The 72,089-nt window shown below is 42.9% G+C and overlaps 1 protein-coding gene and 1 long non-coding RNA gene across 8 annotated transcripts in view; both read left to right on the top strand.

Annotated features, from left to right (window-relative positions):
• Positions 1-17,068: 17,068 nt before the first annotated feature.
• MGAT1 (alpha-1,3-mannosyl-glycoprotein 2-beta-N-acetylglucosaminyltransferase) lies at positions 17,069-37,490 on the top strand. 7 transcript variants are annotated; one of them, XM_019438992.2, is made up of 3 exons: positions 17,069-17,261; positions 18,396-18,827; positions 34,871-37,490. In XM_019438992.2, the coding sequence occupies exon 3, from the start codon at positions 34,994-34,996 to the stop codon at positions 36,335-36,337; it is 1,344 nt and encodes a 447-aa protein (XP_019294537.1). In that variant the 5' UTR covers positions 17,069-17,261; positions 18,396-18,827; positions 34,871-34,993; the 3' UTR covers positions 36,338-37,490. The 7 variants fall into 7 exon arrangements, 6 of the variants coding, with proteins under 6 accessions (XP_019294537.1, XP_019294540.1, XP_019294536.1 ...); XM_019438995.2 differs by having other exon boundaries at positions 17,069-17,258; XM_019438991.2 differs by lacking the exon at positions 17,069-17,261 and adding an exon at positions 17,416-17,527.
• Positions 37,491-67,712: 30,222 nt separating this feature from the next.
• Positions 67,713-72,089, top strand: part of LOC109260648 (uncharacterized) — a 4,958-nt gene continuing 581 nt past the window's right edge. The window contains exons 1-2 of the long non-coding RNA XR_002077103.2: positions 67,713-67,935; positions 70,702-72,089. The exon at positions 70,702-72,089 is cut by the window's right edge and continues 581 nt beyond it. This is a non-coding gene — a long non-coding RNA (uncharacterized LOC109260648). The remainder of the gene's footprint in view (positions 67,936-70,701) is intronic.

A 72,089-nucleotide genomic window follows, 5' to 3' on the forward strand; every position in this document is an offset into this window, starting at 1 on the left:
CTGTTAAAGGGAAGAACACACGTTAGTGTACTGCGAGAATTCTGTGCATATGAGAGGGGTTCCTCCCTGGACAGGGCAAAGACAACTCAATCCTGTGGGGAACTCCTTTAGAAGTCCAGGGCATTGCCTAGCCAGTTTAGTTAGCATGAACATAATGTAATGGGAAGCATTTTCCTGGGACTGTATTGTGGACGGAAGCCCTAGAGACAGGCTGACCTGGGGCCAACTGGAATGGTGAGAACAGACTGGGAACTCCTTGGTCTGGAGGCATCTTGGAAATGGAGGGTCGGTTCTGTGTGGGAGAATGATGATAAAGGAAAACTGTGTCTTAACAAATAAAACTGTCACATTAACCAAAACTTTGGGAAGAATTTTCTCTGTGAGTCAAGGGGTGGTGCTAATAATAGAAGCCTGAAATAAATGTTTTGCCATACTTAATAGCTAATCAGTGTTTGTTGCCAATATAACTGTAGAAAAAGCTGCCATTCTAATCTGCATTATATACAAGATTTGGAATGCATGGAAAGAGTACTGATACATATACCAGATCAATCAAACTTTACCTCTAAAGGATCATTTATTCACAGTGCCTTGGCATCTCAGCATTCACAGTTTGAGTGATAAATGAAGCTTTTTAAAGAAAGCAGCTCTCTGTACTACTTGCTGATTAATCTGCCAGGAATTTGGGTGTGCAGAATTGGCATCAAATTTCTTCTACCCAGGAAACTGCTGGAAATATTCAAGAGTTAAAAAGCTTTCAAAAGCACAGCAATTTAGGTGTAAATATCCATTTTGAGGTAGATGAATTAGTCCCTGATAAAGTAGTGGCTGCTTACTTGAACTGAGGAAAATAAAACATTTCTTCAAATGAGGCGCCTGGGTAGCTCAGTTGGTTAAGCATTTTGACTCTTGATTTTGGCTCAGGTCATGAGATCCAGCCCTCTGTTAGGCTCCGTGCTGACAGCGTAGAGCCTACTTGGGATTCTCTCTCTCCTTCTCTCTCTGCCTTTCCCTGGTTTGTGTTCTCTCTCAGAATAAATAAACTTAAAAAAAAAAATTCTTCAAATACAAATATATCCTAAATTTTACTTAGGTTGTTTTTGTTTGTTTGTTGTTTTTGGTTTTTGTACTTGTCTTACTACTTTTTATTATGAAAATTTAAAAACACTTAAAAATATTGAAAGGCTAGAACCACAAATGCCTTTCATCTAGATTCAGCTGTTGTTAATGTCTTACCATATTTGCTTTTTCTCCTTCTCTCCCCTCTCCCCATATACCAAAACACACCAGTTTTGAAAATAAGTTATTAATATGACATCATGATCTCTAAATACTTCAGCATGAATCTCCTAAAAACAAGGGTAATCTCTTATATAACCACAATGCCACTATCACACCTAAGAAAATTAATAATCATTCTATGATCATAACTAATATCAAAGCCATATTTAAATTTTCCCAATTGTCTCCTAAAGATTTCTATGCAATTCCCCCATGATCTAATCAAGATTTGTGGATTCCATCTGGAGGTTAATCTGGAAACTCCCCCCACCTTAACTTCTGTTTGGTTTTGACTTATGATGTTGACTTTTCAAGAGTCCAGGCCAGGTAACTTATATAAAGTCACACATTCCTGGGGCACCTGGATGGCTCAGTCAGTTAAGTGTCTGATTCTTGATCTTGGCTCAGGTCGTGATCTTGTGGTTCTTGAGATCAAACCCCCTGTAAGGCTCTGTCCTGACAGCACGGACCTCTCCCGCTTGCCCCCCCACCACCCCTCCCAACTCCTTCACGTCTCAAAATAAATAAACATTAAAAAAAATAAAGTCACACATTCTTCATTTGTCTGATTGCTTCCAGATGGGGTTCTTTAACTTTTACTTTTAAGACTGTATTGTCCTTAAAATGGAAGTTAGGTCTGAAGGCTTGATCAGGTTTAGGTTAAATTTTTTTTTTTTTTTTGGGAATACTTCAGAGGCATCTCATGAGGATGGTCGTACATTGGGTTTTCCCACTACTGGTGATGCTAAGAATGATGACTTACTTGGCTGAGAAAGTGACTGCCTAACCTCCATGGAAAAGTATCTGCCTGGAAACAGAGACAGAGGCAAAGTTCACAGGCTAATGCTTTATGAGAGGTACAATCATATGAATGCAAAAAAAAAAAAAAAAAAAAAAGGCGGGGGCAGAAAGGGAGGGAAAATGAATACAATGTAGTTTGTTGCCAAGCTGGCTATGATTTCATAAGCAGCCTCACTTGGTTGTGTGGGACATCTTTGGAGGTGCTCTGTGGCACCACTGCATCTGGGTGGAGTCCTTCTCTGGCACAAAGCCCACAGTGTACTAATAGTACTTCTGGATTGTGTTGCCAATGCCTCCAGGCAGCCACTGGGAAAGCCAGGGCTTCTGTGGGTTCCACTGTGTTGGACTTGGATATAGGAGCTTCTATGCACCTGGCAGGTGTAATGACAATCTTGCCAAAGGCAAAGATGTCCATCATTGTAGGAGGTGAGCTGACAAGATGGAGGCTGAAGCTTTACAACCATCATTGGGACCTCTTTACCCAGGAGGGCAAGTGGGTCCTGAAAGGCAGGCAGGGCCAAATGCATCTGTGGGGATGGGCATACATTGTATCCAATACCAAAGGAACATCTTTTTCTTTGAAATTAGTAATGATATGTGGAGTGGTACTTTGCCCTTATAGGAATATCCTATTGCCCAACCACTTTTTTTTTTTAAGTTATTTTTTGTAATTGATTTTTTTTTTTTTTTTGAGAGAGAGAGAGAGAGAGAGAGAGAGAGAGAGAGAGAGAGACAGTGCAAGTGAGCAAGAGGCGGGGCTGGGGGGAGAATCCCATGAGAGGCAGAGAGAGGGGGAGAGAGGGACAGAGAGAGACAGAGAGAGAGAGAGAGAGAGAGAAGCAGGGCTCACCTGGGCTCATGTTTTACCCAGAATAGCTCGTGCTCACCCGATGTGGGACTCAAAGTCATGAACTGTGAGCTCATGACCTGAGCTGAAGTCAGATGCTTAACAACTGAGCCACCCAGGCGCCCCTAACTACTTTTTATGTGATGGTTTTAGTACTCATTGATTATTCTTGCCTGAACCAATTATTACATCAGAAGTTGCAAGATATGGGGCCTAGCTGTGCCCACTGCTACCCATTGCCTCTGGGCTCTTCAGGAACACAACTAGGAGTGTGTGTGTGTGTGTGTGTGTGTGTGTGTGTGTATGTGTGTGTGTGTGTGTGTGTGTGTGTGTTCATATTGTTATTGGCATTATTAAATAGCATTTTTCTTAAAATGCTTTTTATATTTTATCTTTTCTCTTTCATATTGAAAATTCTTGGTTCCCAATAATATTAATGTATTTATAGTCAGAGTGGTGTGTTCAAATTACCTAAAATAACTTTTTCGTTCATTGTTGGTTCAGTAACTAATTTTATATAGAATTAGGTCATTAGTTTCTTTTAAGGTCCAGGCTTAAGGCATTTTCCTTTTGATGTACTTTTGTTTCAGAGTATATAAAATACATGCTTCAAAAATCAACACTGCATCAACACATTTAGTCACAGAAGCCTCACTCCCATGCATTATCCTCTCCACTCTGTTTCATTTTCATTAATTTCTGGTTTCTCCTTTCTGGTATTTCTTTTTGCCAAAATCAGCAAATACATAGATATAGTTGATCCTTGAACAACACGAGGGTTAGGGGCACTGACCCCCCCGTGTAGTTGAAAATCCATATACAACTTTTGACTCCTCCAAAACTTAACTATTAATACCTTACTATAATAAGTATTATATACTATATTCCTATAAAAAAGTAAGCTAGAGAAAAGGTTATTAAGAAAATCATAAGGAAGAGAAAATAGATTTACTATACTGTACTGTATTTATAGAAAACAAATCCATGTATAAGTGGACCCATGCAGTTCAAACTGTGTTATTCAAGAGTCAAATATATATTTTAATTGCCCCTTCTTTCTTACACAAAATGAAGAATACTATATATTCTTGTTCTTTGTCTAGATTTTTTTCTTAATAACATATATCCAAGGAATTGTTCCATACTGGTTCACAGATACCTTAAATGCTGAAATTCATTTACTGTCATATATATATATATATATATATATATATATCTATATATATATATCTATATATATATATATCAAGTGTATTAGGGTAGGCCAGGCAATGTTGCAGTAACAAAGAAACCCTAAATCTTTATAAATAAAGGTTGGTTTCTTGCTTACATAAAGTCCTATGTGGTTTAGGGCACTATCCTGTGTTTAATACATGACTTGGGACATAGGTCCTCTATGGTAGCCAGGCTGGGTAGCCAGGGCTGGAAACAGCCCATGCCAGAGCCCAGTCACATAGCCCCAAACCAATACAAGGAAGGTTGAAAATATGTCTCACGTTCATGAAGAGGAAACAGAAATGGTGAATTATATAGTATTCTCTGCCACACCAGACTTTACATTCATTCTCTCATATAAATCCCATAACAGCTCTACAAGTTAGGTACTTTTATTATGTCCATCTTACAGCTAAAGACATTGAAGCTTCAAGCCTTTATATGCCTTTCAAAATTACAGTCAGGATCAGTTTCAGATCCAGGTGTATTTGGTATTGTCCACTAAAAAAGCACAGCAAATCCATCTCATCTATTGATAAATGAAAAATTTGGAGGGACATTGGAGATCAGAGCAATTGGTGTAGGACAATAAATATTTAGGCTTTGGATTTATAAGCTTTTTTTTTTTTTTTTACAAAAGAGTGCAAAATAAAAATTAAATTCCTGGAACAATACAGACTAAAACTCACAGGACACAATGTTTCAGTAACATTGGATAATAAAACAGTTTTATTTATAATTTCTGAATCAAGAGCTAATTGTTACAGGAATTTTTTAAGTTCAAACTGAGAGTGTAAACATTTTTTTTTCCTCTTCCTAAGTAAAAGCATAATATGTTCACTGCATGAGAGAAATAATGACTCTTTCAAAACCATTTGGGATAGCTCTGAGGAATTACACCAGGTAATCTCCAAGGATTTTTTTTAATGTTTATTTATTTTTGAGAGAGGGAGTGTGAGCAGGGGAGAGGCAGAGAGAGGGAGACAGAGAATCTGAAGCAGGCTCTGCATTGTCAGTGCAAAAAGCTTTATGTGAGGCTCGATCCCACAAACCATGAAATTATGACTTGAGTGGAAGTCCTATGCTGGGGCAACTGAGCCACCCAGGTGACCCATCATATCCAAGGATTTTAAAGTTCAAAAACCTTCCTTTTAGAGGAGGAAATAAAATAAATTTTAAAGGGCATTTGGACAGTGCCTTTAGTCCCATATTATTTATTGCATTTATATAATATATTTACATTATTATGTTTATTGCCCAAGATTGGGTACAATACTGGATTCCAGTGTGTGTTTTTAGCAAGTGACTGCAGCAAAATGAAAGAACTCCACTTTAAATGAAGCACTAGCGATCCATATATGCAAGAGACTGCAGATTCCATGAAAAGGTAAGGTAGTTCCAGAAGGTGACTTTTCCAGAACAGGACAAAGCTCACCTTCACCTGTGAGTGTGAAGCAAACTCATCCTGGCTGTTGATCCAACACAGTTGGATCCAACACAGTTTTCATAATACGATCCTGCAAGTAACAACATCTTAGTTAGCAGTGGTTTTCAAACATTTTGGACCCCGACTATAGTAAGAAATATTGTTAGCCATGTATACACACATTCACTTACGGATGCAAAGTTTCATGAGACATAATATAGGCAAAACACTCTGATCCTCTCCCCTTAACCTACTCTACTCTATACCCTATCTTTCCCCAAATGCTGGCATGCCTGCATTCACAATCTGTAAGACTGGCTGTGTGAAATCCCTATGCTATTATTGCCTGTTGCTTTGGCTGATCAATCAAATTAGCCTGTGTAGAATATTTATTTTCTCTTTTTGTCCCATAGCTCCCAGAAGGAAGAGGGCCTCAGTGCTTGGATAGGGTACTATCACCTCAGAATCAGTAACCAAACCCTGGAGCTTGGAGGACTCAGTGCTATTTATAGAAGTTGCCCCTACTGCTTTAATTCCATCTTCAAAACTGTTCAGGTTCACTTAGCATGTTGACATGTCACTAGGATTGCCAGATTTAGCCAAGCAAAGCAAACAAACAAACCAAGATGCCCAGTTACATTTGAATTTCAGATAAACAATGAATATTCTTAGTGTATGTTCCATGCAATAACAGTAAGTCCTTGTTCATCTGAAGTTCAAATGCAACTGGGTGTTTTATATTGTATCTGACAATCCAGCTGGCTGCACACCTTGTTTCCCTTTACCTTGAATGTCCTAAATCTTAAGAATAGATCTAGGCTGGACTGCATGTGGGCCCTGCTCTTGGGAGGGGGCACATTTTGGCTCAGTCTCCTTCTGCTCTCCTCAGTTTTAACTGTTGGATACTCACCCTATAGCCCCCTGCAGGGTTCTCTCATCTGGTGGGCACCTGCTTAGACATGGCACTGGGGAGACAATGTGGCACAAATGCTGCTCCTGCTGTGTCCACTTGACCTTCAGGTCACCCTGGAACCTTGGCATCCAAGTCTCAGGGATACAGGCTGTTCCACTGCCACCTCTAGCTCAGAGACAAAGGGACAGTCGCCATCCCTATCCAGTTTTTCAACAGAATCCCAGTCTCTATTTCCTGTAGCCACTCCAATCTCTACAAGTGATCTTTTCCACAAAGGAGGGCCTATAGGGAGGACAGAGAATTGCTTCCCACTCCACTCCTCCCCAGCCTACATCTTTAGCCTCTTCCCTGCTTCCAATCCTGTATATCTCAAAGAAAAGTCTTGCCTTTCCATGAAAGCACACTATCTGTCCACACAGGCCAAGCCTCTTCATCCCCTCAGAATTAAGACCTTTGGACTTGGTTTTTCTTCTCATTTACTCCTCTCCCCAGAAAAATTGGTCATTATTTGAAATTGCTCACAAATGGATGGTTTAGGGAAGTGCTAGGATCTTCTCCACCTCCTGCTATTCAAGTTGTTCTGGCTGTTCCCATAACATTTGGTTAATGGCAAGAATAAATTTCACCTCTTGGTCAAAGCTTGGGCTCTGAGTTTTGAGCTTGGGGGCCTTACAGGGCCTCTCTCCATGGCTTGTGTTGTGTTATAAGGCTTGCTGTGTTTCTTCATTGGGCTGTAACCAGCCTGAGGTCAGGGCTCCACATTTGTGGAATCAGTACATGAAGTGGAGTCGGCTGCAGGTGGACAGAGAGAGTTGAAAAGTATGGGCCATGATCCTTGTTATCCCTTCCTTTTGCTTTCATTACACCTTTTTAATAAACACATCTTCCTCCCTCTGATTGCCAAGATGCTTCAAGACATGCTGCCCATGCCACAATTTCTTCTGGGGTCTTCCTTCCCTTTGTTAACACTTTCTTATCCAGACCTTTCTGCCAGGGCCGTCTGGGTCTTTTCAAGTGGGTTTAAAAAACGCAGTACAACAAAACTAATCATTGTTAATGTCTAAATGGTTGACCCTGGGATAAATTTGAAATCCCATATTAAAAAAATAAAACCTCACAGATATTTATTAAGTTCTGCTATGTGTGCCTTAACACATAAGGTTAAGACACAAGTTCCTGCATTCAAGAACCATACTGGAAGTCAAGATCTGAATACATAAAAAAGCCATTTAGGGATGACCCTAAGAGACTAGTAGATAATAAAATGCATTTGAAGTGACTTGTAAAGGTCACATAATGACACTGTGTTTCATCATTTGTGGAATCACAGAAACTATGATCAGATTATCCCTAAAGTTTCCTTACTTGTTCCAAATAAATTACCAACTAGATTATTTAAATTTTATATAATAAAATAACAAGATATTGTATTCACTAAGTGCCAGGCACTATTGCTGACAGCTGCTCCAGTCTTTACAAGAATACCATGAGGTGGCCATTATTCATTTCCCACTTGGCAGGTATGGAAATTTAGGCATTGAGGTTAAGAATTTGCCCACAGCACAGAGCTCTGTGGTAGAGCTGGCATATGAACCCAAGGCAACAGGCTCTTGAGTGTACATGACACAGCTGTGCCATAGCGTCTCTCCGCAGGCCTAAACTCATGCTTTCCAGTACTTACTTTTCAGGTTGCACTTCCTTACATTTTTAATAGGGAAACACCGCACTGTTCTTAGAATGCCCATACTATTCTGCATTACTCAACAAACTTAGCCCTCTAGGTTGAAACTTGTACAATTTATAACCTAGTTTCTAACATTTTCTTGGCTGTGTATCTTTTTAGGGGTTTGGTTTACTGAAATCTGTAAATTTCACTCAGATTTTAGCTCAGAAGTCCTGCCTCATTTACTATGTCATGTTTATCAGGTTAAATCTTCTACATTTTGTATCTCTCTCCTAACCTTTCTTAAGTTTGATACCACACCTTCCCAGGCGGCATTTTCATATAGTGCTTCACTAAAACTTGGGTTTCCTCTCTGGCTGCTCACGACTAGCCTATAGCCACTCACACTCCCCTGGAGTCTCTCCAGATACTGCTGGGGGTTGGGTGTAACTGAAGAATATGGAAAGGAGTAAGACAGTTATACCATAATGAATTCCAATACAAGGTAAAGAAGAATCAGTACTGACAACTACTGAGGTTTCAAAGAGGATGTGGCATTTGAGCTGATGATAACAGACTTCTGAAGACTTTGGGGGAGGAAGAGAAGCAAGAACTACAGCCCAGGCTGAGGGAGAGGAGATGAATCTGGAGTCTCCATGTACCTCAGACCTAAGATCCCTGGTCTGTTCCCTGGAATGAAATGCCTGTGATATTCCAGGTATTGTCAAAGCCCAGAAAAAAGTAAATTAATTTTTTTTCTTGGAATATTCTTCTCACTCTAAATTGTAGATGAGTATATCTGATCCATTTCAGATATCACACCCAATTCTCTGCTGAAATTCCAATTGTTTTTTGCCCACTCAAGAAGGCATGTTAGAATGCAAGCATGCAAGCTTGCTATTATTTCCACAGACATGACCTCAAATGGGTCTGATTATTTAGGAGGGTCAATCACGTAAAAAAGTCAGTCCTTTAATAGCTATTAGGAATGAATCAGTGTGTGACACAACACAGAGGTAACTGCCATGCAGCAGTGAGAAAACTGGGAGGTGGCAGGCACAGAAAAGGATTAACTCCCAGAAGCCTGTGGCTTCTTCCCCCCACCTCCCTAAACAGTTTCCAGACAATTCCTACTGAGCATTTGTTGGGATGTTGGGTTGCCTTTAACTTACATTCTTCCATTATTCTGAAGTAGCCTATTGCGGGGCCAGGGGACATATAAGAAAGCAAACATATCTAGCAAAAGATCAGAGATGGTCTTTTGAAAGATTTATGTATGTCCTTTCCTTTTTGTGACTAATAAATATTATTACTAAAAGTTATTTAAAATGTTTCCAGTAATCAGAAATGGTTATTCTAATTTAAAACCCATTTCAGGGGTGCCTGGATGGCTCAGTTGGTTAAGCGTCTGACTCTTGATTTTGACTCAGGTCAGGTTGTGGGATCCAGCCCCACATCAGACTCTGAGCACTGAGCCTGCTTAAGGTTCTCTCTCTCCCTCTGCCCCTCTCCCCCATTTGCACGCTGTCTCTCAAAAAATAAATAAAAATAGAAATAAAAAAATAATAAAACCCATTTCAAAAAAGATAAAGGAATTATAAGGTTATAATTATAGCATAGTTTGAGGTTAATAGTTGTAATTGTTTTCTTCCAAGTACTTTCAACTGCTCCTATATGAGGAGAAGCTTTAAAGGATTTGGTTGGGGTATGTGAAAGCTGGTCACTGCAGTCAGGGCCTTTAGAATCCAGGCACCCTGACACCAAAACCAGTTTAGATTATAAGGAGTAGGAATGTTCCTGTTTGAGCTTGGTTCTGCTTGAAGTAAGGCATTTATGACCCCAAACCAGGAACTACTCCTCCTTCCCTTTAAGACCTTGCTGGTGACCCACTTACCCCCTTTAAATGACCTTAAAAAGCAACTACTCCTGATTAATTTTACATCCCTGTAAACACTCTTTACTTCAGTACTTCTGAAATGTCTTCAGTTTTTTCCTGTAAATTTCTCTGTTCTTTCTTGAGAGTAAGTCTCCTCTTTCCCCATGACTGATCTATCCTGAAGGCAAAAGGCACTTCTATTTTGGACTGTGTTCCCTTGACTCCTCCCTTCTACATCTCTTCTTCCTTCCCAGCTACCCCTATAACCTGTGGAGCTCAGTACAGGAAAACCTCACCCTCCTGGCATCAGGATCCAAGGTTTTTTATACTCACGAGGTAGCCAAACAATTCTCACTAATGGAGCTGGTCTAAGGAAATATTGACCTGAGCAAATGCTCATGGTTTAAATGCAAATTCACAGATTTAAAAACAAACCAAGTGGGACGCCTGGGTGGCTTAGTCTGTTAAGTGTCAGACTTTGGCTCAGGTCATGATCTCATGGTTTGTGAGTTTGAGCCCCGCATAAGGCTCTGTTCTGACAGCTCAGAGCCTGGAGCCTGCTTTGGATTCTGTGTCTCCTTCTCTCCCCGACTTGTGCTCCTCCCCCACTTGTGCTCTGTCTCTCAAAAATAAGTAAATGTAAAAAAAAATTTTTTTTAAACAAACCAAGTAGTCAGAACTTGTAATTGTTAAAGAAAGGTACTCAAAAGCAGACCAGCTTTCACTATGGCATAATCACATTTTGAGAGCCCTGAGAAAGGGGCAGTCCAGGTGAGAAACAGGAGTAGCTTTGTAAGGGGGGGGGGGGGGATAAGGATAAGGATAAGGTAGGTGCTCAGGGCTTTCTCTGTTCTCAGATAGAGAGGGCATTAAGTGATCTCCCATGAAAACTCAATGTGATCCAGCATCCTAGCACTTTCTGATTGCTATCTGTAAACTTTTAAACCCCATAGATATTTACATTGCTCTTTGCAGCAATGTAAATGAGCAATGAGTTCCCACAGCCTTGGTTTCATTTGATCCTCATGAATACTTTGCCAGGGGTAAAGGATAGATTTCATTATCTGCACCTTGGAAAAGGAAACCAAATCTTCCACCGCAGAAATCAGAGAAGCCAGGATCTGAGCTGGCAGGTAAATGTTAACTGAATTAAACAAACACAGAAATATATGAGTGTTTTAAGGTAAACAGGTCTCTGTCCTTAAGATCATAATCCAGTTGGGGAGAAATGCTCAAAATTAAAATAATTAAAATAATAATACAATTTAATATGGAAAAATCAGATACAAGATGATGAGTGCATCCTTCTTTGTGAAATGAAGAAAGTGCTATGGTTTTAAGTGTACTTAAATAGCATTCATCCCATGACTGAACTGAAATCCCCAGAGTCTGCCACTTGCCATCCAACCTTCATCTCAAGTCTCTGCTTAATATTCTAGGTTTTACTAGGATTCCTTAGTGTCTGTAAAAAGTCCAGCTTTACACTTAGCTATGGTGATGTCTGAGCTTGTCACATCCTCTTCAGTCCTGTATTTGCAGTGCAACTCTGGCCCTCCTGACCCCCGCCCCCCCCCCCCGGTCTTTTTTTAGGCCACAAGGAACACGAAAAAGGGGGTGGGGAATATCCATCTTCAGTGTTCCAGAAAAGTCCACCTTCACCTCCTGGAATTAATGAAGGGAGTAGAGTTTAGAGAATGGCATGGTGACTAATGAATCAGACATTAAAGAGGATGTTTTAAGAAAGAATACCAACCAGGCCAAAGAGAAAGTGAGAGAGAAGACAAAGATAGAACATGCCCATGGTAAGGATTATCTCTACCAGACACAGAAGAATCATGGTATGATAATTACGTGTGTATCAATAGGGATAACAAATAGGGATGACAGATCATTTAAAATTGAGATTTCCAAAAATCTAGGAAGGCATTGGGTATCACTGCTCTCCAGAACACACAAATTATCCCCCAATGCCTCCTCCTTCACCTGGGGATTCTGTGGCCTTCTGTGTGGAGATTGTGGTCCTGTCCCATTATTCACTCCTTATACCACATTGGCAAAAACAGATACAAAAGTCTCTAGTTTACTCCTAAGTATTAATTTATTCTGAACGCAGAGCATAGGCAGCAAGACCAGACCTCTGGCCTAACTGCTGTTGACTTCTACAATATCAAATGAGCACAAAGATAGATTTAAAAGGCAAGTAACAAACTGGGAAAATATTTGCAGCACAAGTAACAATATTTTATTTTATATTATATAAGAGTTCTAGCAAAGGAGTGACACAAAGATGAGTCCCCATGAGCAAAAGATACAAGTAGACAATTCACAAAAGTGATGTATACAAGCAGGTTCCACTTTACTAGTAATGAGAACATAACTTAAAAGCAATACAAAACCACTCTTCTATCAGGTTGGTAAAGATGACAAAGAATGAAAAGACAGTGTTGGCAGGTGTAGAGAAAAGGACCCTCCTGCCCACTGGTGTCAAAGCAGTGCCACCCTTCTGTAGCATCAAAAACCTTCAATAACGAGGGCACCTTTTGACAACAGTTTCAGTATTTTATACTAAGAAAATAATTAGGGATGTCCACAGAGATTTAGCTACAAGTAATTTTACAAAAGTGAAAATTTGGAAACAACCCAAATGTACAAAAAACAGGGATTGTAATTATGGTGCATTTGTATAATAGAATACCAAGCAGTCATTAAAAATGCCATAGAAGTATATTTTTTGACATGGAAAAATGTTAAGCAATTAAATATTAAATATTAAGCAATTAAAGCTAATTATGATTCTAACTATGTATATATATATGGAACAAATATATATATATATAAATATATATATAGGCTTGATTACTTCTGGATTTTTTTTCCATTTTGCTTATTTATGGTTTACTGCTTTTCCGTAATGCATGTCCATTTCTTTTATAACAATTTTAATGTTTATTTATTTTTGAGCTGTCAGCACAGAACCTGATGCTGGGCTCAAACCCACGGACAGCTACATCATGACCTGAGCTGAAGTCAGATGCTTAACCAACTGAGTCACCCAGGCACCCCTCTTTTAAAATAATTTTTAAAAAACAGGTAATTATGTGAGGGTAAAAGGATAGAAAAGGCATTAATAAATTCTGAATTCACTGGGATTGAACTGTAACTGAACATTAATAAATAAACAAATCATAAAGTGTCAGCATTTACCTTGAATTAATTAGACTTAGGTTTTTTGCCATCAGAGGTAATAAGGCCTAGAATTAAAAGTGACTTGAGTTATAGAAAATACAGTTATAATTCAGGCATAACCTATCTTTGAACTGTAAAATCTGTACCTATTACATGTTTATATGTGTGTATAGAAAATATTTGGGGGTGCCTGGGTGGCTCAGTCGGTTAAGCATCTGACCTCAGCGCAGGTACATGCGGTACATGAGTTTGAGACCCGCGTAGGGCTCTGTGCTGCCAGCTTGGAGCCTGGAGCCTTCTCTGGATTCTGTGTCTCCCTCTCTTTCTGCCCTTCCCCCACTCTTACTCTCTCTCTCTCAAAAATAAATAAAACATTAAGAAAAATATTTGGAAGGATATCCACTAAATTTAAAAGTAGTCCTCTTAGCAGGGTGTGATTAGTGGAGGAAGGGAGATAATTAACTTTTTCTTGACACTACTCTATACTGTTTGACTGTTATAACAAGCATGCAAAAATCTGAGTATCTTTAAAAAGCAAAAATGGTTCTAATTACAAATATCTAGAAATGTGGACAGTATCTATGGTATGGAAAAAATTAATAATGCAAAATAATGTATACTATGCCCATAACTATGTCATGTATCTACAGGTGAGAAAGGCTGGGATGGGAAAACTCTATCATGAAAATAGTTGTTCAAGTTCATTTATTTGTTCACTTATTCCACAAATGTTTGTTGAGTACCTACTAAGAGATAGGCACTTGGGATACAGCAAGGAATCAAACAGCCAAATATGGCTCCCCTCATGGAACTTATATTCTAGCAGGTGTGGACAGGCAAGAAGTAGTAAACATAATAAATATGTTAGTTGATAAGTGAGTGCTATGGAAAAACTTGAGCAGAGTAAGAGAAACTGGCACTGCTGTGAGTGAGGAGGAGGGTTAAATGGGTTGGTCAGAGAAGGCCTCACTGAGGTGACATTGGAGAAAAAGTTTGAAAAAGGTAAGGAAGTGAATTAAGCAAATATCTGAAATATCTAGAAGAGCTTTATAAGCAAAGGGGACAGCCAGTGCAAAGAACCTGAAATGGGTTCAAGGAAAAGCAATGAAGGCAGTGGGCCTGAGTCAGATTAAGTAAGCAAAGGGAGAGCAGGTCAGAGATAATCAGCAGTTAGTTGGTGTTTGGCTCTGTAGGCCAAGGATTCAGGCTTTTTATTCCAAGTGAACTGGGGAGACACTGTATGGTTTTGAGTGGAGAAATGCCAGGATCCCTTTGGCTGTTGTATGAAGATTAGATTACTGGGGGTCAGGGAGTATGGCAGAGAGACCTGGTTGATCAGGTGAGGGATGGAGGTTGCTGTGGGGATGATGAGGTGTTGGACACTAGGTATAGTTTGAATGTACAGCCAACAAAATCTGATTGGGTAGAGGATGTGACAGAGGTATGAGGATGGCTCTTGAGCTTTGGGCCTGAGTAAATGAAGTGCAGTTGCCATTAATTCAGATGAGAAAGACAGCTGGATGGAGTAGGTTTGAAATTGGGGAAAGAACTTATTTGTGGACCTATTACGTTTGCATGTAGTAGCAATATAAATTTTGTTTTCAAAACATTTCTAGGTTACTCAGTCGGTTAAGAGTCTGGCTCTTGGTCTCCACTCAGGTCATGATATCACAGTTCATGGGATCCAGCCCCACATCAGACTCTCTACTGACAGCATGGAGCCTGCTTGGGATTCTCTCTCTCCCTCTCTCTCTCTGCCCCACCCCTGCTTGCTCTCTACCTCTCAAAATAAAGAAAATTTAAAACATTGTTAAAAAAAGAGAATGTTTCTAATAGTATGATGATGTCTTTCCCAATAAATCATTTCAAGACTCCTGACCCAGCAATTATTACATTCCCAGTACTGAAAATATGCAAATTAATTACAGCTGGGAATCTGCAGAAATCACAGGAATAGAAGCTAAGCCAGAAGACTGGAGCCTAGGTTCCAGTTTTCAAAAAGGGGGAAAAACCCGGGGCTGCAAATCTATCCACAGTCCTGGCAATATTCTAGAATATGTCACTAAACGGATGGCGTATGAACTCCAAAAATTAGCTAAAGCTCCTCTTGGATTCAGCTTAGAGTCAAACAAGTCAGACTTTTCTTTCATGTGTCTTCTTTCCTTCTCATAAAGAACCCTTCACTCCTGATACTTCTGACACCGAATGAGTGGGTTTGCCCCTCCCCGCCCCCACCAAGCAATCTTCTGTGATACCAGCTGGCTACATCAGATCCCACAGGTTAAGGGATCAGTCCCATGAGACTGACCACACTGTAGATACTAATCACAAGTAGCAGGTCCCCAAGTTTCCCACAACTTCTGTCTTAGCTACAAATCGGAGGTTCCCAGGATCTCTTCCCCTTGGATTCAATTACTTGCTAGAGCAGCTTACAGAACTTAGGAAAACACTTATTTACATTCACCAATATAATGAAGGATGCAGATGAACATCCAGATGAAGAGATATACGGGGTGGGGTGTGGGAGGGTGCCAACTACAGGAGTTCTGTCTAGTGGAGTTGGGGTGCATCAGTCTCCCAGTACATGGATGTGTTTACCAACCTGGAAGCTCTTGGAACCTGACTATCGGGAGTTCTATGGAAGTTTCATCACTTACGCATGATCAATCAGTAACCTCATTTTCAGCCCTTTTTCCATCTCCACAGAATCATGTCTTGTCCCTCTAGTAACTAACCCTCATCTAGGAGCTGTCTAGGAGCCCACCCAGAGCGGCTTCTTTTGAACAAAGGACTTTCCCATCACCTAGGAAATTTCAAGTTTCACAAGCCCTATGTCAGGACCACGGTCAGTGGGCCAAATATTAGAACAAAAGATGCTCCTAGTGCTCTTACCACTTAGGAAATTCCAAGGGTTTTAGGAACTTTGAGCCAGGAATGAAATAAAGACCAAATATATATATATATATATATATATATATATATATATATATATATATATATATTCCTTCTTATAAAACATAGTATCTCATAAGATATGCCAGAAGACGGAAGCTTAGGTTAGTGTTTTCAAAAATGAGGGGAAAACAGGCTGCCAATTCGTTCATAGTCCTGGCAAGATTCTAGAACATGTCATTAAGGGGATGACATATGAACTCCAAAAATTAGTAGCTACTCTTGGATTTAAGTTGAACTCAAGAGCAAGTCAGGTCAATATATTTAGAAAAGAAGCTACCAGGGCAATTTTGGAACTTGGCAGTCCATCGCAGGAGTGGAAATGTTTCTTCGGGGAGAGGTCTCCGGTGGAACGTGATAGCGGCAGTACTGGGTAGTGTTACAGCCTGGGAGTCCAGTCTCTACCACATCCTAAGTCGTGCAACCTCAGGCTGACCTGTCTGCTGTGCAAGGGGTGGCAAACCATGTAAAGTGCTTCGCACACTGTGCGTGGAGGCTGTAGTGAAGGCGTGGGGCACTCATTTTAGAGTATTCTTACCCTTTTCTTTCCCTTGACGCAATGAAAGGTCCTACCTAGGCGAGAGAAGTAGCGAGGATAAGTAAGCGATGAACAAAATAAAACTTTGGTACTGCCACAGAGCTGTCAGCACTGGAACGGTTAATACTGGCTTCAGTGCTTCCTCAATTGTTTCTCACCGGGAGGACGGACGACCGGAGAGGGGCGCTGCCTTGGCCTTTGCCAGCACGTAGGTCAAGCAGGCTGTTGCTAGGCGACCTCAGGAGGGCACCAGGGCCAAGCTGCCCCACCCCCTTCCTGCCCAAGTCCTACCCCGCCAGGCCCACCGGCTTCTACTCTCGCGACAGGCCGAGGCGTCGTGACGCATGCGCTCTTCTTACCACGAGGCTCGAAGTGACGCGCGCCCCATCCCTTCGCCGGACTCTCTGCCCCGCCCCTTCTTGCAGGGCAGCTACTTTGGCCCTCATCTCTGTTCTCTTCCAGACTCGGTCCTGCTCACACCTCGTCTCCGGTCCTATTCACAGTGACTGCAGAACAGCTTCAAACCCTGCAGACCAACATCCCGCGCTCCCGTGGTGGCGGTGGTGATAGGCGGGAGCAAGGGGGGTGTGGTGGAAGAACAAGGCGGGATGTGGGGAGGTGGCAGTTGCCTCTCGCTCACTTCCGGAGGACGGGCGGAAGTGGCTGCGGCGGATGGTGGGAGGGGGGGAAAGGAGCGCGAGGGGAGGGCCTGGCCGCCGGGGGTCGAGGGGGTGGGGCCTGGGCCAGCTTTCGGGACCTAACCTGGGGCCTGGACTCTGCTCTCGGGAGGGCCGAGGCTTCCTGCTAAGACCGGGCGGGAGGGATCCAGGTAACAACTTAGCGCAGATTGGGCGAGGGTCGTCCGGGCGGCAGAGAGGTGGGTGTCAGAGTCTAGAGAGGGTCGCTGTGTCACTCCCTTCCTCATTGAATGCGGAGCACTGGGTTCCGAGGAGGAGGGTGGGAGGAGTTAAATTTTGGGGGCGGGGGGGTTCATGTGAACGCCACGCCCCTACAGGAAGGAAGGGTGTGTGTGTGTGTGTGTGTGTGTGTGTGTGTGTGTGTGTGTGTGTGTGTTTAGTAATAAATTTAGAAGGGAGGGGGCGACCGGTGTGTGTGTGTGTGTGTGTGTGTGTGTGTGTGTGTGTGTGTGTGAGCGCGCGTGTGTGTGTTTAGAATAAACTTAGAAGAGAGGGGGCGACGCGGTGGGCTTCCGGACTGCAAAATTAGAACACTGTGCAGCTATTGCTGGCAGGACTCAGGCCTCTGTTCCAGGAGAGTGCTCTCAGTGGCCTCGGGAAGGAGTTTGACTGAGATTGGGAATTCCATCCCTGGCACAGTTTTGGATGCAGAGGGGGAGGCGAGGGTGAAGGGAAAAGAGCAAAGAATGCATGGGGAAGGTGCCAGCATCTAGGTCTGGAATGGATTTAGTTCATTCAGGGAGAGCTGGACGATGAAAACACTGAACACTCTAAGAAGCTTGGGAGATGTAGGAGATTAGTGTATGGTAATAACAAGACAAGAAGGAGCTGGGAGGAGGATGTTCTTTTCTATATTTCTTAGAAGACCATCTACATGCATTGTTAGTGCTTTTGGTATTTTGATGATAGAGCAGAGTAAAAGAATAGTTAAGAAGTCTTAGGAATCCATTTGGGCATATAATAGATTAGAGAGTGTCACAATGTTTAAATATTCCACAGGTTAACACTGAAATCAGCCTTCTGGCCATGCTGGTTCTATGGCCTGTTTCTTCTCATGAACCCCAGCAGAAGACAGAAAGGCCAGTCCTCACAGTGGATGACTTCCCTTCCCTGAGCAAGAGATGGGATAGAACCTGGGATCTGCCCAACACCAGACTCTGAGCTTAATAAGCCAGCTGAATGAAGGAATGTAACAGACCCCTGGGAGGGACACTGAACCCTGCATTGGGGGGGGAGGGGCCTGGACATACCCCTTCCCCCCCAGACTCCTCCCCCTCAGAGTCCACTCAGCCATGGACTTTGGACCTGGATAACAGGAGAGAAGCTGCACTTTGTTTGGTGTATCTGATTTGGGATTCAAAGTTTTTGAAATGGAGTACTGGAAGGGGGTTTGATGATCTCCAGGGGAGCAGCTGAGAGAAGAGAAGAAAGGTAAGGTTCTTGTCTCACTTCCCACTTGGTGTCTTACTGCTTTTGTGCAGAAAATGTTGAGTGAGGGCAAGTCTGGGGATGCTGCCATTTATGAAGTGCCTGATGAGAACCCTTACTCTGATGGGTACAGAGGAAGCTTCACCTCTCTTTCACTCTCTTAGAGAGGCTGTTCCCAGCCTCTCTTTACCCAGGCAGAAGGAGTATCTTGTAAGGGGTTGTAGGCAATGGCAATTGTGAAGTCAGGCCCAGGAGAACATGAAAATAATTTCAGCTTCTGAAGAGAGGCTTGGTTAGATTATCTATAAGAGTCTTTTGAACACTGAGTCAACACATTTAGGGCTAAATAAGACTAGAACGGATTACCCAGGCAGAAGGAGGCTGCTGTGTATTGGGGAACTAATTGAATAGAACTGCCTTTGAGGGGGAGGGTAGAAAATGGTCTAGATAACTTCCTAAGTTGTCTTTCTTCCTTCTCCCCCTATAAGGTGTTTAGACCATGAAATCTCATGCAGATAACAGGGACAGAACACAGGTTTGAGATCAGTTGGATTTTTGTTCTAGCTCTTGCTTTCTTAGTGTGCAACCCTAGATATGTTGGTTTAAGCTCTGCCAGTGTTCTGTTCACCTGCAAGATGGAGATAAGTAACTTTACAGGTCCCTCACAGGTTGTTACAGGGAGCAAACGAAATGATAGATTTTGGAAAGTATCCAGGGCCATGTACTTATGAAATAGTACCATTGACATTGCTTGATAATGCTTGCATAATTGTTATATACAAAAAAAACCTCTGAATTAGGAATTCTGCTCTTTTATTGAATTAGTGTACTGGTAAAAGCCTTGGATGTCCTCAATTAAAAGCCTACCCTGAATGTCTCATCCTGTTGCTCTTAAACAATACCTGAATCATCAAGTGGCAAAGGTGATTGAGGGATTCTAGCCCTCAGGGTTCTCCACACTTATGATAAGTGTGCCTCTTTGAGGTAGCAGATTAAAGAGGGGTGGAGGAAAGATAAATCTAAGGGCCAAGTGTGTATTTAGGAGACTGAGCTCCATTTCTTGGAGTAAGTACTGGCCTTTTCTTCCTTTGCCATATCCTGGTATTCTCTCTTGCTCTTTTTTTTTTAAAGAAGGTGTTGTTTCCCACTTTATTATTTTCTTTAAAGTTTATTTATTGTGTGTGTGAGAGAGAGCATCAGCAGGGGAGGGACAGAGAGAGAGGGAGAAAGAGAATCCCAAGCAGGCTCTACACTGTCAGCATGGAACCCTGATGTAGGGTTCAATCCCATGAACTGTGAGATCATGACCTGAGTGGTGAACAAGAGTGGCCACTTAACTGATTGAGCCACTCAGGTGCCCCTCTCCTGTTCTTTTAGATGACAGTTTTTTCAGACTGTTATCTCTTAGTCCTTTATATTTTTGCAGGCTCCGTTTCCACTTAAAGCAAACCTGTTCATAATTACCTTCTTATCTCCTTCCCTTTCCTACCTTGAACTCCAGTTTATCTATGCCAGACCTGCTTTTCACAGCGACAACAAACAGAAAGGAGATGTGTTGGGAATTTTGATAGATAGTGGGGTATAATGGCCTGGTTGTGGGGCAGGAAGCTTGGCTTCTAGCATCTCTTTGCCTCTTACTGGCTGTGTAACCACCTGAACCTCACATTCATTGGGGGCTGGAGGCAATAACTAGGTTCATTTGCAAGCTGAAAATCCTGTATTTATAAGTTAGTTTCTTTTTTCCTGTCCTTTCTTTCTTGCCTGCCTTCCCCCAGTAGTGAGCTGTTCCTTCTCGGGGGCAGCCCCTTTCAGGCCGAGCTTCTACTTTAGAAGGTCTGGATTTCAGGGTGGCATGTCACCTCCTTCAACTTGGCCCAGCAAATTCCTGATGCCAGTCTTTGCAAGGGATATGTGGTCCCAGGATGCGTCTGCAGCCCTCTTCTTACCTGGAAGGCCTGTGAGTGCTTCGAAACACTTAAAGTACCACAGAGTTGTGCTGTGTTTGTAGTGATGTTATGTGAAATGTCCAGGCTATTGTGTCAGTTTTCCATCACCACATTGTTGTGAGGAAGAGAGAGCAGGGATTATTTCCCCAGTTGTATGTAAGGGGAAGCTGCAGAAGTCCTGAGCACAAAGGGTTTGCCTAAGTGTGGAGAGGCAGACCCTGTAATCCCCTGCCCAGTTCTGTGCTGCTTTTACAGCATCTGACCTATCAAGGGCCATCTGGATTCTGCTGTAAACTTTCAGGGAGGGGAATTCAGTGCCCTTTCAGACAGCCTCTCTGGTAAGACATATTTCCTCCCTAGACTGAGCCAGAATTCCTCTCCCGTCATTTCCACTGAAAGCACTAGTCCTGTGCTCTGCCTGATCCTGTCATGAGACAGCCATTGGCCTTCTCATAGGGTTACCAGGATGCTCAGGCCACTTAGCCAGGACCTTAAGACTTAATGATAGACTTAACTAAAAGTTGTGTGTGTGTTTTAACTGAATTTATTTATACCATTCTGTCTTCCAAAAGGAATTGCATAGAGCTAACCAAAAGTTCCATTTCACAGACATTGCTGACTGGTCATTGATCTTGATGAGCTGTGTTTCTAGGTCTCCATGGGGAGTGGGAATGTTGTGAGAAGGGGAGAGGGAAAAACAGACACAACACTGATTTAAAACTTTGATTTTACTTCTTCTGATGGTTTCCAGCAAAGATCGGTCTTAAGTTCAGAGCATGAATTCTTTCCAAATTGTAAAAAGTTTCAGGATATCTTAGGCATGGTTTCTGGGAGGGAAGTTGGAATAATTTTCACTTCCTTCTCTTTATCTCTCCAGTCCTCTTTTGGAGGTAGTAGGGGTGGGCAGGATACAGTATTTTCCCTTCTAATTTTCTCTTATCTTGTGACCAGATCTTTGGATTTCTTCCATTTTCAGATATTCGAATCCCAGTTTCATTCCCAGAATCCAGGCACCTATCTCCTTATTTCTGCCCTTTATCTCCTCCATAGTACCTCCTCATGAAATGTCCATCAAAAGCCTGGGCCTTTTTTCCCAGGTCAACTTGGCACTTACCACCCTGGCTTCTTGCCTCCCATACCAAATGTTTTCTCTTGTTTTCATCCAAGAATTCAGCCCATCCCAATTTACTAACCAGGCTCTTTCTGCTTGGGACAGTTCTTTTGCAGTTGGGGAATTTCTACCCTAAGATCTTCCTGTGAGCCTTGGAATTTCAACAAAGGACAGTAGTCACTGGGTGTGAGTTATAGTGCACAAACAGTCCCCCATTCTTTTCCCCATTGAGCTGCCTTAGATAGAGAAGGATTATTGTTAGAGGTGGGAATGTGACATCTCGTGGGCTGGTTGGTCTGCCCTACCTTTCAGCATCCCACTGTGTCCTTTGTCCTGGAGGGTGATTTTAGCTCCTGATATCTTGGATCTGCAAACCAGTGTTTCCCAACTTTCTACAGTTTTAGGAATTATCCTTTTCCTTCTTACTTTGACATGGAGTGTGAGTGTGTAGGCCTTCCATATTCCCCAACTCCCTTCATGAGGAAAACAAAGAGAGGGCAGAAGTGCAGAGACCATGGCTGCTGGCTGGCACATGAGCATGGGCTTGCATTTCCTACCATGGTCCATGAAATCAGCTCAGCTGGAATCCTTAGACACACACACACACACACACACACACACGTGCACACGCACGTGCATATACACGCATGTCCAGCCTCTGAGGTGTCAGCTCTTTTCTCACTTTGCTCCTTCAGGCTAGTCTCCAATTGCTTCTACCAGGACTTCCCTCCTGCCCCACTGTGCACTTGTCTTGTTGGACACACAGCCATCTCAGAGCAAGGGAGCATGATAGGAAGGAATGAGTGCCAGCTATGGAGGCAGGGATGCCTGGGTTTAAAACATGGCCATGCTCCTCACTAGGTCTTGCAACTGTCAGCTGGTTGTCACTTACCCTTGATATTCACACTCTTGATCTGAAGAATAGAATGATTAATGTACACTCTTCAGAGCTTCTAGGAGGGTCCTTCATGAGGAGGCCTCTGTGCAGTTGGTTTATTTCCTCAGCCCCAGGCATGGGGTGCCTTTTGGGCATGCCCTGCCTTTTTGTTTCTCGAGAACCCTGGTAATTCCTAGTTTCATGTAGAAACAAGTTAGCAAAATCAGTCAGTAACTACACACTGCTAAGTTTCTGCCTGCTATGTGCTCTGGAACACAGGGGGGAGGGCCTGTTGCCTGCAGAGTGTGTCCTGGTCACATGGTAGGGCTGGCCCTGGACTCAGTCCTTTTCAGAAAAGTCATGTGCTTGAGTAGCCAGTAGTTCTAAGTTCTCCACCCTCACTTCCCAGGGTCAGATACAGACATCAAGGCTCTTCCAGGGTGCTCCCTCACCCCCTTTCATAGGGCTACCACAAAATCCTGTGATTAAGTCCTTTACTCCTTAGGTCTGATGGTTCTTACCCCAGGAACAAGTCTGTCTCTGCTCTTGTACTTAGAACTAACAGCTCTCATTCCCCACCTCGAAAGGAAAAAAACAACAAAATGGAAGTATTTAAAAAAGAAAAAAAGAAAAGAAACAACAGCTGGCCCTCTTCTGCTTTTGGCAGCAGGTGTTTCCTCTCTGGCTTCCTTTTTGGCACCCTGGTTTTTGTTCTCATAGCCCTCCACCCTGTGACCTATTGCCCCCAACTCCTCCTTCCCGGAAGCCAGCGTTGAGCAGGTTGCTGAGAGCTGGCCCCAGACGCTTGGCCTTGGATTTGGTGAACGCACCCTCCGGCTGCCTGGCCTTACCTTAGCCAGGGCTTTCCCCTTCAATTCCATGAGGCTCCAAGCTCTGGGGCTGCGAAGGGGAAGACTCCAGACGTCTCCACTGGAGGGGTCCGAAGGTGTGGGTGGGGACCCGTGGGATTGCGATTGGGAGAAGGGAAGGTCCCTGTGGTAACAGATGCCAACACAGGGCCTCCTGAAGTTCAGAACCTCGGAAAACTTGGGATGCTCAGCCATCAAGTTCTGAGGAAATCCAGGGTGATTGCTAAGAGTCGGGCGGAGGGAGGAGGCGGGCCCGGGAAAAAGGGGCCGCTGGCGAGTGAGGGCGGCCGGTCCCGCCCCTCGGCCCTCCCCGTCCCGCCCTTACCGGGGAAGGGCCACGTTGCTCGCCCGGCGGGCGGGTCCGGTTCGTGTAGGAAGGGCCGGCCGGGAGGAAGGCGCCGGCGCCGGCACCCGCGCGAGCGCCTGGAACGCGCCGGGGCACCGGGATTGTTCCCCGCGCCCCGGGGCGGTCCAGGTTCAGGGCCGGGAAGTTGGGAGGACCTGGTGAGTAGGGGCCTGAAACGTCGGCGTCTGTCCGCTCTGAGGCTTGTCCCAGGGAGGGCATGGAGGTCCAACTGAAGGAGGCCCCGCGGGAGTGGAGAGGGCGCTCCAGGAGTTCAGGTCCCGGCTTGAGAAGCTGCTCCTCTCCGAGCACTTCGTGTTCCCCGACAGCCCTGGTGCCCGGGAGCCTCAGAGAGGACTTGGCCCGGCCCGCCCCGGGTTTCGGTCGCGCACCCCTCTCTAGCCGGGAAGTCGAACTCCGCGTTCCGCTCTCGGAATCCGGGCCTCCAGCTGTTGGAGGGAGGGCGGGCAGGCTCCACCGGGAGGGAAGCGGTTGTGAAACTCGGCCTTAGGGCGTACGTGGGTGCACGGCCAGAGGGGGTGGGATTGCTGCAGAGGGTTTGGGGAGCGGCAATGGGAGGTGGCCTTTCCCCAATCCCCACCCAGCGTCCCTTCCACTAGGGTTCTTTCTCCTCAGCCTCCAGGAAGAATTGACACAATGTGAAAATACGTAAACTGGAATGAAAACTTTTTCCTCCTGTTAGCTCACGTGTGTGGAGTTGGGGCCTCCTGAGACGTGCAGGCCTTTCCCCCCCTCTCCCCCGAATCTTATAAACTGTGGAGCAGAGGGGCTGTGTGGCCAGCTGATCTGTGTTTGTACTGAACAGTGAGCCCCAGGGTGAGGCTCCACCTTGGTTAACCCTTGATCCTGTGGCCTGTTTAATTACTCTTTGCTTTAGGTCGTCCCCAAATGAGAGATGCAGCTTTATTTTCTGTCGTTTGTAATAGTTTTCAGACCACGGAGCCTTTTCTCTTAGATGCTTACATCCCGAGTCTGCCTCTCATTGTGAATCACCCCTGTCTGACCCCATTATTGGAGACCATTGCGCTCTCCTGGATTCCTGCTTCTGTGTCCTTCTCTCAGAGTTAGTATTGTAGTTATGTTTAACCTCAATGGCCTATGTGACAAGTTAAACTAATTTCCTGTTTGGGACATTGAGGAGATTGTTGCTGTCCTTTTCATCATTAGAAACCAGGGAACGTGGAGAAGAGCCAAATCAACTCTATCCCTGTTCAAATTATGGGAACCAAGGAACAAGTGGGTCAAGTGACCTGCCCAAGGTTACCTGGTTTCCCAGGCCATCATGCTTTTTGCTACACCAACATCATACTTTTAGTGTTTTCTTTTTCAGGATGAATAACCCGCATCCCTTCCTCCTAGGTCTTATTCTGTAAGTTCTTGAATTACTTAGTGTATCTTCTCTGACTTCTTTTCATTTCTTGTGAAATTATGGAGCCTTATACATGATGCAAGAGTCTAGCAGAGGGCTCATAATGAAATTCAGTTTGGTCTCCATTATCTGTGGTGTATTCTATCCTTTGGGTTTTTTAGGCAGTGCTTTTTAACATACTAAGCAAGATAAAGATAGAAGGGAAAGCCTGTCAACATTCCTTCAACTTGCATACTTTTTTAAATCTAAGTATGACTTCTCCATTATTGCTCACAAAGAGAAGTTGACTATCCGGTGTTCTGCTGTTTAAGGGATATTTTTGCCAGAGATGGAGGACTAGCTACAGAGGTAATACCATGGAATCAGAGTGTTAGGGATCTCACAGCTTCTAGGCAGTCCTTCAGAGGAAGAAATTGAGACCCATAGGGATTGGTGGGATCTGCTTATAGCCTGCTGAGGGTTTTATACACCCAAAATGCTCACTCATCTTGCACCACAGTGCAGATGTCTTTGTACTTGGTAGTGTGGATCAGATGTGTCACTTGGCTAAAAGAGTGTAAAAATTCTAGCAAATCAAAACTAATTTTGATTTCTGTGCCTTGCAGGCAAATGTCATTAATAACAGAACCTCAGGAACTTGGGTCAGGGTTAAAAAGACTATTGTTCTATTTTAGAAAAGGAAGGTGTGGCAGATTGTTTTGTCCCAAAATAGTCACCCCATCAATATCCCATTCCACTTGTTGTTACAGTTGGACTTTGTTCTCACCCACCAGTGGTGAGATCTGTGGTTTTTTCCCTTTGAGTATGGGGAGGCAGTCATGATTCTTCTGACCTATGAGTAGGCAGAAGTGATCCAAGACTAGATCATGAAAAGGATATAGTCTCACCTGGTTTACTCTCTTTCTTGGAACACTCATCTTTGGAACCCAGCCATCAAGTTCAGAGGAAACCCAGGCCACGTGAAGAGGCCACGTGGAGGTGTTGCAGCCAGCACTTCAGTTAACCATGCTAACATCAACCTGCAGACATGTGACAGAATAAGCCTTTAAGCCAGGCCCCAGCTTTTTGAGTCTTCCAGCTGAGGTCCTAGACATCATGGAGTAGAGACAGGTCATCTCCTCTGTGCTTCACTGTCCAAATTCCTGACCTGTTGGAACTATGAGAGAGAATAAATGATTGCTATTGATTTAAGCCATTAAATGTTTTTATTCAACAATAGCTTCTAATAAGGAAAGGAATATGAGTTGAGGCAGGCCTCAACTTGGACTTGGGGCGTGAGCACAGAGGACAGGAAGAACACTGGGCTGTGCTTATCAAAGCTACTTAGATTCTCTTTTACTCATTATTTCAGATACTTTTTGCTGTATCTCAAATCACATCAAAATATTAAAGCTTAAAACAACAGAATCATTTTATTCCTATCTTAGCTATGTGGTTCTTGGTCATGGTCTTTTATGCAGTTGAAGTCAGATGTGGCCAGGGCTGGGATCAAACCTTTCAGATGCTTGCTGTCTACTAGAACCTTAGTTTGGGTTGTGAGCTGGAATACCTATAGGTGTCCTGTCCATGTGGCTTGGGCTTCCTCTAATCATTATGGCTGCATTCAAACAGCAGGCATCTCAGGAGCAACAGGTGGAAACTATTGCCTTTCATGGACTAGTTTTGCAAATCATGTATGGTTACTTTCTCCATAGTCACAGATCAAAGAGAGGGAACATAGACCCCATCTCCCCCACCTCTAGTGGGAGGAATGGCATTACATCTTTGTAAGAAAAGCATGTGTGATGGGTTATGTGGTGATCATCTTTGGAAAATGGAATCCTTCAGTCTTGTGCTGCTGGTTTGGTCTTCTTTCTCCCTGATCTAGCTAATAATGCAAGCAGTCCCCCATCTAGCCACTTGAACCTCATACATGTGCCAAGAGTTGTAATAGGCTTAGAGGTCACAGAGACTTTTTCCTAAGGAGTAAGGTGAGAGGCATGTAAGCACAACCACAGATTTTGTTACAGTGTGGAGGGGAGAAACAGGAGGTGTGGAGAGAGTGTGGTGTGAGTGTAGTCGTGGGAAGGCCTGGCTGGCTCTGCCTGGGATGTTATGGATGTGTTGAGTGCTTGCACTGGGGCCATAGGTAATGTCTCAAGATGAAGAACAGCTGGAGCAAAGACTGCAGCGCATACAAGTGTACTCTTTGGGGGAAGTAAGTAGCTTGCTGAAGCCAGAGTGTGGGGTTCATAGGGTTAGGGATTGGAGGTGAGGTTGAAAAAAGGATGTTTGAGATAATTTTCTGTGAAGGCCTTGCATGTCATAATGAATTTGAGTTTTCTGTGGGCAGTGGTAACTTCTGATGGTTTTTAAGGCAGGTTAGTGTTGTGACGAGGTGTGCACTTTAAGAAGGATGCTCTGTTGCTTTTGGGAAGGTTGCTTAGAGGGAAGTGAGATTAGCGATGGGTAAACTAGCTGAGAAACTATATCAAGAGTTCAGGCTTAAAACAGTATTTCATAAGGAAAGAGGGTTCAATTTAAAGGTTTGTGGGCTTGAAATGGAACTATGGCAGTGAATGAGTAGCTGTCTCTTACATTTTCATAATTCTAAAATGCTTGGGCTGGATATGTTTCAGAATTCAGGATTTTTTTGGATTTTAAAAAGATGATCTAGTACGTTTATGATGTAGTATAAAATGTGGAACAGCACACCATAATCCAACATTTTGGTGTCTGTGGCAAAATGTATAAATAGTCTCACTAAATGAGATAAATAAATGCTATAAATAGTCTTACATTAGATCACATCAGATTTCACCAAAGGTTTTACTGCCAAATGAGTGTAGAAAACTCAATTTTTTGGTGCTTTTTGGGCTTGGGAATGGCAGTTAAGGAATTGTGGGTGAGTGACATCCACACAATAGTCACTTTTTAGGTCATCGGCAAATCTCTTGATGGTCCAAGATCCTAGCACAGCTGCTTGGCTGCAGTGGGGGAGCTGGTCCCATCCTGAATAGCTTGTAGCTGAGGGAACTTTATAGATCTTGAGCAAGAGATTGCACTGATGTCAGTGTTTGTGAAGGGGAGATAGACTTCATATTGTCTGATACCTTCCCTGGCAGAGACATGAGTCAGAGTACACCAAGTGAAGGAGAGAGGGAAGATCAGACCAGTCATACAGGTACGTACGTGCAAAGGCCCTGAGGCAGGCTTATGTGTTTGTAGCCCAGAAGGATGTAGTAGAGTGGAGCAAAGAGAGCCAGCCAGCTAGAGAGGGAACAGAGGAATAAGTGGTTAGCATTTATATCACAACTGGGCACTGTTCTAAATACTTGACGCAGATTATCTCACCCAATCCTTACGGCAACCCAGTGATTGATTCCTATCTTATTATTATTATTATTATTTCCATATTAGAGGTGAGAAGATTGAGTTTTAGAGATGTGAAAAAACATGGGGTGGTACCACACATTGCCCTGAGCTGTTTGGCTTGCCCTTGTTACTCCTGATGGTAGGACTGAGAGCGGCACTTTCTGGATGAGTGTGTGGGCTTGCTGGCTACAGGCTGGGCTGGCCCTTGGTGCTTTATCACCCCTCAGTCACAGCCAGCTCCTGGGGAGTGCATGTGCTTGTGTATGCACACACCATTCATTAACTTCCATATAGAGCAGATGATCCTGTCCTGGAGATATGTGGAGAAGCAGTAGGAAACTGCTCTGGGACTCTGGGTAAGTTTGTGTAGAGAAGCAGTGGAGCCTGGGAATAGGGGTATTGTGTTCTCTTATGGAAAGAGGAACAAGTTCTGTTTTACAATTTAGAAAAAATGGTCATAGTCTGGCAAACTAAGGCCTGAGGGCTAAAGTAGAGGCCTGGACTGGACTGGAACAGCGGTTTCCTGTGGGCTATCCAGCCACTCTTAATGTTTACAGATTTGCTAAGAATCCAGTCCTCTGAGGGACTGAGAAAATTGCTTTGATCTGCATGGCTTAGAAGGTTAGGTGAGCAGAGGCCTCTGGAAGTGGATGTGGGCCACCTAATTCCCAATGTCTGGAGAAGAGTGAAGGCTTTTACTTGTCATCTGCAGGGTTGTGAGGATGGTGTCCCTTGGGGTTTTACACCAGTCTGAGAGCTTGCTGGTCTGAGGTGGCTCATGGATAAGTCAGAGATGGTTCTGCTCCTCCAGCCTTGAGGTAACATTTCAGATGACAGAATTCAGTCTCTTTTCCTTCCTCCATCCCTTTATCTAAAGACTTTTCCTGCCTAGTCAGTTAGGAGGCAGGAGAAATACCTCCCTATTTGGGGGATAGGGAATCCTGGCCGTAAGATTGGAGGGAAAGTTCCAACATGGACCACATTGTGGCAGCAAGGAAGAAACTGGAAATCTGTTGTCTCTCTCTTTTTCTAGGAAACCTTGATTTGTATATGAGCACTGACAACATGGGAATTTAATGATACAGTAAAACGGAAATGGACCTGAGTTTTCTGAGGAGACTGGTGCTATGGAGTTGTGGGGTAGATGGTTTCTCAGAGGACAACATGTGGTGGTGGTGCTGGCAGGGACTGGGGTAGTCCCCCCAGAAGGGAGACAGAATCTAGGTTCCTTTAGAGACCCTTCAGGATCAATACTTTGGTCCTTTAACACTGGATCTGCCTGCTCAAGAGCCCAGAAGTACAGAGATGAGATCTGGAATCTGAGATTTTGGTGGCTGTGAGGCAAAGGGTAACTAGCAGAGAAGCCCAGATTTTTGGTGGCTGTGAGGCAAGGGGTAGCTGGCAGAGCAGCAGGGCACAAGAGGGCACATACCTGAAGCTTTAGGATGTGAAGGGTATAGACCAGAAGTGGGAAGGCCAGGGACAGAGTTGTGTGGATTGTTATGGCAGCTACCTGGGAATTGGAGGGTGTGGTAGATTCTTCCAAATAGTGGGTTCTGATAGAGTGAGAGGGTTGGTAGGACCATGCCTTTTTCTTGTAAGATGTGTGTCCCAGTCCCTTCCCAAATCCTGGCAGACAGCAGGTGTGTGATACATGTCATTGAATGATTAGGGAGTTCAGGACAAAGGGATTGTTTTAGTTGCCCCTACTGATGTGCCTAACTTGGACTATATTGGACAAAGCTAGTCAGAACTTTGGGCCATGTCCCCATATCGATTTTAAGAAACTTTATTTGGAAATAAATTCAAACTTACAAAAAAGGTGCAATAATTAAAATGGTATAAGGGCACTTTTAATCCCTTTACTCAGATTCACCTATTAGCATTTTGATGCATTTGATCTCTCTCTCTCTCTCTCTCTCTCTCTCTCTCTCTCTCTCTCTCTCTGTATACATGATATTTGTGTTCTGAACCATTTGAGAAGTTGCTTTCTTGGCTCTCCTAATTACTTCAATCTAATTTACCTAAGAATTGGGATATTATTTTCCATGACCACAGTATGGCTCTCAGTTGATCAACACTGATACTTTGTCTATATTCCAATTTTGTCATTTAACCCAATATTGCCTTTTTTTTTTTAAAGAAAAAGTTTTATTGAGGTATAATTGACATAGAATAAATTGCATCCATACCCGCAAAGTTTCCTCTTGTTCCTTTGTGATACCTCCCCTCACTGTCCTCATTGTCTCCATGCCTAGGCAACCATCGATTGGCTTTCTGCTACTATAGATTATTTTATATTTTCTGGAGATTTATTTAAGTGGAATCAGTGTATGTGCTCTTTTTTTGGCCATTCACATATCACAGTTATTTTGAGATTAATCCATGTGTTGTGTGTATCAGTAGTTTATTCCTTTTTATTACTATATATTATACCATTTTGCAGGTAAACCACAATTTGTTTATCCATATTCCTCTGTTGATTGCCTTTGGGTTTCTCCCAGTTTTTGGCGATTATGAATAAAGCTGCAAAAACATTCCAGATAATTTTTGTATGGACATGTGTTTTTATTTCTCTTGACTATATATATAAGAGTGGACTTGGTGGTATGGTTGTCTTCTGTTTAGCATTTTAACAAACTGCCAGAATGCTCTGAAAGGACATTAGTTCCATACCTCATACTATATACAAAAATTAACTCAAAATGAACCTAAATGTAAAACCTAAAACTATAAAACCTAAAAAAGAAAACAAGGAAAGATATTTGTGATTTGGGCAAAGATTTCTTAGATACAATGCCAATGGCATGATCCATAAAAGATAAAAACCCCTGATAACTGATTATCATTAATATTAAGAACTTGTGTCTTTCAATTGACACTCTTAATACAAGGACAGGGGTTTGAATTTTTGTGTCTGATAGGTGAGAAATTCTTAATATAGTTTAATTTGCATTTTTCTGTTATAAGTGAACTTGAATATCTTTTCATATGTGTAAGGACCATTTCAGTATCTTTTTGTGAGTTGCCCTTGTCTAAAGACAGAGTTTTGGCTTTTTACCTCCTCAGTGTAAAAGTTCTTTGTCTCTTAGGGTATTGGCTTTTTATTTGTATATTTGTGTGTATATTGCAGATATTCTTCCCCAGTTTGTCTTTTGACTTGGCTAATGGTGTTTTTATCATGCAAAAATGTTTTATTTATTACTGCATCTAGATTTTGAATCATACTTAGAAAGCCTTTCTCCCTACCCAGGTTATAGAGGAATTGACCCATATTTTCTTCTAGCACTTGTATAGTTATATTTTTTATATTTAGATCTCTAATCCACTTGGAAGTTATTCTTTTGCATAGATGTAATTTTATTTTTCCAAATAGCTATATAGTTGTTATAACACTCTTAATAAGACATTTTTTGCCCTAGTAATTTTAAATATCACCTGTATCGTATATTAGGTTTCTACATGTTTTGGGATCTATTTCTGTAATTTAAATTGTATTCCTTTGGATAATCTATTTACCTACTATTATCACATAGTTTTATTTATTTATTTATTTTTAAATATATGAAATTTATTGTCAGATTGGTTTCCATACAACACCCAGTGCTCATCCCAAAAGATGCCCCTTTCAATACCCATCACCCACCCCCCCTTCCTCCCACCCCCCCCCTTCCTCCCACCCCCCCTTCCTCCCACCCCCCCTTCCTCCCATCCCCCCTTCCTCCCACCCCCCCTTCCTCCCACCCCCCCCTTCCTCCCACCCCCCCTTCCTCCCACCCCCCATCAGCCCTCAGTTTTTTTTTTTTTTTTTTTTAACGTTTATTTATTTTTGAGACAGAGACAGAGCATGAATGGGGGAGGGTCAGAGAGAGGGAGACACAGAATCCGAAACAGGCTCCAGGCTCTGAGCTGGCAGCACAGAGCCCGACGCGGGGCTCGAACTCGCGGGGCTTGAACTCACGGTCCGCGAGATCATGACCTGAGCCGAAGTCGGCTGCTTAACCGACTGAGCCACCCAGGCGCCCCTGTTCTCAGTTTTTAAGAGTCTCTTATGCTTTGGCTCTCTCCCACTCTAACCTCTCTCTCTCTTTTTTTTTTTTTCCCTTCCCCTCCCCCATGGGTTCCTGTTAAGTTTCTCAGGATCTACATAAGAGTGAAAACATATGGTATCTGTCTTTCTCTGTATGGCTTATTTCACTTAGCATCACACTCTCCAGTTCCGTCCACGTTGCTACAAAGGGCCATATTTCATTCTTTCTCATTGCCACATAGTACTCCGTTGTGTATATAAACCACAATTTCTTTATCCATTCATCAGTTGATGAACATTTAGGCTCTTTCCATAATTTGGCTATTGTTGAGAGTGCTGCTATAAACATTGGGGTACAAGTGCCCCTATGCATCAGTACTCCTGTATCCCTTGGGTAAATTCCTAGCAGTGCTACTGCTGGGTCATAGGGTAGGTCTATTTTTAATTTTCTGAGGAACGTCCACACTGTTTTCCAGAGCGGCTGCACCAGTTTGCATTCCCACCCACAGGGCAAGAGGGTTCCTGTTTCTCCACATCCTTGCCAGCATCTATAGTCTCCTGATTTGTTCATTTTGGCCACTCTGACTGGCGTGACGTGATATCTGAGTGTGGTTTTGATTTGTATTTCCCTGATGAGGAGTGACGTTGAGCATCTTTTCATGTGCCTGTTGGCCATCTGAATGTCTTCTTTAGAGAAGTGTCTATTCATGTTTTCTGCCCATTTCTTCACTGGATTATTTGTTTTTTGGGTGTGGAGTTTGGTGAGCTCTTTATAGATTTTGGATACTAGCCCTTTGTCCGATATGTCATTTGCAGATATCTTTTCCCATTCCGTTGGTTGCCTTTTAGTTTTGTTGATTGTTTCCTTTGCTGTGCAGAAGGTTTTTATCTTCATGAGTTCCCAACAGTTCATTTTTGCTTTTAATTCCCTTGCCTTTGGGGGTGGTACGGCTGAGGTCAGAGAGGTCTTTTCCTGTTTTCTCCTCTAGGGTTTTGATGGTTTCCTGTCTCACATTCAGGTCCTTTATCCATTTTGAGTTTATTTTTCACATAGTTTTAATTATAGAAGCTGTGTAATATGTAGTATTTTAATGGCTGGTAGGGCTAGTCTCTTTTTCACACCTCATTTTCATTATTTTTCTAGATCTTGTGTGTTTATTTTTTTCACATGAACTTTAGTGTCATTTTGTCTAGCTCCCAGAAAATTGATTTTTATTCAGATTTTGATGATGTTGAGGTGTCATAACTAAGAACAAGGGATATTAAGTCCTCTTGTGTCTTTCAGGACCTATCATCTTGTTCATGTAGGTTTTGAATATTTCTTAAGTTTATTCTTAATTTATCATTTTCATGGCTAGGGTAAATAGGATTTTCTCATCCATTGTTTCTTCTAATGAGTTATTTTTTGTTTATCTGAAGCCTATTTTTGCATGTTAATGTTTATATCCTGCTACTTTGCTCAGTTATTCAGTTGTTTGGGGTGGTTTTATCATTAATTCTCTACAGTTTTCCAGGCATATTCTTACAGTAGCAATAAATAGAGATAGTCATGTTTCTTTTTCCACTTCTGCTTTTTTCTTCTGTAGCCCATTCACATTGGCTGATCCCTCTAGCAGAATGTTAGTCATATACATGGTGGGCAGCTTAGTTTGCCCCTGACCTTTGTAGGAATGTCTCTAGTGCTTCCTTTTTAGGTAGGGTGTTGATTTTAGCCCAGAGGTGTGATATTAGAGTTTTTAAATCAATAATAATTGAGCAGTTTGATTTGAGGAATGAGAGTCAGATGGTCTCCCCTCCACTCCTGCCCCTAAACTCTGGATGGAAGATGGAAATGAAATCTGTCAGGTATGGAAGGGAAAGTGGGGTTCCCTTGCTTCCTCCTTTACAACATCACTTTCTACTTTCCCTTCAAACCACATTGCTTTTCTGAGGACACATGGACTCCTTTTGGAGTGAGGAGAGTATGTTGTCCTTCCCCATTCATCCCAGATTAGGAGATGGGCTGTTCTTTTCTAAGAGAGCTCTGGAGTCCACCTCCTGGGCTCCCTCCTCTCCCATCCTGCATTCCTCCCCCTAGGACAGCCCCATGCTTTTGTGATGAAGATTGGTTTTCTCTGTCTTCTCAGGTGCATGGCTGCTTCCTAATCCTGAGGTCCAGAGAAAGCATCCCTAGAGCTGTGGAAGTGAACTAGGCAAGCCAAGGGCAGCCTTGAGCCCCACCCTTGCCTGCCACCCCCTCGGGGGCCAGGATGCTGAAGAAGCAGTCTGCAGGGCTTGTGCTGTGGGGCGCCATCCTCTTTGTGGCCTGGAATGCCCTGCTGCTTCTTTTCTTCTGGACACGCCCAGCGCCTGGCCGGCTGCCCTCTGACAGTTCTCTGGATGATGATCCCGCCAGCCTCACCCGCGAGGTGATCCGCCTGGCCGAGGACGCGCAGGTGGAGTTGGAAAGGCAGAGGGGGCTGCTGCAGCAGATCAGGGAGCATCATGCTCGGTGGAGCCAGAGGTGGAGGGTGCCCACTGCTGCCCCACCCATTCCACCGCGTGTGCCTGTGTCCTCACCACCAGCCGTGATCCCCATCTTGGTCATTGCCTGTGACCGCAGCACTGTCCGGCGCTGCCTGGACAAGCTGCTGCACTACCGGCCCTCGGCTGAGCACTTCCCCATAATCGTCAGCCAGGACTGCGGGCACGAGGAGACAGCCCAGGTCATCGCCTCCTATGGCAGTGCTGTCACGCATATCCGGCAGCCAGACCTGAGCAACATTGCGGTGCCCCCCGACCACCGCAAGTTCCAGGGCTACTATAAGATTGCACGGCACTACCGCTGGGCACTGGGCCAGGTCTTCCATAGGTTCAAGTTCTCAGCAGCTGTGGTGGTGGAGGATGACCTGGAGGTGGCGCCAGACTTCTTCGAGTACTTCCAGGCCACCTACCCGCTGCTGAAGGCTGACCCCTCCCTTTGGTGTGTGTCTGCCTGGAATGACAATGGCAAGGAGCAGATGGTGGACTCGAGCAAGCCAGAGCTGCTCTACCGCACAGACTTCTTTCCTGGCCTGGGCTGGCTGCTGTTGGCTGAGCTCTGGGCCGAGCTGGAGCCCAAGTGGCCCAGGGCCTTCTGGGATGATTGGATGCGCAGGCCTGAGCAGCGGCAGGGCCGGGCCTGTGTGCGACCTGAAATCTCCAGAACGATGACCTTTGGCCGCAAGGGTGTAAGCCACGGGCAGTTCTTTGACCAGCACCTCAAGTTCATCAAACTGAACCAGCACTTCGTGCCCTTCACCCAGCTGGATCTCTCATATCTGCGGCAGGAGACCTATGACCGAGATTTCCTTGCCCGTGTCTATGGGGCTCCCCTGCTGCAGGTGGAGAAAGTGAGGACCAGTGAGCAGAACGAGCTGGGGGAGGTGCGGGTGCAGTACACAGGCAGGGACAGCTTCAAGGCCTTTGCCAAAGCCCTGGGCGTCATGGATGACCTCAAGTCTGGTGTTCCCAGGGCTGGCTACCGGGGCATTGTCAGCTTCCTATTCCGGGGCCGCCGTGTCCACCTGGCTCCCCCACAGACCTGGGATGGCTATGATCCTAGCTGGAATTAGCGGTGCCTGTTCCTCCTGGGCTCCTTCCTTGCCATATCATGGGATGAGATGGGACCGTGTCCTTAGGCTGCATCGCCCTCTCTGTGTGTCTCTCTTGGGTACATTTATCTTTTTTTTTCTTTTTTTCTTCTTTTTTTGAGTGGCATTCAGAAGCACAGAGGATAAGGTGAGGGTTATTCTCCCATTCTCAAGGGGGGTGGATCACATCAGGGGAAACTTCCTGGGATATGTCGAGCAGTATTAAGCAAGAAACCACCATGTGGTAGGGGAGAGACTTGGGCATGTTGGAGCCATAGACTTCCATGTTCCAGGTTTTCTCCTAGAGCATCTGCAGAGAGGTGAGCAACTTTAGTTCTCTTGACCAGCTCTCTTTCCCCTGTCCCGGCTCTTCCAGCCAGGGTGTGAGCTCACCTCCTATACCTGCTCCCCACCCCTACCTTCCCCCAATTTGAGGGGTTGCTGGGTTATTTGAAAAGGGGACTTATCTGTGGCCAAAATGAAACTAACCAAAGGGTTTCATCATCAGAGTCTGGGTGGAGCTGTTAGGCTTTCAGGGTTTACTGCCACCTACTCTTATTTCTCTTCTACCCTTCTCCTTATCCCTGACCTCCTTTCTGCTCTTCTTTCCTTGCAGCTTAACAATTTGTGATTCTAAGATGAGAAGTTGAAGGGGGAAAGCAAGACGTCTCCTCAGTTTGTCTGCAGAAGTTGGGGGAAAGGTGGTAGGGGGAAAGCCTTGGTGTGCTGGGACATACCTCCCTCATCCTGCCTCAAAGAAACAGACTCTGTTCCTGGATCCTGACCTTTCTAAAAATTGATCCCTTCCCTTTTGCTCTAGGAGGTTCATGCTGGCTTTGTGGAAGAGAGATTAGCTCCTTGTGTCCCTTTTCCCCTGGGGTTTGGTGCACAGGCTCCTCCCTAAAGGTTGTGGTTTCTGGTGGCCTTCCCAGGGTGAGGTAGAACAGCCAAGACAGGATGGCTCCTGCCTCCCTCCGCTGTCTCCGGGGCATATCCTTATCTGCTCAGATTAGGATGAGGATGGCAAGTTGGAGAGCAATGTGTGTGTTTTTGCTTCTGGCCTGACCTCGGTTCATGGAAGAAAGTTGAAGCTACAGAATTATTTTCAAAAATAAAGGCTAAATTGTCCGAAAAACTGTGTGTATGTGTTTGTGTCCTAGCATAGGAGGAGGGGGTGGAGAGGTGATGGCTAGAGGAAGGAGGAAAAAGAAGGGAGAATAGGGACTGAGGGAAAGGGCTGGTTGGGCAAGAGGAAATGGATCAGCTAAAGGAAGGAAAGCAGATGACCGGAAGATGACAGCTGGGAGGGTTGGGTGTGAAAGAAAGGCCAGGCATGGAGGTGGAGAGGGTCTGAGGCTACAGTTCCCTTGCTGCTAATCTCTGGAGTTGGGCTGTGAACCTGTGGTGGGCTTGAGCTTGCTGTCAGCCTGAAAGCCTGGCCTGAGAACCCTGGCAGTCCCTGACAGAGTGGGTGCTGTGTGCTGGGTGCCCCCTGGTGGTCATGCATTTCCTGGGCATCCTCCTGGCCCTGGCCCTGAGCTCTGGATGCAGAGCTGATACCAGGTAAGCTCTGGCAGTGGCACTCAGAGTCCTGACCATGATCCCAGTGAGAATGCCTTTTATTGCCACCTACAATATACATGTAACTGATAAACATTTCCTAAAACTTATGTGTAATACATTGAGAGTTTCTGTTCTTCACTATTTTTACTTTTTTTAATGATTCATTAGTGGATTTAAAACCCTGAGTAGGTGGCTTTGCTGACAGATACCATTCTGGAGCTTTACACATGTGAGCTGTGGAGTGAATGGGGTCACCTGGGCACAAAGGAAGCAACTCTGGCCTCCTTTTTCCTGGGCTTAGGAATGTGGAGTGTGCTATGGGAACCAGGGTCAGACATTCATTTTAAACTTTCAGATGTTTGTAGAACTAGTTTTGTCTTCCCATGTGCTCCTAGATGGATTACTTAACTCTGTTTTGGGAGGGAGATGCTCATTATCCATGATTTGCAGATAGGAAAAGAGGACCAGTGCAGCACCGGATCCTGCCTGACACAACACATTGGCTGCCAAACTCCATGTTCTTAGCACTAAATGTATTAAACAGTTATTCACCAGGTGGCTTGTTCTGAGCACTCTGTGATTAATATCAACTCATTTAATCCTCAAAGCAATTGTGGGTGGTAAGAACTGCTCCTGTTTTAGAGGTGACGAAATGGGCACATAGAGATTCCCTTGCCCCAAATCACCCACCTGGTCAGGATGGAGTGGTGGATTTGACTAGGGCCTGTGCTGTTAAGTATCACCTAATACTAGACTGTTCCTTTTATATCCTTTACTGCCTTCCTCCAAGAATGTCTTCTCAGGTTCCTTTGTACTCTGGCCTCCTCCCTCAGGCCCCAGAGTGGTGGATGGTACTGGACGTCCTGGCAAGCAGCACACAATCTGCCTGGGCTGGTAGCATGAGCAGTGGCAGCCCTCTGGGAGAGATTGCAGAGGAGATGCCAGTCTTAAAGATACAGACTGATTTCTCAGGTTTCTCCTGAAGCAAGGAGAACTTTCAGGGATCCCTGGTCCTGTTCCTCTTCTGGTCATCTTCAGGTGTGGTTCATGTGTGCAGGGCTGCTATCCATTAAGAACCATGATTCTGGAGCACCTGGGTGGCTCAGCTTGTTAAGCGTCTGAGTTTGGCTTAGGTCATGATCTCACAGTTCATGAGTTTGAGCCTCACATCCAGCTCTGCACTGACCTCAAAAAGCCTGCTTGGGATTCTCTCTCTCTCCCTCTCTCTGCTCCTCCCCTACTCCTACTTTCTCTTTCTCAAAATAAATAAATACACTTAAAAAAAAAAAAAGAACCATGATCTTCCTGGGGATGTTACCAAATACAAAAGTACCATGTATTAAATGTTTCAGGATTAACCTTGAGTTCAGAGATTTAAAGGTAATTCCAAAAAGTTCATCTAGCTCACTGCAGCTCCCCTGCCAGGTAGGCCCTCCCTGAAACAGCCAGTGACCTACTGGTATGGCCAATGCAGGCTGTGCAGGTGGAGGGTCTGCCCGAGTGGCATCTGGGGTCTCAGCTGCCTACAGAAGGCCTTACAGGGATGCGGTGTGCATGTGGGCCCAGCAGCTGCTTGGGCCAGGCCACCACTGGCCTTAGCCTTGGCACTTCTGCCTCTGCCTGTGACCCATAGTCCTTCCTCCATTTCATGCCATCCTCCTGCTCCTGGTACCAAGAACCGCTGTTTCTGCCTTCTCTCCATGAGTCTCCCCTCCATCAGTCTCTTGGACTTTGCTCTTGTTAAATAACAGATATTCAAGAAAATTATAAAGATCTAATTGGCCTTATTGAATGATTCATGATCAGGCAGCATCCTGTCTAGCAAGTAGAAAGTTCTTAAAGGGCTATAGAAAGGGAAGGTTTTTAAAGGCAGGACAAGGAAGTCATAAACCAAAAAAAAAAAAAAAAAAAATTGGGGGGGCAAAGTCACCTCACTTTGGGGAACAAAAGGATCTTATTATTTAGATTACCTCATCAGTGCTGATCAGGAAATTCCAAACTGGTTAAGATTACATTCATGGGGAAGATTGAAACTGCAGTTAGGTTTGGTATTAAGCCCTCTTTGGTGTCATGGGATTAGCACAACTGACTCCATTTGGGATCTATTGTTTACTTTTAACAGCCTTCTCTCTTTTCTGGGTCATCCTGGGTCATCCTGGGTCATCTGGGTCATCACTTGTGGGGTGAGTCACCTTCAGTGTGGACAAATGGATGGTCTCTGACCATGCTCTCCCTGAGCTTTCAATTGACCCACACAGGTGTGTTCAGAATCCTGCCAGAGCTAAGGGGCAAAGGCTAGAGGTGGTACATGGGGACCAGGGCACAGTAGAGGACTTAGGAGAGGGAGCAGGGTCTGAGGCTGGGGCCCTGGCTGGGTTGGAAGGGTCTGTATTTAATGTCAGATACAATGCCCTTTTAAAATGAAAGGTATAGTTTACTTTTTTTCTAATTACAAAAACAATACATGTTCATTTCAGAAAAATCAGAAAGCAGATAATAAAAACATTCACACTTCCACATTCCCCCTCACCTCTGTTTATACATTATACATACCAGGTTTCTTTCTTGCATAAGTAAGTGAGTAAATAAATAAATAAATAAATAAAACATTTATTGATCAATAAAACCCATAGAAATACAGAAATATTTATTTAGCTTTATATGAGTTAAACACATATATACCCTATATATTATATCATAGCCATGTCAAATATTTACCTTCACCATAATTTTAATAATTTCCCCTTTTTCTTAATTATCTTTATAAATGATGGATTTCAGGGTTCCTGGCAGGATTTCTGTAGAGATCAGTGGTTTGCCTCCAGTGGGGCCCTTGAACCTCCATCTGTCCTCCTATCTACCCTCTGTCCAACCTGGGCAAGTCACAGAGAATTTATACTTGGAGCAGAGGCGAGGAGAGGAGTGCCACATCTTTTGTTTTGAGGCAGGATGATGTGGCTTGGTGGTTTGGTCCTATCATGTGAAGGATGTAAGCTGAACCCAGCTCTGGCTCACTGCCTGTACATTGGACTCTGGATCAGCCATCTGTCCTGCCAGAGCCTCTTCCTGTGAGGACACTAGTGCCTCCCTTTGGGTTGATTGTGAAGATTAATATGTGTGAAAGCAACAGTTCAAGTCCTAGAGAAATCTCCATCTCTGGTGCTCTCTTTTACCCAGTTTCATCTTTGATCCTACCTTTTGTTCCCCTTTGTATGCATCTGGAGGAAGCAGAGTGATACAGGCATAGCTGTTGAGACAAAGGGCCCTTGGTGGTCCTGAGGCTGTTACTCCCTTCCACTGTCCCTTCAGCTCATTTGAAATCTGGCTCTTTATTCTAAAATGATAAGACAGTATATTGAACTTGATTTAGCTACTTACAGCAGAAAAGTCTAACCACAGTACCTTATGTAAGTGAGAGCTAGGTGGTGTAAGGCTGCAAGGTAGTTTCCGTGTCTTCTGTCTCTCTGTCTCACTCCTTAGCATGATGCTTCCCTCCTAGGTGTTACTCTGACTGCAGGAGCTCTGGACATCATGCTTACATTTTAGGCAGGAAGAAAGAGAAAAGAAGAAGGGCAAAAGGTGGATTCTTGATGCAGTGTTCCTGGAAGTCAGCAACAGCCTGATTACAGCTCCCTGGCCAGAACTGGATCACACAGACATACCAGTCTGCTGGAAAAAGTAACTATTCAGCAGAATCAAATTATAATTCCTCTAAGGATAAAGGCAGTGACAATGTGGGAAATTTCAGGGCTTCTGGCACACCCTAGGCCTGGAAGAATGAACTTGTGACAGTGACAGAGAGGATTTGAGAGGGCAGGATGATGGGGAGGTTTTGAGGAGTGCATTAGGAGCCTTGACCCAGAGAGGATCAGAGTTTAAGACTCCTAGGGCCCTAATCCTAGCGGATTCTGTGAGAAGCATGGCCAATGTGCTTAAGGGGACTAGGCTTTCCCAGGGTCACACATGACATCTGAAATTCTTAAAGGCCACTTCACCCCAGAAATGCTTATTGACAAAGGAGCAGATATTTTCTTTAGTGTTTTGAGAGTGTATACCTCACATCCTTCCTGGCCCCTTTGCCTGCTGGTTGCACTGTTGTGGGAGACCCTCCAGGGAAAGGGGCCTGGTACCTTCTGACTGATCCCCATTCTTTGTTATTATTCCTATCGCTCTTTCTTTCTAAGGGAAGGAGAAGTGATTTACATTCTTGTGACCATTGCCTAAGCCATGTACTCAAGGATCTGTGTGTCTCCAGAGATGCACTGTACACCTGTATTAAAAGTAGAGGACCTTTATCTGATAGGGTATTAGTCTGGCAGCTGGAAAAAGACCCAACATGATCATGGCCTAAATAAGATGGTCTATTTCTTACCTGCTCAAAAATCCATGTGGTGTTTCTGGGCTACTACAGCATGTCCACACCCACCAGAGACTGTCTTTCATTTGTCATCCTACTATCTTCAACACGTGATTCCCAGCTCCCAAAGATGGTGCTCTGGCTCCAGTCAGGAAGGAGGAAAAGAGAAGAAGACAAGCCTCCTTTTTTTTTTTTTAGAATGAAACCCAGAATCTGTGTATAAGACCTTCCTTCATCTCCCACTCACAAGATCTTGCTCTTGTTCCCCAAATTTCAGGAGAGACTAAGGAAACAGAGTGGCAGCTATATGTTCAGCTAAAACTTATTTATTTATTTATTTATTTATTTATTTATTTATTTATTTATTTAGAGTGCAAGTAGGAGAGGGGTGGGGGAGAGAGAGAGAGAGAGAGAGAGAGAGAGAGAGAGAGAGAGAGAGAATCCCAAGCAAGCTCCGTGCTGTCAACACAGAGCCCAATGCAGGGCATGATCCCATGAACTATGAGATCATGATCTGAGCCAAAACCAAGAATCAGACGCTTATCTGACTGAGCCACCCAGGCACCCCTAAAACTTCTCTTACCATGTAAGATGGGTCAGCCTTCTCTGGGCACAAGCAATACAGCAAAACCTGTCAAACACCCCTTCTTGAAGATAGTGTTTGCTTATTTTTCAAAGTTTCTATTTAGAAAAAAAGAGAAGCCCCTCAGCCCCAAATGGAGTAGGTGAGTGGTGATCAGGCCTCACTCAAGCCCTCAATGCCTTCCCAGAGGAAAATACTAGGAGCAACACACTTTTGGATCAGTCAGCTGGGCCCCCATAAAGCCATGCAGCAGGAGTGAGGTCAGATCATGAAAAGGGATGCAGTTGCTACCTGGTTTGCTGGACTGCTCAAGCTTGGAGCCACAAGCTATGTAGACCTGCTATGTAAGAAGTCTAATGGACCCTGAAACTGCCTTGCCAGAGAGGCACAGCCATGTGAGTGAGCTATCTTTTATACCCAGCTGGGAGTCTTTAGGTGTCTGCAGCTCTGGCCAGCATCTGAGTGTAACTACATGGGACACCCAAATTGACAACTACCCTGTCAACCCTTTCTGAATTGATGACCCACAAATAGTGAGCAAAAATCAAATGGTTGTTTTATGATGCTAAGTTTTGGGGTAATTTGTCAAGTGACAATATTACCCAGTATGCTTAGGTACTATGTTCTGTCATTGAAATGTTAGAAGAGTTTGTGTAATCAGAAGGGAATTTTTAAACAAATGCTTTGCGAATAAGATTTTTAAAGCATTTATTCATCAATACTAGGAGTGAGAGTATCATTATCTAAGAGACTGGTTCTACTATTTAGATAGAAGTGATCTTTGAATTAATCGATGTGAATCTTTTTTTCTCCCAAAACTTTTCTCAATTTTATATTCAAGATATTCCCCAAAGTTTTATTATGAAAATTCTCAAACCCAGAGAAGTTGAAAGACAAAGTACCAAGAAGTCTCATATAGATGATAGGACAATTAATATTTGTCATATGACAAATACATATAATTTTCTGTACCAGTTGACAGAAAGTTGATGAATGAATTTTATTTTCAAATAACCTTTTTTTCCTGTTCATATAAGTAATATATACTCATAGTATAGGTCTTGTAAAATATAGAAAAATAAATAGAAAATAATACACTCCTCCAAAATAAACTCTTCTAGATCTGAAAAGAAAAGGAAAGAAAAGAAAAGAAAAGAAAAGAAAAGAAAAGAAAAGAAAGGAAAAGAAAAAGGAAAGAAAACGAAGTTTACCCATAACTCAACTAACTTGATGGTTTGTTGAGCAAGTTTCTTCTCTGAATTTGGTCTTTCTTGGGCAGGGGTGCCCTCTACTGACAGCTGGGTGAATTGTCAGGTATTGGGATTTTGATTTACATAGTCTCTTCTGGGTTTGAGTTGTTGACTCCTCAGACTCCTTACTTGTGGATGAATGAAGAAAGTTGAGTTTCTGAAACTGCAGAACAGAGCCCCATGGCCCCATACCTGGGGGTTTTATCAAGATTTGGGAGAGGCCTCACCTCGAAAACCTAGTCTGACTTGCCTGTTTTGACTATATTACTCCCTTGAATTGAGGCCCAAAATGATGGACACAGGCTCCAGTCCAGTCCATGGCAGTTCTCCACTCCAGGATGACAGATATGTGTGGTTCCAAACACCTGTCTTCCCAGACCAAACTAATGATTTTCTTAGATTCTTTTTCTTAGATTCTTTTTCTGTTTCTTCTTTGGTTCATCCTTTTTATCCCTTTTTCTCTAATCATGGCTTTTTAAAAAATGTTTATTTTTGAGAGAGAGAGAGAAAGAGAGAACAAGTGGGGGAAGGGCAGAGAGAGGGGGAGACACAGAATCCCAAGCAGGCTCCAGGCTCTGAGCTGTCAGCGCAGAGCCCCACATGGGGCTCGAACTCACAAACTGTGAGATCATAATCTGCACAGAAGTCACACGCTTAACTGACTGAGCCATCCAGGTGCCCCCAGTCAGGTCTTGTTTATACTTTGCACCTCCTGGGTCCTCTGGAATAAATTCATTTCACTTTTTTGTTCTTTTATCTACCAACTTATGTCTCATTGAATATTAGCATATTCAAGTATTCACATTTATATAACAAGGTCTCTATAAGATTTATAAAAAGAATATCACTTCTCTCCATCTCTTTCCCAACTCAGTATTTAGCCTGTTTCTTTTCAAGTTCCAAATAGCCATCACACTGAGCTCATATTTAATTACCTTGTCTGCCTCCATCCCATGTGAGACAGGAACTGAAGTGATTTTACAGGTAAATGAATAAAGTAAATTTCAAGGTTTACTGTCATACTCTTTCTAGCAGGGGAAATTTAAGGGATAGTTTGGCTTTGATAGGAGTGTGGTGAGTGGAGTGAAAGAGGGAAGGAGGCATTTGAAGATCACAAAAACTGGAAGCATCAATCTAGAGCGGGCTGAAGTCCAATGAAGAGATAGGACTACAACTACATCGCTCTCAGATTTTTTGGCCAAAAGTCTTCTCATTGCCTCATTTTTTCTACTTCAGACAGCTCCTTCCCAAATGTCTCCAGAACCTCTTGCTATGGAATGTGTAACAGTACTGAGCTCTCTGCTCTTTTGGTCATCCAGAGAACCAAGATGTGATGTCTAGAAGAGATGTCTCTCACAGTGCTCTCCATTTAAGCTAACCAGGACCTGCTGTCATCTTCCCTCTGCTAAATAACTTCCCTCTTAAGTATCTGACCTCTGCTACTGCCCACAATGTCATACCAGTTTTCAATGGGTCCCAAACAACTTCCCTGACCCAGTCCACACAGAGTTTTTTGAATTCCAAATATGTGGAAATAAAAATGAGCCTGGTCTAGACAGGTCTCAGATCCCTCATTAAAATTAAATGTAGTCATCTGAATATGCCTTTAAGAAGTGAAAAAAAAACAAGTCACAAGCTACAAAATAACCATTGTAATATATATTACTGACAGGGATTAAAACAAAGGATAAAGAACTTTTACAGATTCAGAAGTATTCAAACATATTTTCCAGTCGAAAAAGGGCAAAAGACATGACACATGTAATTCTGAAAAGAGGAAAAGTTTTTAGCCTGTAAATATATGAAGTTATCCCTAATTACTTTATTAATCAGGGAAAACCAAAACCACTTTAAGGTAATTTTTATAGACATTTCGTTGATAAAAATTGGTATTTGGTGTGGGGACAGGACAGTGCAGAATTTCGGGACAGGGTACAATACACATATGTAAATTGTTAGAAATATGTAGTTCTTGTGTCAGTGTTCATTATATTATAGATAGATAAACTAATTCACACACAAATAAAACATGATGTAGTACTCTATTATTAAAGATGAAGAGGAGAATGCATATCAAAGGTGAACCATGAACCAGCAGGTTACTCTTGGATTTCTTGCAGGAGCAGGTAAATAGAAGGAAGTACCATTTAGAGTTATGGGGAAAATTTGAGAAATGAATTGTGTGAGGATAATGAACTAACCTTTGTACATTAAAAAAAAATTTTTTTAAGTAATCTCTACACCCAACATGGGACTTGAGCCCACAACACTGAGATCCAGAGTCTCATGCTCCAGCAACTGAACCAACCAGGTTCCCCACCTTTGAACAATTTTTATTTTGAGTTGCCTATGTGAACATCCAGCGAGTAAGTCTAATCTATGGGTAAAGATCTCAGAGGAGAGGTCTAGGATGGAAAAATAAATTTGCAGGTCAAAACCATGAAAAGTGAGTTGTGTTTGCAACATTTAGAACTCAGACATGGATAAGGCCATGCAAGCTTTTTCATACACTGGCCATTTGGATATCCTCTTTTGGAAAGTGTTCAAATCTTTGCCCTGTTTTAAAAAATGGGGTGTTTGTCTTTTGATTTATAAATGTTTAAACAAACATATCCTGGAGGTGCCTGGGTGGCTCAGTCGGTTAAGTGTCTGACTTCAGCTCAGGTCATGATCTTGCGGTTTGTGGGTTCGAGCCCCACATCGGGCTCTGTGCTGATAGCTTGGAGCCTGGAGCCTGCTACGGATTCTGTGTCTCCCTCTTTCTGTCTCTGCCCCTCCCCTGCTCATGCTCTGTCTCTCTCTGTCTCTCAATAATAAATAAACGTTAAAAAATTTTTTAAACATATTCTGGATACAACATCTTTGTTGTTTATACCTACTGCACATATATATTCTTAGTCTGTGGCTTCCCTTCTCAGTGGTGATTTTGATAAACAGAAGTTCTTAATTTGATTGAAGATGAGTGCTTTGTTAAATCAACAAAACACTAATAGACATTATTATATACAAATATACTTGATATTAGTAAAATGATAAGGATCTTTTCAGAATGTACTTTTTTTTTTTTTTACCAGATACATTTTTTTAATAGAATAGTTAGAGAATAAATAGGTAGGATTTGCCATGAGCTCTGAGTTCATGAGCTCAGTCAGCAAGCATGCTAGAACATGCTAGAACTTCTTTCTCCTCTGGATAAGTGCCAATTGACAAATCCAGGTGGATTACCCACATGGACTAACTGCTCTTCTTACCTCTCCCCGCCTTTCCCATAACACACCCTGAACTTTAAATAGTTTCCAGCCTTCTCTATCGGTGAAGTTGAAATCAGTTCATGCAGGACCCTCCTTCCTATTTCAAAATCTATTATTGAATAAAACTTTTAACTTGTATCTGGCTTTATCTTGGATAGTACTCTGGCAAGAAGGAATATAATTACAGAAAGAAGGCATGGAATGAAAAGAAGTGGTGAGCATAGATATTAATAAATGAGGTAATTTAAGTAATGTAAATTTAATGTAAAATTACTAATTGATGTGTTTAAATAATCTTATTGAGTTAAGCTAACATTCAAGAAGAATAAATAAGATTGGGAAGGAGTTATTGGGTAATTAAAGTGCATTAAAGCCCCTATTGGGAGGATAATAGTAATAATGAAGAACTTTATCAGAAAAAAAATCATATATATACATATAAAATTCAAGGGTGGTTCCAGTTCAGGGTAACATGGAATGAGCTGCCTCTATTCTGTCTTTCAGACAGAGTTAAGAGAGCTGAACACAATTATAAAGCCTGGACAAATTGCATTTACCAGCTACTTAAAAACACTAAAAAGTAAATAGGCAGATTAGGGAAGAAGAGCAAAGTTCAGTGTACTTGGAACTAACCTTGAGTTCATTATTTTCCCCCTTCTGTTATCCTCCAACTTTAATGTACTACAACCCCTGCCAAACCCCAAAAACAAGACTAAACCTGCATCCAAACATAAGGCCTAAGTATGAAAACTTATAAATGCACCAAAATCATAGTATAAAATACCAGTATAACACCTCGATCCACAGCTCTCTATAGATATGCAACCTTGGGCTCTAATTTGTCCCCATTGAGCAATATTCCCCCACAACCAACCCCATCAACCAACTAACTAACCCAACACCCCCTGTTAATGTAGCTTAAATACACAAAGCAAGGCACTGAAAATGCCCAGATGAGTCACCAGACTCCATAAACACAAAGGTTTGGTCCTAGCCTTTCCATATTAATAGGATCCATATTAATAGGATCACACATGCAAGCCTCCCACACTGGTGAAAATGCCCTCTAAATCATTAATGATCTAAAGGAGCAGGTATCAAGCACATGACTGCTGTAGCTCATGACACCTTGCTTAGCCACACCCCCACGGGATACAGCAGTGATAAAAATTAAGCCAAGAATGAAAGTTTGACTAAGCCATATTAAACAAGTGTTGGTAAATTTCGTGCCAGCCACCGCGGTCATACGATTAACCCGAACTAATAGACCTACCACGTAAAGCATGTTATAGAGAAAACCCACACTAAAGTTAAATGTTAACTAGGCTGTAAAAAGCTACAGCTAACATAAAAATACAACACGAAAGTAACTTTAATATCTCCGACCACAGGATGGCTAAGACCCAAACTGGGATTAGATACCCCACTATGTTTAGCCCTAAACTTAGATAATTAGCCAAACAAATTTATCCACCAGAGAACTATTAGCAACAGCTTAAAACACAAAGGACTTGGCGGTGCTTTATATCCCCCTAGAGGAGCCTGTTCTATAATCAATAAACCTCAATACCTCTTGCTAATCCAGTGTATATACCGCCATCTTCAGCAAACCCTAAAAAGGAAGAAAAGTAAGCACAAGTATCTTAACATAAAAAAGTTAGGTCAAGGTGTAACTTATGAGGTGGGAGTAATGCGCTACATATTCTACATTAGAATATTTTCCACGAAAGTCCTTATGAAACTAAGAACTAAAGGAGGATTTAGTAGTAAATTGAGAATAGAGATCTCAATTGAATTGGGCCATGAAGCACACACACACTGCCCATCACCCTCCTCAAGTGACAAAACTCAAAGACAACCTATTCAAACTATAAAAACCACAAGAGGAGACAAGTCGTAACAAGGTAAGCATACAGGAAACTGTGCTTGGATAAACAAGATGTAGCTTAAATAAAGCATCTGGCTGACAGAAGATTTCATATCAAACTGACCATCTTGAGCCAAAACTAGCCCAAACAACTATAAATTCAACTAATATAGGATAATAAATCAAAACATTTAGTTAAATCTTAAAAGTATAGGAGATAGAAATTTAACTTGGCTCTATAAAGTATCATAAGGGAAAGATGAAAGAAAAATTAAAAGCCCTACACAGCAAAGATTACCCATGGTCCCTTTTGTGTAATGAATTAGCTAGAACAACCTAACAAGGAGAACTTAAGCTAGCTGCCCCCTGCCCCAAACCAGATGAGCTACTTATGAACAATCTTTACAGGATGAACTCATCTATGTTGCAAAATATTGAGAAGATTTGTAGGTAGAGGTGAAAAGCCTAATGAGCCTGGTGATAGCTGGTTACCCAGAACAGAATTTTAGTTCAACTTTAAACTTACCTAAAAACCTCAAAATTCTCATGTAAATTTAAAATATAATCTAAAAAGGTACACCTTTTTAGAACTAGGATACAACCTTTTTTAGAGAGTAAGCATAAACACCAACCATAGTCACCTTAAAAGCAGCCATCAATTAAGAAAGTAGACACTGGGTACAGACCTGTTCCAAGAGAAACGCTTTAGTTCTGGCTCATGGATGAGAAAAGGAGCTCCCGATGCTCTAGAAAAGTACAGAAATCCTCCTTTTCTACTCCATTCTTTCATGCTCAGTCCTCAAGTAAGATCTGGCAACAGTTGAGGCTTCACGGAAGCTTAGAATAGGAGCCAATACCTTGAGGGATGGGAAACTTAACTCTCTGTGTTATAAGACAAAAATACATTTGGTCTTTTTGTCTCTAGGCACAAATCTCCTAAAACCCTTGGAATTTCCTGAGTGATAGGAATGTCTTTTGTTATTCAAAATGAGCCCCTTTCAATCACACCTGAGTTTATGTTAATGAGGTGATTTAAAGTAGGTTTCTAGATAGCTTCAGGACAGATGGAGCAGGTCCCTAGAAAGAAAATAGATTGGAGGGAGTTAAGATCGCAGAGAAGTAGGGAGACCTGGAATTTCCTTCTCCCTTAAGCATGGGTGTATTGCAGTCAGATCACTTGGAATACCCAGGAAATCGATCTGCAGAGCAGCAGAAGGATCTCCAGAAATGGAGGGAGATAGCCTGTCAGGATCAAGGTGCATATATGTGAATTGGGGGAGATAAAACATCATAGCCACAGAGGGGAGGGAAAAGACACAGGGGAGTGGAAAGACATGGAGTGAAAGAGAGAAGGGTTGTGAAAATGTGGCACTGAGTTAGCACAAGAGGAAAACCTCTCTGGACCACAGACTGGGGAATGAGAAGTATGGAGGGTGCCAGTTCTTTCTGGCAAACATCCTTTGGACCTGAAACTTGGAGGGTTTGAAAGTGTGCAACTTTCTCCGGAGATGAGCCTTGGCACACTGTTCTGGGGAGGAGGGAGTTGTTTCCTGGAGTGCATAGCTTGGGGTAGAGATCTCTGTAGTGCACTGGGAGAGACCAGACCCCCTCCCAGAGTACTTTTGGAAGAGTGGTTATTGCCTCTCTATAGACAAAAGACCCAGCAGGTGCCAGCCTTTCATCAGCAGGTTTGAGAGGCTGAACCTGGAAAAATACAAAGATAAAGAGAGAAGGGTCTGTGTGGTGTGGGGGCCTTTAAGACATGAGGTTTTGACTCCCAGCTGAAAGCCAAGTGGAAGGTGCAGGATAACTGTAGTGCAGGGCAAGCAGGCCACCCTTGCTATTCTATGAGGGCTGCCTGAATGGTATGGGTTGAGAGCCCCAATCCAGGGATAAGAGATCGGAGTGAGGCCATTTTTCCCTCCAACGCCAATTAGGGTGAGACTTCAGAGAGCAGCACAGTGACCCCCAGTGGAGGTGGGACAAGCTTACACCAAACCCCACCCCTCCATGCCTGGCAACTGCTTATTTACCCGAGCTGGAGCAAGATTGACCAAACTCAGCCAGTCTTTCTTCCACACCAGCACAGCCACCAGCCCAGGGACCAACAGACAACTGGGCTTTTTTTTTTATTATTAAAAAAATTAAAAAAAATTTTTTTTCTTTTGTTTCCCTCCCTCTTCTTTTTTTCTTTTGGAATCAGGCTCATAGTTTCTGATTTGTTTTTTTGTCAATTCTTATTATATAAATATATATACATATATATTTGATCAGGCATTTTTATTTTGTTCTTTTTCCATCTTTTCTCTTCCTTCTTTATTTTCCTTTCTTTTTATCTGGAATAAGTCTTATAGTTTTTTGATTCTCTGGTTTTCCTTTCTCCCCTTTCCTTTTTCTCTTTTTATGGAATCAGGCTTTCCTCCATCCTTTCCCCCCAGGGTTACTTTAACAAACAAATCAAAGCACAAGTAGTTAAAGGTCTGAACACTGCACCACTACAAGCAAGGAGGAGCTCAGCAGAGGATGGACCAGTGAGAAAGAGCAGCCAAAGTGCAACAACAGAATGAATGCAACATACACCAGACACACTTCCTGGTGTTCCAGGCCCTGGACAGTGTACAGACCCTTTTTAATATAGTAGTACTCTCAGGTGCAAGACACATAGCAAACTTTTAAAACATGGAAAAGACAGAAACAGCCAAAATGACAAGCTGGAGAAATTCTCCCCAAAAGAAAGGTCAATAAGAAATCACAGCCAGAGAACTGCTCAAAACAGATATAAACAATATATCTCAACAAGAATTTAGTATAATGGTCATAGGACTAATAGCTGCTCTTGAAAAAAGCATAGAAAACACAAGAGAACCCCTGCCTGCAGAGATCAAAGACCTAAGAACTTCACTGGATGAATTAAAAAATGCTATACCTTCTTTGATCTTTGCCGCAGCAATTTCTTACTCAATACGTCTCCCAAGGCAAGGGAAGCAAAAGCAAAAATGAACTACTGGGACCTCATCAAAATAAAAAAACTCTGCACAGCAAAGGAAACAATCAGCAAAACTAAAAGGCAACGGACAGAATGGAAGAAGATATTTGCAAATGACATATCAGATAAAGGGTTAGTATCCAAAATCTATAAAGAACTTATCAGACTCAACACCCAAAAAACAAATAATCCAGTGAAGAAATGGGCAAAAGACATGAATAGACACTTCTTCAAAGAAGACATCCAGATGGCCAACCGATACATGAAAAAATGCTCAACCTCACTCATCATCAAGGAAATACAAATCAAAACCACCATGAGATATCATCTGACACCTGTCAGAATGGCTAACATTAACAACTCAGGCAACAACAGATGTTGGTGAGGATGCAGAGAAAAAGGATCTCTTTTGCATTGTTGGTGGGAATGCAAGCTGGTACAGCCACTCTCGAAAACAGTATGGAGGTTCCTCAAGAAACTAAAAATAGAACTACCCTATGACCCAGCAATTGCACTACTAGGCATTTATCCACAGGATACAGGTGTGCTGTACCCCGTGCAGCCCCATATTTATAGCAGCACATGCACCCCCATATTTATAGCAGCACTATTTACAATAGCCCCCATATTTATAGCACACATGCACCCCCATATTTATAGCAGCACTATTAACAATAGCCTAAGTATGGAAAGAGCCCAAATGTCCATCAATGGATGAATGGATAAAGAAAACGTGGTATATATATATATATATATATATATATATATATATGCAATGGAGTATTACTCGGCAATCAAAAGTATTGACATCTTGACATTTGCAACTACGTGGATGGAACTAGAGGGTATTATGCTAAGTGAAATTAGTCAGTCAGAGAAAGACAAAAATCATATGACTTCACAGATATGAGTACTTTAAGAGACAAAACAGATGAACATAAGGGAAGGGAAACAAAAATAATATAAGAACAGTGAGGGGGACAAAGCAGAAGAGACTCATAAATATGGAGAACAAACTGAGGGTTACTGGAGGGGTTGTGGGAGGGGAGATGGGGGTAAATGGGTAAGAGGCACTAAGAAATCTACTCCTGAAATCAATGTTGCACTATATGCTAAGTAATTTGGATGTAAATTTAAAAAAATAAAAAATTAAATTAAAAAAAAGTACTAATATTAATCAAAATGCTTCTACCAACATCAAATGACTGTAAATTGTTACCCCTCCTTTTTACATATACTATATCTATTCAATTCCAATCACCATAACAGCTATAATATTTCATCTATTATATAAATACACTCCACTTTGAGCACATTTTAGAAAACTGCCGTGTGTTGAAGTCATGATAGTATAAAATAGAAATTCAATGCTATTAAATGACAATTGAATTATGAATTATAATCTATACATAATAATGATTTTATAGAGCAAAAGAAAACTCAGCATGTATTTTGGGTTCATAAAATAAATAATATGCTTTACCTTGATATCCTGTAAAATGGTTCCTATTTTAACAAATGACTAGCAAATAAAGTGTTTAAGCTTAGGTTAAAAAAATGTTAGCTCTGAAAATATCTTTTAATAAAATGAATTTTTATCACTAAAAAAAAATGTTATACCTGAGATGGAAAATAAACTAGACACAGTGGCAGTGAGAACTGAAGAAGCAGAGGAGAGAATAGGTGAATTAGAAGATAAAATTATGGAAAATAATGAAGCTGAAAAAAGAGGGAAAGAAAATTACTAGATCATGAGGGGAGAATTGGCGAACTAAGTGACTTCATGAAATGAAACAATATCTGTATCACAGGAGTCCCAGAAGAAGAAAAGCGAGAAAAGGGGGCAGAAGGTTTATTTGAACAAATTATAACTGAAAAGTTCCCTAAAGTGGGGAAGGATGCAGGCATAGAAGTCCAAGAGGCACAGAGAATTCCCTTCAAAATCAACAAAAACATGTCAACACCATGACATATCATAGTGAAACTGGCAAAATACAAAGATAAAGAGAGATTCTGTAAGCAGCTAGGGACAAATGGTCCTTAACATACGAGGGTAGACTCATGAGGTTAATAGCAGACCTGTTCACTGAAACGTGACAGGCCAGAAGAGAGTGGCAAGAAATAGTCAATATGCTGAATAGGAAAAATATGCAGCCAGAATCCTTTATCCACCAAAGCTGTCATAAAGAATATAATATAAACTTCTCCAGGAAAACAAAAACCAAAGGAGCCTGTTGACCATTAAATCAGCCCTGAAAGAGATTCTAGGGAGACTCTGTGAGGGAAAAGCAGCAAAAATTACAAAGGACCAGAGCATCACCACAAACAGCAACTCTACAGATAACACAATGACATTAAATTCATATCTTTCAATAATCACTCTAATTGTAAATGGACTAAATACCCCAATCAAAAGACATAGAGTTTCAGAACGGATAAAAAACCAAGATCCATCTATATGCTGCCTACAAGAGACTCATTTTAGATCTAAGAACACATGCAGATTGAAAGTGAGGGGATGGAGAACAATCTATCATGCTAATAGAAGCTAAAATAAAGATGGAGTAGCCATACTTATATCAGACAAATTAGATTTTTACAACAAAGACTGTAACAAGAGATGAAGAAGGGCATTATATCATAATTAAGCGGTCTATTGATCAGGAAGAGCTAACAATTGTAAATATTTATGCCCCCAATGTGGAAACCCAAATATATAGATCAATTAATCACAAACATAAGCAAACTTATTGATAATAATACCATAATTGTAAAAGACTTTATTTTTTTATTTTTAAAAATTTTAAAAATGTTTTTATTTATTTTTGAGAGAGAGACAGAGCATGAGCAGGGGAGGGGCAAAGAGAGAGGGAGACACAGAATACAAAGCAGGCTCCAGGCTCTGAGCCGTCAGTACAGAGCCCAATGTGGGGCTCGAACTCACGGACTGTGAGATCATGACCTGAGCTGAAGTCGGACGCTCAACCGACTGAGCCACCCAGGTGCCCCTGTAAGAGACTTTAAAACTCCACTCACAGAAATGGACAGATCATGTAAGTAGGAACTCAACAAGGAAACAATGGCTATGAATTACACATTGGACCAGATGGACTTAAAATATATCTTCCGAATATTTCATCCTAGAGCATCAGAATACACATTCTTGTCAAATGCACATGGAACATTCTTCAGAAGAGATCACATATTGGGTCACAAAACAGCCCTTAACAGGTACAAAAAGATTGAGATCAAACCATACATATTCTCAGGTGACAACACTATGAAACTTGAAATCCACACAAGAAAGAATTTAGAAAGCCTTCAAATACATTGAAGTTAAGGAACATCCTACTAAAGAATGAATGGGTTAACTAGGAAATTTAAGAAGAAATTGAAAAATACATAGAAGCAAGTGAAAATGAAAACAAGACAGTCCAAACCCTTTGAATGCACAAAGGCAGTCCTAAGAGGAAAATACATTACAATTCAGGCCTATCTCAAGAAACAAGAAAAGTCCCAAATACACAGCCTAACCTTACACTTAAAGGAGGTAGAAAGGAGCAGCAAATAAAGCCCTAAGCCAGCAGAAGAAAGAAAATAAAGGTTAGAGCACAAATAAATGATGTAGAATTCCTCCCCCCCCCCCCGCACACAAGAAAAGAACAGAAGAGGTCAATGAAATGAAGAGGTGGTTTTTTGAAAGAATAAACAAATTTGGTAATCCCTCGCCAGACTTCTCAAAAAGAAAAGAGGGAAGATACAAATAGATAAAATTACAAATGAAAGAAGGGAGATCACAACCAACACCACAGAAATACAATTGTAAGAAAATACTATGAAAAATTATATACCAACAAATTGGACAATCTTGAAGAAATGAACAAATTTCTAGACACTCACAAACTATCAAAACTCAAATGGTAAGAAATAGGAAATTTGAACAGGCCCATAACAAGCAAAGAAATTCAATCAGTTGTCAAAAATCTCCCAACAAATAAGAGTCCTGGGCCAGATGGCTTCCCAGGGTTTTTTTTACCGGACACTTAAGAAGAGTTAATATCTACTATTCTCAAAGTGTTCCAAAAAAGAGAAATGGAAAGAGGGGGGAGCCAAGATGGTGGAACAGCATGGAAGTTTTTTGTGTGTCTCCCATCCATGAAATACAGCCAGACTAACACTAAACCATCCTGCACACCTAGAAAACTGATATGAGGATTAACACAACAATCTGCACAACCTGAACCACAGAATTCAGCAGGTACACAGTGTGGAGAGGTAAACTGGGAGGAGAGAAGCCACAGAGGGCAGGGAGCTGCTTTTGCATGGGAGAGAGGACAGAGATGGGGGGGGGGGAGAATATGGGAAAAGCACCCCACCCCCCCCCAAAAGCAGCTGGAGAGAAAGGGGAAACGTGGAAACAGCTGCAGGGACTGAATTAAGAGGGAGAAAGGAGAAGTGAGAGGGTTTAAATTCCATTAAGACTAGAAACAGGAGAGCGCAGAGACTGAAACTCCACAGCTTGATACCTGGCAGTGCTCTGGTGGCAAGGGTGAATCCCCAGGAGGAGAGTGGAGTCCTGGGTTCTTCAGACCACATGGGGAGAGGTGGTTTCCCTGCTGGGAGGACACCTGGTAGAGGCTGTGTGGGTACCCCAAAGGGAAGGCACCAGTGGACCCGGGAGAACAACCACATTTACTGGTGCTGGAACAAGGTCATTGAGGGTAAAGCCTGGTGCCAGATGTGTGTTGTGATTTTCCATAATTCCTGAAATGCTGCTTTTAACTATCTTGTGAACTTTTTCTGGGGTGGGCTGGCACCCAGCCACAGTCTCTGGGCATCAGCAGCAGCACAGACAAGCAAACATTCCTGGGTGCGGCCGGCACCTGGCCATTGCTCAGTGAGACCCTTGGCAGAGGGACAGAACGGGTCAAAGCTGCAGTCCTTCAGAAGTAAGGGGTTGGGAAAAACAGCCACATCGGAAACAAAACTCAGGAGGGAGGTGTTGCCTGGGACTTGTTCACGGACTGTGTAAAAGCAGGGAGTGGACAGAAGCTGAAGATAAAGGAAGGGTACGCATTGCTAATCAGGGAGAACAGAGTTCTGATACTAGAGACTGGGTAGCTGGGTGATGCCATTTTCACTGCTCTCACGAATGTGCATACGCACCTACAAGCGCCACAACAATCCACCACAGTAAGCTAAGCAGCACCATCTAGTGGAGAGTGGAGCCATTACACTAGTCCTGTCCATCTGGGCCAATCTCGCTCTTCAGGAACACAAATCTCTCCACCTGCTTAGTTTATGGACTATAAAGTGCTTCATAGTTGGACTTCTAGAGGAAAACGAAGTAATTTCAGTCATATTTCACTCTGTTCACAGGTCCATCTATTCAATGTCTTTCTTTCTTCTTTCTCTTTTTTCTCTTTTTCATTTTTCTTCTTTTTCTTGAATACAGAAAGAGAAAAAATTCAATTTTATTTTCAATTTATTAAAAAAATTTTCTTTAATTTTGTTCTACTATATTTTTTACTTTTGTGTAAATTTTTTCAAATTCTATTTTACTTCCATCATTTCATTTTATCTACTTCAGTGTATTCATTTTTTCAAATTTTCAAATGATTTCCTTTTTTTTCTTTCCCCACTTTCTCTAATCTATCAAGCCCCTTTCAACACCCAACCAAACCACACCCAGGATATAGCATCATTTATTCGATTTTGTGTGTGTGTGTGTTTTAAGTTTTTAATTTTAATATTTTTTTAATATTAATTTTTTTATTTTAATTTTTTACCCCATTAGTTCTTTTTCTCCCTTCAAAATGACAAAATGAAGGAATTCACCCCAAAAGAAAGAGCAGGAAGAAATGACAGTCAGGGACTTATACAAGCAAAATGTCTGAACCAGACACAAGCAAAATGTCTGAACAAGAATTTAGAATCATGATAATAAGAATACTAGCTGGAGTCAAAAATAGATTAGAATCCCTTTATGCAGAGATAAAAGAAGTAAAGTCTAATCAGGATGAAATAAAAAATGCTATAACTGAGCTGCAATCTCAAATGGATGCCATGGTGGCAAGGATGGATGAGGCAGAACAGAGAATCAGAATATAGAGGACAAACTTATGGAAAATAATGAAGCAGAAAAAAAGAGGGAGATTAAAGCAAAAGAGCATGATTTAAGAATTAGAGAAATCAATGACTCATTAAAAAGGAACAACATCAGAATCATAGAGGGCCAAGAAGAGGAATAGAGAGAAATAGGGTTAGAAGGGTTATGTGAGGAAACCATAGTGGAAAACTTTCCTAATCTGGGGAAAGACACAGACATCAAAATCCAGGAAGCACAGAAGACTCCCATTAGATTCAACAAAAACCGACCATCAACAAGGCATATCATAGTCAAATTAACAAAATATTCAGGCAAGGAGAGAATCATGAAAGCAGCAAGGGAAAAAAAGCCCTTAACCTGCAAAGGAAGACAGATCAGGTTTGCAGCAGACCTATCCACAGAAACTTGGCAGGCCAGAAAAGAGTGGCAGGATATATTCAGTGTGCTGAATCAGAAAAATATGCAGCCAAGAATTCTTTATCCAGTAAGGCTGTCATTCAAAATAGAAGGAGAGATAAAAAGTTTCCCAGACAAACAAAAATTAAAGGAGTTTGTGACCAGTAAACCAGCCCTGCAAGTAATTTTAAAGGGGACTCTCTGAGGGGAGAAAAGATAACAACAACAACAACAACAACAACAACAACAACAATAAGTAAATAAAGACCAAAAGCAACAAAGACTAGAAAAGACCAGAGAACACTACCAGAAACTCCAACTCTACAAGCAACATAATGGCAATAAATTAATATCTTTCAGTATTCGCTCTAAAGGTCAATGGACTCAATGCCCCAATCAAAAGACATAGGGTAACAGAATGGATAAGAAAACAAGATCCATCTATATGCTGTTTACAAGAGACCCACTTACTAAAGACACCTTCAGATTGAAAGTAAGGGGATGGAGAACGATTTATCATGCTAATGGTCAACAAAAGAAAGCCAGAGTAGCCATACTTATATCAGAGAATCTAGACTTTAAAATAAAGACTGTATCAAGAGATGAAGAGAGGCATTATATCATAATTAAGGGGTCTATCCGCAAAGAAGACCTAACAGCTGTAAACATTTATGCGCCAAACATTTATGCGCCAAACCCAAATATATAAATCAATTAATCACAAACATAAAGAAACTCATTGATAGTAATACCATAATAGTAGGGGACTTCAACACCCCACTCACAGCAATGGACAGATAATGTAATCAATAAATCAACAAGGAAACAATGGCTTTGAATGACAGTGGACCAGATGGACTTAACAGTTACATTCAGAACATTTCACTCTAAAGCAGCAGAATATACATGCTTCTCCATTGAACATGAAATGTTCTCAAGAATAGACCACACACTTGGAGACAAAACAGCTCTCAAGAAGTACAAAAAGTTTGAGATCATACCGTGCATATTTTCAGACCACAATGCTATGAAACTCGAAATCAACCACAAGAAAAAATTTGGAAAGCTAACAAATACTTGGAGACTAAAGAACATCCTACTAAACAATGAATGGGCTAACCAAGAAGTTAAAGAGGAAATTAAAAAGTTCATGGAAGCCAATGAAAATGATAACACCACAACACAAAACCTCTGGGATGCAGGAAAGGTGGTGATAAGAGGAATGTGTATAGCAATCCAGGCCTTCCTAAAGAAGGAAGAAAGATCTCAGATACACAAACTAACCTTATGCCTTAAGGAGCTGGAAAAAGAACAGTAAACAAAACCCCAAACCAGCAGAAGACAGTAAATAATAAAGATTAGAGCAGAAATTAAAGCTACTGAAACCAAAAAAAACCAGTAGAATTGATCAATGAAACCAGAAGCTGGTTCTTGGAAGGAATTAAAATTGATAAACCACTAGCTAGTTTTATCAAAAGGAAAAGGAAAGGACCCAAATAAATAAAATCAAGAATGAAAGAGGAGAGATCATAGCCAACACAGCAGAAATAAAAACAATAGTAAGAGAATATTATGAGCAATTATACACCAATAAAATGGGCAATCTGGAAGTGATGGACAAATTCCTAGAAACATACACTACCAAAACTGAAACAGGAAGAAACAGAAGATTTGAACAGACCCATAACCAGTAAAGAAATCGAATTAGTAATCAAAAATCTGCCAAAAAATAAGAGTCCAGGGCCAGATGGCTTTCCAGGGGAATTCTACTAAATATTTAAGGAAGAGTTAACACCTATTCTTTTGAAGCTGTTCCAAAAAATTTCCTTCATAAGCTTTCTATAGTTTTCAGCATACAGATCTTTTACATCTTTGTTAGGTTTACTCCTAGGTATTTTATGATTCTTGGTGCAACTGTGAATGGGATCAGTTTCTTTATTTGTCTTTCTGTTGCTTCATTATTAGTGTATAAGACTGAAACTGATTTCTGTACATTAATTTTGTATCCTGTGACTTTGCTGAATTCACGTATCAGTTCTAGCAGACTTTTGGTGGAGTTTGTCGGGTTTTCCATGTATAATATCATATCATCTGCAAAAAGTGAAAGCTTGACTTCATCTTTACCAATTTTGATGCCTTTGATTTCCTTTTGTTGTCTGATTGCTGATGCTAGAACTTCCAACACCATGTTAAACAACAGCAGTGAGAGTAGACATCCCTGTCGTGTTCCTGATATCAGGGGGAAAGCTCTCAGTTTTTCCCCATTGAGGATGATGGTAGCTGTGGACTTTTCATAAATGGCTTTTATGGTGTTTAAGTATGTTCCTTCTATCCCAACTTTCTTGAGGGTTTTTATTAAGCAAGGATGCTGAATTTTGTCAAATGCTTTTTCTGCATCGATTGACAGGATAATATGGTTCTTATCTTTTCTTTTATTAATGTGATGTATCACATTGATTGATTTGTGAATATTGAACCAGACTTGCAGCCCAGGAATGAATCCCTGGTGAATAATTCTTTTTATATGCTGTTGAATTCGATTTGCTAGTATCTTATTGAGAATTTTTGCATCCATACTCATCAGGATATTGGCCTGTAGTTCGCCTTTTTTGCTGGGTCTCTGTCTGGTTTAGGAATCAAAGTAATGCTGGCTTCATAGAATGAGTCTGGAAGTTTTCCTTCCCTTTCTATTTTTTGGAACAGCTTGAGAAGGATAGGTATTATCTCTGCTTTAAATGTCTGCTAGAATTCCCCAGGAATCCATCTGGTCCTGGGCTCTTATTTTTTGGGAGATTTTTGATAACTTATTCAACTTCTTCAGTGGTTATGGGTCTGTTAAAATTTCTATTTCCTCCTGATTGAGTTTTGGAAGTGTGTGGGTGCTTAGGATTTGTCCATTTCTTCCAGGTTGTCCAGTTTGTTGGCATATAATTTTTCATAGTATTCCCTGATAATTGCTTATATTTCTGAGGGATTGGTTGTAATAATTCCATTTTCATTCATGATTTTATCAATTTGGGTCATCTCTCTTTTCTTTTTGAGAAGCCTGGCTAGAGGTTTATCAGTTTTGTTTATTTTTTCAAAAAACCAACTCTTTCATTGATCTGCTCTACTGTTTTTTTTTTTTTTAGATTCTATATTGTTTATTTCTGCTCTGATCTTTATTATTTATCTTGTTCTGCTGGGTTTGGGGTGTCTTTACTGTTGTGCTTCTGTTTCCTTTAGGTGTGCTGTTAGATTTTGTATTTGGAATTTTTCTTGTTTCTGGATTGCAGTGTATTTTCCTCTCAGGACTGCCTTCACTGCATCCCAAAGCATTTGGATTGTTGTATTTTCATTTTCATTTGTTTCCATATATTTTTTAATTTCTTCTCTAATTGCCTGGTTGACCCATTCATTCTTTAGTAGGGTGTTCTTTAACATCCATGCTTTTGGAGGTTTTCCAGACTTTCCTGTGGTTGATTTCAAGCTTCATAGCATTGTGGTCTGAAAGTGTGCATGGTATGATCTCAATTCTTTTATACTTATGAAGGGCTGTTTTGTGACCCAGTATGTGATATATCTTGGAGAAGGTTCCATGTGCACTCGAGAAGAAAGTATATTCTGTTGGTTTAGGATGCAGAGTTCTAAATATATCTATCAAGTGAATCTGATCCAATGTATCATTCAGGGCCCTTGTTTCTTTATTGGTCCTGTGTCTAGATTATCTATCCATTGTTGTAAGTGGAGTATTAAAGTCCCCTGCAATTACCACATTCTTATCAATAAGGTTGCTTATGTTTGTGATTGTTTTATATATTTGGGGGCTCCTGTATTCAGCGCATAGACATTGATAATTGTTAGCTCTTCCTGATGGGTAGATTCTGTAATTATTATATAATGCCCTTCTTCATCTCATGTTACAACTTTTAATTTCAAGTCTAGTTTGTTTGATATAAGTATGGCTACTCCAGCTTTCTTGTGACTTCCAGTAGCATGATAGATAGTTCTCCATCCCCTCACTCTCAATCTGAAGGTGTCCTCAGGTCTAAAATGAGTATCTTGTAGACAGAAAATAGATGGGTCTTGTTTTTTATCCATTCTGATACCCTATGTCTTTAGGTTGAAGCATTTAGTCCATTTACATTCAGTGTTATTATAGAAAGATATGGGTTTAGAGTCATTGTGATGTCTGTAGGTTTTATGCTTGTAGTGGTGTCTCTGTTACTTCGTGGTCCTTGCAACATTTCACTCACAGAATACCTCTTAGGATCTCTTGTAGGGCTGGTTTAGTGGTGATGAATGCCTTCAGTTTTTGTTTGTTTGGGAAAACCTGCATCTCTCATTCCATTCTGAATGACAGGCTTGCTGGATAAAGGATTCTTGGCTGCATATTTTTTCTGTTCATCACATTGAAGATTTCCTGCCATTCCTTTCTGGCCTGCCAACTTTCAGTAGACAGGTCCATGACTACTCTTACGGGTCTACCTCTGTAAATTAGAGCATGTTTATCCCTAGCTGCTTTCAGAATTCTCTCTTTATCCTTGTATTTTTCCAGTTTCACTATGATATGTCATGCAGAAGATCGACTCAAGTTATGCCTGAAGGGAGTTCTCTGTGCCTCTTGGATCAATGTCTGTTTCCTCCCCCAGATCAGGGAAATTCTCAGCTATAATTTGTTCAAGTACACCTTCAGCCCCTTTCTCTCTCTTCTTCTTCTGGAATTCCTATGATATGGTTATTGTTCCATTTGATTGCATCACTTAGTTCTCTAAGTCTCCCCTCATATACCTGGATTTTTTTTTTATCTCTCTTTTTCTCAGCTTCCTCTTTTTCTATAATTTTATCTTCCAATTCACCTATTCTCTCCTCTGCCTCTTCAATTCATGCTATGGCCTCCTCCATTTTATTTTGCACCTCTTTTATAGCATTTTTTAATTCATCATGACTATTTTTTAGTCCCTTGATCTCTGTAGTAATAGATTCTCTGGTGTCCTCTATGCTTTTTTCAAGCCCAGTGATTTATTTTATGACTATTAATCTAAATTCTTTTTCCGTTATATTGCTTAAATTGTTTTTGGTCAATTTGTTAGCTGTCGCTACTTCCTGGAGTTTCTTTTGAGGAGAATTAATCCATTTCATCATTTTGCCTAGTTTTCTGTCCCTTATGCATTTTAAAAGCTTGTGTGCTCTGCACCTGTGAGCATTGCTATATGAGAGGAGGGTCATACACTGTCCAGAGCCTGGTCCTTCAGGAAGTGTTTTTTCAGGCATTGTTACTTGCTCTCTGATGTTGTGAATTTGGTTATTTTATTACCCTACTCGTAGTAATATTTTGTACCCTCCACAAGGTGTGCTTTGACTTGTTCCTTGGAGTAGCCCTGTAAAGGAAAACAGATAGACAAACAGGAGACAAAAACACACAAACAAATAACACAAATAAACAGAAACAAAAACCTAAAGATTAAAAACAAAAATCCCCAAAACACCGACTACAAGTAAAGAAGAGGGTGGAGGCAGTGCTGATGTAAGAGCATATACAAAGAGAAATAACAGGAGCGGGGCTGGGGGGTTGGGGGGGATAAATGTTGATTAGGCAGAGAGATTAAAAGGCTCAATCCAGATAAATAGAAAGGAAAATAAAGAAGGAGGCGGGGAAAATGAAACGAAGATAAAATTACTCAGACAGAGAAACTATATGGCTTGATTATCCCAGAGAGAGAAAAAGGAGTGTAAAGAAGGAGGTGTAGAACGTGTATCAAGACAATGGATTAAATATGCCTGTTTAGACAGACCAATTACCAGAGTAACCTGCCTAGGGGAGGGAAGAGATAAGGAGGAGAAATGGGGTGGGGGGAGAATATATCTATGTATCCAGAATTGGCTTAGTGTTAATCCAGGCAATGCTGCATCGCTTGTCGGGAACAGCTGTCTGCAGGGTCTGTGCTATTCAGGTGGATGTGCAGTTATCCAGTGCAAGGGGGTGTGGTTTGGTGTATTCTAAACCCACCTCCACTATGGGGCCTGGGAGTGATCCCTGAGGCCCCGCCTTGGTGGTGGGGGGAGGGGGGGAATGGTGATCTCCCAGTCTCTTCTCCATGGAGCCGGAGCTGGAGCCGGTGGACTCCATTTGAGTCATCCTCACTGTGCCGTGGGCGCAGGCGGGGTGGTACTTCTCGCTCCACCAACTCCCCTGACCCGCGCTTGGCTAGGATTCAAAGTCTCACTCCATGCGCTCTGGTGTTGGGGAAGTGCCTCTCAGTGCGGCGATATGTGGTCCCAGCTGGCTTTGTGCCGCCACACTTCAGGGAGGACTGACTTCTCCTATTGCAGACTGAGAGTCACTTCCTTCACCGCAAGCCCCCGGGGTAGTGGACGCAGGCAGGCTTTGTCCTTTCCCACAGCCCTCCAGAGAAACAGCCGCCTTATCCTCCTGCAGACTGAGACCTCAGCCGGGCCACTGCAATCTGGGGTGGCGGATGCAGGCAGGTTCTGTGCTGTCATGCAGCCCTCCAGGGAGGGAGCCACTTTCTCCAGCTGCAGACTAGGACTCTGGCTTACCACCGCCCCCAGGGCTGGCTCCCCTCCACCCCAGGTGCACGAACAGGGAGCCGGCCCCAGTCCGAAGAAAGCCCCACAGTTAGAGATCCCTCTCAGGCTCAGACAAAGGTCTTTCTCATGTTCAGCTAAGGTCCTGCACTTCCCTAGCTGCTCTTTCTCTTCCCTTTGTCTCTCCGCAGAAGGGGGTCCCTCCCCTCCTTGCCCACGTGGGCTTTTTTTTTTATCTCCCCCAGTTCGCAGTTACCCACCTATCTTTTTTCCAGATTTCCAATTTTCTTCCTAGTAGATTCAGTCTCTTTTCCTCCCAGGCTCTGGAGTTCAAAGTCCTTTGGCTTCTACACTTCTTTGTTTGAGAGACGTGTGACATATGGATCCCCCTGCTTCTCCGCCATGTTGCTAAAAATAACTTTTCCAATGCTTTTGAATAGACACTGAGGCCTAATTCCCACAATCTGATTATCACATTTCCATGTGATAATCATTCTTCACATTCCACATTCTTCACATGTCACAGCCAGTGTTGCCCCTCTCTACTAATATGATGGACACCAAAAGCCAAATTTCCCCTCTATTTCCTTTAAAAAAATTTTTGTACGTTTCTTTATTTTTGAGAGAGTGAGACAGAGCACAAGTGGGGGAGGGGCAGAGAAGGAAGGAGACACAGAATCCAAAGGAGGCTCCAGGCTCAGAGCAAGCATTCAGCACAGAGCCTGATGTGGGGCTCCAACCCATAAACCGCAAGATCCTGACCTGAGCCTAAGTTGGTCACCCAACCGACTGAGCCACCCAGGTGCCACCCCACTCTATTTCTTAAGGGAGAATGTGGGCTTCTTGCTCACAGGGCTCCAAAGGACATCCAAATGTTCTTGTGATTCCTAACCAAGACATATTATGAATTCATTGTGCTGGTCAGGCTCTTCTGAACGTGAAAAACTCTGGCCCTCAGTGCATCCACTTTCGTGATGTTGCTTTCTCATCCATCAAGTTTTGTCTTCTGGTCCATAAAAACTCAGTCTTTCAGACTACTATATCCAGCTGCAGATGTCCAATTGGTCCAGCCCGTGTGACTTTGGGACCGGTGGAGCCAAAGTGTCCCTGACCTTTTAGTTTCAGGACTACATAGACATCCAGAGCATAAGGGCTTTGGAAGGGGTCATGTTGATAGCTGCTTGTGTGGAGACTGGGCCAGACATATTGGCAGGACGCTGGCTTCTTTGGTGGTCCTAGGGGAAATGAAGATAAACATCTCCATTCCACATGATTGCATTCACATTTGATGGAAATATTGAATGCCTTTTGGTTCTGGCTGCAGTCATATCCTCTCCCTTTGTTTCTGTCTTTCTGACTGCCTCTTCATTCACTCTTAGGAGACTTGCAGCTGGAATTTACTAAGAAAGCACTCAGGGACAGGTGTCGGCTTCCCACTCAGTCCCATGCTCACTACCAGCCATAAGCATCAGATATCGCAAAGGAGAATAGCCCTCCTATCCCAGAGTTTGGTGCTTGGCTGTTTGTAGCCAGGGGCAGGGGGGAGGGGAGCCAGCTCACCTCCTTGATCTGCCTGATTGAGATGCCTTCCTTCTGGAAAGCAGACATTTCACTCAGGAGCAGTAGGCTCCAGAAGCTGGTCAGCACAGAAAAAGCTTTGTTCTGAAGAGGCACCAATGCCCCTCCCCACACACTGGAGGCACAGCTCTAGGAACCTCCAAGCTACAACAGTGTCACTGTTCCCTCCATTCAATGATGGGAAAAGCAACAAGAGCAAACCAAGTCCCAGGGTAGTATATGTCCTTAAGAAGACAGAAAGCAGTCCTGTTGCTGACAGAGCTCCCAGAAGGAGACTGTAGAGGGCACTTTTGCCTAAGCCCTTTGTTGTCTCTTCTTCTCACAGCCAGCCAGGTTAACAGAAGCTAGTACTGGGCACTCCCTTCTCCATAGAGTTCCCCTTCCAAGCTCTGAAGATCTCTGGCCCTCCTTATCCACCTTGACACATGTTTGCTGTCTTGTGGAAACAAGGCTCTTCCCGTAATTCCATTCAGAATCAGTGTTTCAAGAATCTATCCTCTGTTTTCCACCTGGGAGTCTGATCCAGTCCTTGTGACTGTGGGAGAGATATTGCCATAGGGCTACTTCTTCATTAATTCACTGGGTTTCAGAAGTATGCAGCCATTCAGAGCTCAGGGATTTGAAGGCGACCAGTGGAGGATGTCTGGTGTTTAGGCTAGGCCAGAGATTTGGGTAGAGACCAGGCCTCCTTCTGGGCAGAGGCAAATGAAGAAAGCCATCTTTCCAAGTGGATCCCCATTCCCACCATAAAAGTCGAGCTTTGGCCCACCTGGTATCCATTTCCTTTCCCTTGTTGTGTGTCTGACAATGTATTTTTTTCTCCCTTAGGCGCCATGGAGCCATCACTCACTCAGCTGTCACAACTGGGTGGGCCGTAATGTCCCACAACTGGGTGGGCTGCAATGTCCCACTCTGCTCTTGTGCTCAGTGAGAGCATTCAGGCTCTGATCTACCAAAGGAAAGAATGCCTTGAGTCCCTGGGGGCTTGGTGCTTGGCCTACTGTGCTATGGAGGGTGAAGGGGAGCCAGCTTACCTCACTGACCTGGATGACTGAGTTGCCTTTATTCTGAGAAGGACACAGTTCACACATGGGCACTATAACGAGGAGGGGGTGAGCACTGGAAGAGCCCCTGCTGGGAATTAGGGAACCAAATCTTGTTGCAGATTCCTGAGCAAGAGCCCTCAGAACCCCATAGCTACAGCTCAAACACTGCTGCCTCCCTCAACTGATGGGGAAAATGGCATGGATAGACCATGTCAGAAATCCCTGGTTCCTTGAGAAAGTAGGCTGGCTTCTTGCTGACAAGGGTCCCAGGTGTAATCCTTCAGAGTCCTCCCTTATCCTAAGCCCACAGGCCTTTCTCATTCTGGATACAACCTGGTTGATAGGAGACTGTGCTGGATACTTCATTCCCTAGTTTCTCCAAGTCATGTGTGATGAAGAATGCTGGCAATGTGTGTCTCCATTGCCACCTCTGAGCTCTATTGATGAAAGACAGTTTGCATGGAAACTATTCTGAGACACTGTCTCAGAGTAATATCCTCTTCTTTCAGCTTGGGGATTTCGTAGTGTTTTAGTGATGGTGATAGAGGTGATGCATTGGGCAATTCTCAATACGGTTTCAGAATGATGTGGCCCTCTCTAAACCCAGGATGTGTGCAGGTGCCCAGGGAGACTGCCTTGTGGGTAGGCTAAGACAGAGGTTGTGGGTGGATCTCGCCTCCTGTGTGGGACAAGGGGAAGGCAAGGTTGTAGTGTCTTTCCTTTGTTCCCCAATGACAATTTGAATGCACAGCTTTGGCTCTCCTTATTGTCATTCCTCTCCAATTGCTGCTTTTCTAACTTGGTCTCAGTTCACATACAGAGACCCTGTGTCTGTACCCTACACCAACCAAGGTCCCTGCAGTGCAGGTGCGTTTCCAAGCCCTTCCTGAGGCAATGAGGGGCTCGCAGGGTCTGATATCCCAGAGGACACCAAGCCCCCCTGTCCCTGAACCCTTGGTGCTTGGCAGCCAACACTATCATGGGAATGGGTAGTCACATGGACCCTGCCCCTAATGGATGGAGCTACCCTCATTTGGAAGAACAGACCGTCTGTGCATGTCCATCATGCTCCATGACATGATCAACACACAAAAAGCCTTTTGAATATATACTTCACCAAGCTCTCATTCCCACCTCTTGATCATCACATGGAAACAACTTCTTCATACCTCAGAATCTCTGCTGCCCCTCTCCATGGATATGATGTGCAGAAGCACACCAGAAGACAAAGTTCTTGTCTATTTCTTAAGCAAGAATGTGGGCCTCTTCCTCACAGGGCTCCAACGAGCATCCTTTGGAGCACTCCTGTAGTGAAAGCCCACAAAAGGTCCCTGTGATTCCTGAGCAAGCCAGCTTGTGAATACATTGTGCTAGTCTAAGACTTCTAAACATGAAGAACTCTGGCCCTCGTTGCAGCCAGTTTCATGACATTGCTGTATCATCCATTACAGTTCATCTTGTCCATACAAATTTAGTCTTTGTGAGTACTGTCTCCAGTCTGCAGATACCCAAAGGGGAAAGCTCTTATGAGAGTGAGAAAGGTGGAGACAAAGGAGACCAGCCTCTTTGGTTTCAGAACTGCATGGGCATCCAGAGCCCTAGGGCTTCAGAAGGAGTCCAGCTGAGAGCTATATTTGGGGAGGCTGGGCCAGATGTATTACCTGGGAGCTGGCTTCCTTGCTGGGCCTAGGGGAAATAAAGATAAACTTCTCCATTCCACACTGGTTGCATTCCCATAGGGTGGAATTATTGAATGCCCTTTGGTCCTTGCTGAGGCCATTCCCCTGTTCCTGACTGCCTCTTCATGCACCCTTAGGAGCCATAGAGCTGGCACTCACTCAGCAGGCATCCAGTGATGGGTGTCGGGTTCCAACTGGGTGCCCTGATCAGTACCAGCCATGAGTATCTGATATTCCAAAGGAGAATAAGCCTCCTACTCCTCACCTTGGTGCTTGGCTGTTGGAATCAAGGGGAGTGGGGGAGAGGAGCAGGCTCACCTCGTTGTTCTGCCTGATTGAGGTGTTTTCTTTCTGAATAGCAGACAGTTCACACTGGAGCAGTAAGCTCCAGAAGCTGGTCAGCACACAAAAGCCCTATACACGAAGAGGGCAGCAATGTCCCTTTCCACACTTTAGAGCCATAGCTGGAAAAGCTCCCAGCTGGAGCGCTTTCATTGCCCAGTCCATTTCATGATGGGAAAAGCAAGCAAAGCAGACAAAGTCCCAGGGCTCTCTAGTTCCTTCTGAAGGAAGGAGGCAAGCCTGTAGCTGACAGGGCTCCCAGATGAGACACTAGAGGGCGCCATTGTCAAGCCCTCTGGTGTTTCTTCTGAGAGCCAGATTGCCAGGAGCAGGTCCTGGGCACTCCCTTCCCCAAAGACTTCCCCATCCAAGTTCTGCAGAACTCCAGCTCTCCTTATTCACCTTGGCACATCTTCGTTCTCTTGTAGAAACAATTTTCTTCCCACAATCCATCACAGTCAGCGTCTCAGAGTTCTATTCTAGGACTTCCACCTGGAAGTCTGGTTCAGTCCTTGTGACTGGGGTGAGGTTTTGCCACAAGGCTCCTTCTTCATTAGTTCACTGGGGTTCAAAATATGTGGCCATTTAGAGGCCCAGGGCATTTAAGGGACTCAGCAGTGGATGTTTGATGTGAAGCCTGGGCCAGACATTTGGGAGCTGGCCTCCTTCTGGGCCAAGGGAAATTGAAGCAAGACATCTTCTTTCCAAGTGGATCCCCATTCCTACTGGAATTGCCAAGCTTTGGCCTACCTGGTGCCCATTTCCTTCCCCTTGCTGAATTTCTGACAATTTATTCTTTTTTGTCCCTTAGGAGCCATGGAGCCATCAATCACTCAGTTTGCACCCCTGGGGACTGCAAACTCTACTCTGCCCCTGTGCTCAGTGAGAGATATCAGGCTCTGCTCTACCTAAGGAAAGAAGGCCTTGAGTCCCTAGGTGCTTGGACTGCTGTGCTATGGATGGTGAAGGGGAGCCAGCTTGCTTCTCTGACCTGGATGATTGACGTGCCTCCATTCTGAGAAGCAGACAGTTTGCACATGGGCAGTATGAAGGAGGAGGCGGTGATCATTGGAAGAGTCCTTGCCAGGAATGAGGGAACCAAGTCCTTGTTGCAGATTCCTGAGCAAGAGCCCTCAGAACACAATAGCTACAGCTCAAGCGCCGTGGCCTCCCTCAACTGATGGGAAAAGTGGTGGGGATAACCAAGCCAGAAATCCCTGGCTCCTGAAGAAAGAATGCAAGTACTTGCTGACAGGGCTCCATGGTGTAGTCCCTCAGAGGGCCCTTTTGGCCTAAGCCCACAGGGCTTCCTTATTCTGGATACAACCTGGTTGATAGGAGACTGCGTTGGGTACTTCATTCTCACCTTTCTTCAAATATCATGTGTGATGAAGAACACTGGCAGTGTGTGTCTCCATTACCAACCCTTAGCCCTTTTGATATAAGGCAGTTTGCATGGAAACTATTCTGAGATAGTGTCTCAAAGTCCTCTCATCTCTCAGCTTGGGTGTTTGGTGGTGTTTTTATGATGCTGCTAGAGATGTTGCATTGGGCCCTTCCTAATTTGGTTTCAGAATCATGTGGCCCTCCCCAAACCAGGGTTTGTGCAGGTACACAAGGAGAATGCTTGCAGGTAGGCTAAGCCAGAAGTTGGGGCTTGATCACACCTCCTGTGTGCGACATGGGGAGGTAAAGTTGTTGGTCTTCCTCCTCGGTGTCCCCCATCCAGTCTGAGTACACAACTTTGACTCACCCCATTGCCATTCCTCTCCCATTTCTGCTTTCCCAACTCAATCTCAGTTCACACACGGAGACCGTGTGTCTGTGTCCTACAACAACCAAGGTCCCTGGTGTGGAGGTGAGTTTCCACGGTTTTCCTGAGCCAATGCAGTGCTCCCAGAGTCTGATATCCCAGAGGACAGCTAGCCCCCTGTCCTTGAGGACTTGGCACTGGGCCAGCTACAGTAGCCACATGGACTCTCCCGCCCTAATGGATGCAGCTACTCTCCATTCATCAAAACAGATGGTCTTTGCATGTTCAGCATGCTCCATGAACTGATCAGTGCACATAAAGCCTTTTGAATACACACTGCACCAAGGCCTCGTTCCCACCTCTTAATCGTCACATAGAAGCACCTTCTTCATAACTCTGAAACTCTGTTGCCCCTCTTGACGGATACAATGGGCAAAGCACACCAG

This window comes from Panthera pardus, unplaced genomic scaffold (assembly GCF_024362965.1).
Source record: "Panthera pardus isolate Hobbes unplaced genomic scaffold, ASM2436296v1 HiC_scaffold_2, whole genome shotgun sequence".
Lineage (NCBI taxonomy): Eukaryota > Metazoa > Chordata > Mammalia > Carnivora > Felidae > Panthera > Panthera pardus.

Coding starts and splice junctions, on each gene's coding strand:
- MGAT1 (XM_019438992.2), top strand. CDS start 34,994: ATGCTGAAGAAGCAGTCTGCAGGGCTTGTGCTGTGGGGCGCCATCCTC.